The sequence below is a fragment of the Salvelinus sp. IW2-2015 genome, linkage group LG20 (assembly GCF_002910315.2).
Source record: "Salvelinus sp. IW2-2015 linkage group LG20, ASM291031v2, whole genome shotgun sequence".
NCBI lineage: Eukaryota > Metazoa > Chordata > Actinopteri > Salmoniformes > Salmonidae > Salvelinus > Salvelinus sp. IW2-2015.
Genome location: NC_036860.1, coordinates 31524336 through 31582330, shown reverse-complemented (window position 1 = coordinate 31582330; position 57995 = coordinate 31524336). Strand labels below are relative to the sequence as shown.

The window sequence follows — 57995 nt, the reverse complement described above, 5'->3', positions numbered from 1 at the left end:
AGCTCAGCATTAACACCATATACCCTCCAAAAACTCGTCATCAAGCTCGAGACCCTGGGTCTCGACCCCGCCCTGTGCAACTGGGTCCTGGACTTCCTGACGGGCCGCCCCCAGGTGGTGAGGGTAGGTAACAACATCTCCACCCGCTGATCCTCAACACTGGGCCCCACAAGGTGCGTTCTGAGCCCTCCCTGTACTCCCTGTTCACCACGACTGCGTGGACCATGCACGCTTCCAACTCAATCATCAAGTTTGCGGATGACACTACAGTGGTAGCTTGATACCAACAACGACGAGACGGCTACAGGGAGGAGGTGAGGGCCTCGGAGTGTGGTGTCAGGAAAATAACCTCACACTCAACGTCAACAAAACAAAGGAGATGATTGTGGACTTTCAGGAAACAGCAGAGGAGACCACCCTATCCACACGACGGGTCAGTAGTGGAGAAGGTGGACAAGTTTAAGTTCCTCGGTGTACACATCACGACAAACTGAAGTGGTCCACCCACAGACATGCGTGTGAAGAAGCGCAGCAGCCCTCTTCAACCCAGAGCTGAAGAAATTCGCTTGTCACCAAAAACCACTCACAAACTTCTACAGATGCACAATCGAGAGCATCCTGTCGGCTGTATCACCGCCTGGTACGCAACGCTCCGCCCACAACCGTAATCTCTCCAGAGTAGTGAGCGTCTGCAGACGCATCACCGGGCAAACTACCTGCCCTCCAGGACACCTACACCACCCGCGTCACAGCCCCCATAAAGATCATCAAGAACAACAACCACCCAAGCCACCTGCCTGTTCACCCCGCATCATCCAGAAGCCGAGGTCAGTACAGGTGCCATCAAACAGGACGAGAGACTGAAAAACAGCTCTATCTCAAGGCCATCAGACTGTTAAACAGCACCACTAACATTTAGCGGCCGCCTGCCAAATACGACTTCAACTCCAGCCACTTAAAAATGGGAATTGATGCGAAATATGTAAAAAGCTACCACTAGCCACTTTAACACAATGCCACTAATACAATGTTACATACCCTACATTACCCATCTCATAGTATATACTGACTCTATATCATCTAAATGCATCTTGCCATCTTTTATCTAATACATGTACCACTAGCCATTTAAACCTATGCCACTTTATGTTTACATACCCTACAGTACTCATTCCTCAATTAGTATACCGACTCCTATACCATCTACTGCATCTTCCTATGCCGTTCTTACCACCACTCATTCATATATCTTTATGTACTAGTTCTTTATCCCTTTATCACTTGTTGCTGTTAAGTAGTAGTTGTGAATTGTAGGTTAGATTACTTGTTGTATATTAACTGAATTGTCGGAACTGAGAAGAAGCACAAGCATTTCGCTACACTCGCATTAACATCTGCTAACCATGTGTATGTGACTAATAAAATTTGATTTGATTTGATTTGATTTGATTTGTGTCTGTGTCTCTGTTTATCTTTCTTCAAAAAAAGTCTCTCTGTCTATTATTGTCTCTTTTTCTTTCTTCTACACAACAGCCTGCAAGTCCAACTGTTTTCCATACTGAGTATTGCCAACCCAGACAGTTTTTCCTGAGACATTGTGTATTATATGTCCATTGCGCTGCACACAATTTTTAAACTTAGTCTTCATAGATGCATGCCAAGATATACCATAGATAAGGGACTGTTGATATTGCAACCATACAACTCAAATGCCAGTTCACCAGTATGAACGATGTCGCAAACTGCTTTTTTTTTGTTCAAGACCTTAAGAACTGTTGTAAATATAATAATCTGTTTGCATCTGCCAATTTATTGGCTGTACAGTATCCAGACGACCTGTCCCCAGAGCTTCCAATACAGTTAATCTCTTTCTGTAATGTGTTGAGGAGAGCAAATAAGGAGAATGGGGGCTCAATTAATTATTGATTAACATGCACCTGTTAAAGAACACCCTCTGTTCTGTTAGACAAGTAACTCTTTATCCACATTATAGCAGGGGGTGTAAAGCCATAACACATACGTTTTTCAAGCAGCAGACTATGATCGATAATGTCAAAAGCTGCACTGAAGTCTAACAAGACAGCCCACACAATAATTTTATCATCAATTTCTCTCAGCCAGTCATTTAATTGCTGTGCTTGTTGAGTGTCCTTCCCTATAAGCCTGCTGAAAGTCTGTTGTCAATTTGTTTATCGTGAAATAGCATTTTATCTGGTCAAACACCAATTTTTCCAGACGTTTACTAAAGGTTGGTAACAGGCTGATTGGTCGGCTATTTGAGCCAGTAAAGGGGACTTTACTATTCTTGGGTAGCGGAATGATTTTAGCTTCCCTCCAGGCCTGAGGGCACACCCTTACTAGTAGGCTAAAATTGAAGGAGTGGCTAATAAGAGTGGCAGTATCATCTGCTATTATCCTCAGTCATTTTCCAACCAGATTGTCAGACCCCGGTGGCTTGTCATTGTTGATAGACAACAACAAAAAATGCACCTCTTCCACACTGACTTTACGGAATTCAAAAGTACAATTCTTGTCTTTCATAATTTGGTCCAATATACTTGGATGTGTAGTGTCAGCATTTGTTGCTGGCATGTCATCCCTAAGTTTGCTTATAATGCCAATGAAAAGTAATTAAAGTAGTTGGCAATATCAGTGGGCTTTGTGATGAATGAGCCATCTGATTCAATGAATGATGGAGCCGAGTTGTTTTTTAAATTTAATTGAAGGTGCCCCAAAGCTTTTTACTATCATTCTTTATATCATTTATCTTTTTCATAGTATAGTTTATTTTTATTTAGTTTTGTCACATGATTTCTTAAGTTGCAGTACGTTTGCCAATCAGTTGGGCTGCCAGTATAACGATGTGCGCTGGGAGTCGGGAAGCAAGTTCAGGGAGTGCATAATTTAATAAACAAATGAACAAAATAAGAAACACGAACAACACACAGACAGGAAAATGAAACAGAAACAATGATGCCTGAGGAAGGAACCAAAGGGAGTGACATATATAAAGCGCAGGTAATCAAGGAGTTGATGAGTCCAGGTGAGTCTGATGATGCAAAGGTGTGTGTTACGATGGTGACCGGTGTGCGCCATAGCGAGCAGCCTGGTGACCTAGAGGCCGTAGAGGGAGCACACGTGACAGTACCCCCTCCCCGATACGCGGCTCCAGCCGCAGGACACTGACCAAAATGACGACCCCAGGGATCAGGAGTGGACCGGTCACCTCAACTGAGGTGCGGGAAACCTGTCAGTCCTGCTGAGACGCGGGAGCATGACCACCTAGAGCGCCGGAGAGAGAGCATACGTGACGGTACCTCCTCCCCGGCGCGTTCGGCTCCAGCCGCAGGACACCAACCAAAGGGATGATCCCGTGGATCCGGAGCGGACAAGTCACCTCCGCTGAGGTGCTGAAACCTGCCGAACCGGCAGAGGCGTAGCAGCCCGTCGAGGCCGCAGAGGCGTGGCAGCCCGTCGAGGCCGCAGAGGCAGGGGAACCCCACAAACCTGCCTGAGGCCTCCCCAGGTAGCTCCGGTTCAGACACCCGGGCCCAACATCACCTCCAACACATTTTATTTTATTTTATTAAAAACACCCCCTGATGCTTTCCTTTGGTGAGGCGTCATTCTATAACGATGTGCACTGGGAGTCGGGAAGCAAGTTTAGGGAGTGCATAATTTAATAACAAATAACAAAATAATAATAAAACAAGAAACACGAACAACGCACAGACAGGAAACTGAAACAGAAACAATGACGCCTGGGGAAGGAACCAAAGGGAGTGACATACAAAGGGTAGGTAATCAAGGAGGTGATGAGTCCAGGTGAGTCTGAAAACGTGCAGGTACGCGTAACGATGGTGACAGGTGTGCGCCATAACGAACAGCCTGGTAACATAGAGGCCAGAAATGGAGCACACGTGACAGCCAGACTTATTTCCCATACCTTTTGCCTTGTGATGTCCTGTACCCGTGCTCCTGGGTAGCACAGGGTTTTTGCCTTGGAAACCGAGATGTTTCTCACCATAGAGCTGCCTATGATGACAGCTGGTGATGTTGAATGGGCCCGTCTCTCAGGCAGCCTCACAGTCTGAGCTCCGAGGATCTGAACCCGAGGTAGAAGCCACCAAAGAGGGAGACAGAGGTGAGGACGAAGACACTGGTACCTCCGGATCTGATCTTGAATGGGAAGCCCCCAAGGAAGAAGGCGCCGGAACCTCTGGATCCAGAGTGGCAAAGCTGTTTCTGGTATGTGCGGGAGCGGTTCCCAAGGCAAAAACCCTGTGCTATCCAGGAGCATGGGTACAGGACATCACAAGGCTGCTTCCGACTGTTCTATGACAGATGCCTGGAGCTGACACTGCCGTAGTCCATGTGGTGTCAAACGACTTCAGGATGGCTAGCTTGGAATATTTGAAAATTGATTTTAAAGAACTGATTTTAGCATTAAAAGACAAAATAAACAGCCAATAATTTCAGGTCCGGTACCATCGTTGGATGATTGGATGTTAATTATTTGACTAGGCTACCTGTATTGACATTGTGTTGTTATTTCGCTGAACACCTAGATGGTTTCATTTTATTTTTGGCTGTGAAACAAGGCTAATCAGGCGAGGGGGGAAAAAAACTCACCCAAATGTATAGCCCCGCAGGAAAACATAAATGGACTGTTTGAAAATGTGAAGGGAAAAAAAATAGAGAGTTGAAGTCGGAAGTTTACATACACTTAGGTTTGAGTCATTAAAACTAGTTTTTCAACCACTCCACAAATTTCTTGTTGACAAACTATAGTTTTGGCAAGTCGGTTAGGACATCTACTTTGTGCATGACACCAAGGAATTTGCCAACAATTGTTTACAGACAGATTATCACTTATAATTCACTGTATGACATTCCAGTGGGTCAGAAGTTTACATACACTAAGTTGACTGGCCTTTAAACAGCTGGAAATTCAAGAAAAGGATGTCATGGCTTTAGAAGCTTCGATAGGCTAATTGACATAATTTGAGTCAATTGGAGGTGTACCTGTGGATGTATTTCAAGCCTACCTTCAAACTCAGTGCCTCTTTGCTTGACATCATGGGAAAATCAAAAGAAATCAGCCACAGACCTCAGAAAAACATTGTAGACCTCCACAAGTCTGTGTCACTTTGGTGAGCAATTTCCAAAAGCCTGAAGGTACCACGTTCATCTGTCAACAATAGTCGGCAATATAAACCCAGGGACCTCGCAAGCCGTCATACCACTCAGGAAGCGAGACATTTCTGTCTCCTAGAGATGAACGTACTTTGGTGCGAAAGTGCAAATTCAAAACCCAGAAAACAGCAAAGGACCTTGGATGAAGAATGCTGGAGGAAAACGGACAAAGTATCTTATCCACATGTTAAACGATCCTATATATCGAACATAACCTGAAGCGGCCTCAGCAAGGAAGAAGCCAAATGCTTCCACAAACCACCACAAAAGCTAGCTACGTTTGCAACTGCACATGGGGAACAAAGAGTTGTACTTTTTGGAGAAATGTCCTCTGGTCGATGAAACAAAAATAGAACTGTTGTGCCATAATGGACCATCGTTTGTTATCGGCAGGAAAAAGGGGAGGCATTGCAAGCCGAAGACACACCATCCCAACCGTGAAGCACGGGGTGTGCAGCATCAATCGTTGTGGGGGTGCTTTTGCCGCAGGAGAGATTGGTGCACTTCACAAAATAAATGGCATCATGAGGCAGGGAAATGATGTGGATATATTGAGCAACATCTCAAAGACATCAGTCAGGAAGTTAAAGCTTGGTCGCAAATGCGGTCTTCCAAATGGACAATGACCCCAAGCATACTTCCAAAGTTGTGACAAAAATGCTTAAGGACAACAAAGTCAAGGTATTGGAGTGGCCATCACAAAGCCCTGACCTCAATCCTGTAGAAAATGTGTGGGCAGAACATAAAAAGTGTGTGCGAGCAAGGAGGCCTACAAACCTGACTATGTTACACCAGCTCTGTCAGGAGGAATAGGCCAAAATTCACCCATCTTATTGTGGGAAGCTTGTGGAAGGCTACCCAAAATGTTTGACCCACGTTCAACAATTTAAAGGCTACAAAATATGAATTGAGTGTATGTACACTTCTGACCCACTGGAAATGTGATGAAGGAAATAAAAGCTGAAATAAATCATTCTCTCTACTATTATTCTGACATTTCACATTCTTATAATAAAGTGGTGATCCTAACTGACCTAAGACAGGGAATTTTTACTTGGATTAAATGTCAGGAATTGCGAAAAACTGAGTTTAAATGTATTTGGCTAAGGTGTATGTAAACTTCCGACTTCAACTGTATACATTTTTTAAAATGTGAACCACATTTTTATTTGGCGTACCCCCGACGGCATTACTTGTACTACCCCAGTTTGGGAATACCTGGTCTAAAGTCAATGCAAGTCTCATACCCAGGGTGAAGACATTGTATATCAGACACATCACACAGGTGTCAGCTAAAATACACATCCCAGACAACACTGAAGAACGGGACAAGTAGACAGTGAAAATAAGCCAGTGATTGCATCCGTAGCAGTTTTTATGAACTTGAGTGGTTACATACAATCCATGTTGACAGAATGTCTGTTCGACAGAGACGGACTGTTGCTGTACTCCCAGGTAAGGCCCTTACTTCTGATACCACTGAAAGCCACAGCATTCAGTCAGGCAGCTTAATTAAAGAAGATGTGTGTTACCATCCAGGCCCATGTCACAGCATGACAAATTCATTATGTACCTTTCATCACCAAAGCCATATTAGAATTTACCACACATGTTGATGAACACTTCAAACCTTTTGTTAGTGTCATTGACATATGGAAATACATATACAATATTCAATTAATAAGCATTGACTGTAAAACTTCTAGTGCAGGGTTAGGCAACCCTGGTCATGGAGTGCCGCAGGAACTTCACGTTTTTGATTTAACCAACCTGGAAGACCTGGTGTGTTGAATTTAGGCAATAACTGAACTAATCAATTAGCTCAGTTGGTCAGGGCTGCTTTCAGTACATAAAAACATAATAGAACGTTCAATTGAACAGAAACGGTGCTGTATTGAACTGCCAGTTGAAAAATGGGGAGGGGTTGGTTTGTGGGTTCAAAATGCACCGCTGCCCTTTAAATATGTCACTGATTCCTTCAAGCCACACCCCCGCACACCCACCGAATGGAGCAAATGTATCTCAAAGTCTGTTCAAGAACGTACAAGAACATTATTGAAAAACGTGTCGTTCAGTACAAAACATTCCGTAACGTCGCAAACGTTCAAGCGAACTGAACGCACCCCTAGTGTGGTACCCAATTGGAGCAAAGTTTTGCAGTATTTGCCGCACTCCAGGAACAGGGTTGCCTACCCCTGCTCTAGGGTCCTGTGGTGAAGCTACTGCTGTGCTAGGTATTGGGCAACAGCTTTCTTCCAGGGCTCATATTCACAAAGCGTCTCAGAGTAGGAATAGTGATCTAGGATAACCTCCCCCTTGTCAATGTAATTGTACTCAGTGTGAAGGCAAAACTGATCCTAAAATCAGTACTCCTACTCTGGGATTCTTTGTGAATATGGGCCCTGGCCTGTCAGCATGCTGTCCGGTTAGCAATGCCAACAACAAAAACATAAGAATTAGCTTAGTCAGTCAGTAACTTGTTTGGCCACAAACTGAAATTAGGCGAACTATTAGAATTTTATCAACCAGGAAATGGTGGAACAATTTCTGCATATTTTGTATTTATATGGATCCACATCAACTACTCTTCCTGGGGTCCAGCAAAATGAAGGCAGTTATGCATATTGCACCTTTAATGGAATTTTTATAAACTTTATGAAACAGATGAATAGCTAGCAAATAAATTATTTCACCTACGTGTCCCTTGTAGCAGCTAACTGAACCATGTTTTCAATGCATGCCTCCACACCTTAAAGCAGGTCATCTGGAGATGCATCGTTTTCAACAGCGGCCAGCACTGCCAGAGCAAGCTAGCCACAATAACGGTTAGCCAAAATAGTGGCATTTGCGGTTCTCCTTTTAAAATAAAAGTACCGCATTGAAAATGATGCAAACAGATACAAATAGTGGAATCATGCCATATTTGGGCTAGATAATGCTTAACAAGTTTGTAATGTTGCTATATCAATTCAACAAAAGAAAAATCTGTTGAAATCGCACTGTGGATGTATAAGACTTCATCATTTCATTGTAACCTACTGTATGCACGGTAAAGCCTAACCCCATTTCATGGACTCAATTTCCATAGGTATCAGCCTATTCAGTGAGACCCACAGAACTGTGAAGAGTTTACACACATATTAGTGTCATAGCTCTTATTGCAGGACTTTGAATGTGGGAAATCACCTCACTATTCAAGTTCAATTTTAAACTTTATTGTCCCAGATGGCAATTGGTTTTGCAGAAAAAAAAGCATAAAATACAACATTGACCATATAAAAAAATTACCCACAGTTAAAAAATTACCCACAGTTATTGTGAATACAACAATCTAGCTCGTACATCAAGTCATAGGGCTGACAGCCATCAATACAAATATGTGTGATTTTGCAAATATGGGCCTTTTTGTGTCTCAGGATTAGATTATTTAGATAAAATGTGAATTTAGATTATTTTTAATTTTACATCAATAAGTAGAGACAAAAATAACCTTAAGCATTTCATGTCTTGTAACGGTTTTCGTCGTCTGAAGAAGAGTAGTCGGACCAAAGCGCAGCGTGGTAAGTGTTAATGTTTTTTTATTTACACTGAACACTAAACAAAATAACAAGAGAATAAATGAAACCGAAACAGTCCTGTAAGGTGCAAAACACTAAACAGAAAATAACTACCCACAAAAACCCATGCGGAAAGAAGCACCTAGATGGTTCCCAATCAGAGCCACGATAGACAGTGTCCCTGATTGAGAACCATACCCAGGCCAAAAACAAAGAAATACAAAACATAGAAAAAGAACATAGATGCCCACCCAAACCCAAGCCGGCTGACCAAAACCCAAAATAGAGACATAAAAAGCCTCTCTACGTGTCAGGGCATGACATGTCTGGATTTAGTTTTTCACTGTTTTTTGTCTCGTGTCCTCACACCCAGACCTTTGCATTCTGCTATGTTTAATTACACTTTACAAAAGTCCTTATAATTAGAAAATATTTAATGCACCGTTGTTAGAAAAGAGTCAAAAAATGGAAACTATTATGATGATTTACAGTAGGGCCAAAAAAGTATTTAGTCAGCCACAATTGTGCAATTTCTCCCACTTAAAAAGATCAGAGAGGCCTGTAATTTTAATCATAGGTACACTTCTCAACTATGACAGACAAAAATGTAGAAAAAAAATTCCAGAAAATCCCATTTGTAGGATCTTTTAAATGAAATTTATTTGCAAAATCTAATGGGTGGAAATAAGTATTCTGTCACTACAAAAACAAGCAAGATTTCCTGTCGCTCACAGACCTGTAACTTATTCTCTTAAGAGGACTCCTCTGTCTCACTCGTTTACCGTGTATCAATTGGCACCTGTTTGAACTTGTTATCAGTATAAAAAAGACACCTGTCACAACTCAAACCAGTCACATTTACTCCCAAACAGTCCCACTACTGGCCAAGACCAAAGAGCTGTCAAAGGACACCAACAAACAAAATTGTAGACCTGCACCAGGCTGGGGAAGACTGAAATCTGCCAATAGGTAAGTCAGCTTGGTTTGAAGTAAATCCAACTGTGGAGCAATTATTAGAAATGGAAAGACATACAAGACACTGAAATCTCCCTCGATCTGGGACTTCCATGCAAATCCTACCAGACCCTGGGTCAAATGATCACAAGAACGGTGAGCAAAAATCCAGAACCACACGGGGGACCTAGTGAATAACCTGCAAGAGAGCTGGGACCAAAGTAACAAAGCCTACCATCAGTAACCCACTACGCCGCCGAGGACTCAAATCCTGCAGTGCCAGACGTGTCCCCTGCTTAAGCCAGTACATGTCCAGGCCCGTCTGAAGTTTGCTAGAGAGCATTTGATGATCCAGAAGAAGATTGGGAGAATGTCATATGGTCAGATGAAACCAAAATATAACTTTTGGAAAAAACTCAACTCGTCAGTGTTTGGAGACAAGAATCTGAGGGCATCCAAAGAACACCATACCTACTGTGAAGCATAGGGGGTGGAAACATCATGCTTTGGGGCTGGTTTTTCTGCAAAGGCACCAGCGACGACTGATCCGTGTAAAAGGACAGAATGAATGGGGCCATTATCGTGAGATTTGAGTGAAAACCTCCATCAGTAAGGCATTGAAGATGAAACGTGGCTGGTCTTTCAGCAATGACAATGATCCCAAACACCCACGCCCGGCAACGAAGGATGGCTTCGTAGAAGCATTTCAAGGTCCTGGAGTGCCTAAGGCCAGTCTCCAGATATCAACCCCATAGAAAATCTTTGGAGGGAGTTGAAAGTCTGTGTTGCCCAGCAACAGCCCCAAAACATCATTGCTCTAGAGGAGATCTGCATGGAGGAATGGGCCAAAATACCAGCAACAGTGTGTGAAAACCTTGTGAAGACTTACGGAAAACGTTTGACCTCTGTCATTGCCAACAAAGGGTATATAACAAAGTATTGAGATAAACTTTTGTTATTGGCCAAATACTTATTTTCTACCATAATTTGCAAATAAATTCATTAAAAATCCTACAATGTGATTTTCTGGATTTTTTTTCTCGTTTTGTCTGTCATAGTTGAAGTGTACCTATGATTAAAATTACAGGCCTCTCTCATCTTTTTAAGCGGGAGAACTTGGACAATTGGTGGCTGACTAAATACTTTTTGCCCCACTGTACATGTGCATAAGCCACTTGTTACTTTTTTTGCACAAAATACAGTCGTCTCTAAGTATTGGGTCATTACCACCACGACAAGCAAATTACATGATAATAATGTTTTTTCAAAAGTTTGTGTTCTTGGTTACCATGGATGTGAATAGTGACAGTGGACCACATGGATGTCATGGAGGGAGATTCACATTTTGATGCCTGGAAATGACAGAAAAATAAAGGTAAATATGACTTGAGAAGATAATGTTTTTATTGTGTCATTACCAAAAAGGCTATAATTTCATAAAATTATGTCAGATTTTTTAAATTATGTTTTAATTATGTGTATTTAGGATACATTGTATGCTAGCTGTTCAACTGGAGTTAGCATGCTAGAATCCCTTTTATTTATGACCAAATACTGTAAAAATGTAATTCACACCACACGTCATTACCACCACATAATGAACTGTGATGGTAAGGACAGAATGTGGTGGTAATGACTAAATGTATTAGTTCATACATTTTGATTTACCTTAAGACCTGAAAAGACACACAAATTACATATATGATCATGGTTAAGTTGAAATTGAAAACTTAGTTGCTAAATAAGACTATTACATTTTGTATTATGTTAGGATGATTGAGTGATTTTGATGTCTATTTATGTGACTTGCTATGGTTATTACTGACTTGAATTATTATTATAATTGTTTTCTATAAGATGCCCCCTAAATCAACCAAGGAGAGGACAAGGACATACATTTGTATATACGTATAGTGTATGTGGACACCCCTTCAAATTAGTGGATTCGGCTATTTCAGCCACACCCGTTGCACACAGCCATGCAATCTCCATAGACAAACATTGGCAGTAGAATGGCCGGTACTGAAGAGCTCAGAGACTTTCAATGTGGCACCGTCATAGGATGCCACCTTTCCAACAAGTCAGTTCGTCAAGAGCTGCCCCGGTCAACTGTAAGTGCTATTATTGTGAAGTGGAAACGTCTAGGAGCAACAACGACTCAGCCGCAAAGTGGTAGGCCACACAAGCTCACAGAACGGGACCACCGAGGTAAGATTTGTCTGTCCTCGGTTGCATCACACTACTAATTTCCAACTGCCTCTGGAAGCAATGTCAGCACAGGAACTGTTCGTCTCTTGTTAAGCAATAGAGTGCATTAAGGACAAAACCTAATCCTATAATTTTTTTAATAAAGAATGGCATGACAATGGGCCTCAGGATCTCGTCACGGTATCACTGTGCATTCAAATTGCCATCGATAAAATGCAATTGTGTTCGCTGTCCGTGCCAGCCCATACAATAAAACCACCACCACCATGGGGCACTCTGTTCACAACGTTGACATCAGCAAACCGCTCGCCCACACAACGCCATACATGCTGTCAGCCATCTGCCTGGTACAGTTGAAACCGGGATTCATCCGTGAAGAACACTTGTCAGTTGTCATCGAAGGTGAGCATTTGCCCACTGAAGTCGGTTACGACGCGGAACTGCAGTCAGGTCAAGACCCTGGTGAGGACAACGAGCACGTAGATGAGCTTCCCAGAGATGGTTTCTGACAGTTTGTCTGCAAAAATTATTTGGTTGTACAAACTCAGTTTCATCAGCTGGGTGGCTGGTCTCAGACAATCCCGCAGGTGAAGAAGCCGGATGTGGAAGTCCTGGGTTGGTGAGGTTACATGTGGTCTGCGGTTGTGAGGCCGGTTGGACGTACTGCCAAATGTTCGAAAACGACGTTGGAGGTCGGTTTATGGTAAATAAATGAACATTCAATTCTCTAGGAACAGCTCTGGTGGACATTCCTGCAGTCAGCATGTCAATTGCTCGCTCTCTCAAACCTTGAGACATCTTCGGCATTGTGGTGTGTGACAAAACTGCACATTTTAGAATGGCCTTTTATTTTCCCCAGTACAAGGTGCACCTGTGTAATGATCAAGCCGTTTAATCAGCTTCTTGATAAGCCACACCTGTTAGGTGGATTATTTTGGAAAAGGAGAAATGCTCACTAACAGGGATGTAACCAAATTTAAATAAGCTTTTTGTGCGTATGGAAAATGTCTTGAATCTATTATTTCAGCTTATGAAACATGGGACCAACACTTTACATAATGCGTTTTTATTTTTGTTCATCATGTGAAGTTCATCATGATTTATTTTATCTGTAGCCTAATAAACCGCATGCTTTCCTGATGAGTTGAAGGGGGAGGACCTCACAACATGTCATTGTGGGACTCCAAATTTACCTAGATATGATTCTTATAATATCAATATTTGTGCATAAAAGCATTTCCATCAGCATTTCTCGCATAATGTGAATTTTCTCACAAGTGATGAGTTTCAACCAAACTGACTTGTTGCGGATAAAAATCAGTGCGTGATGACGTAGTGCACACACCATTTTTTTGCTTAAGTTTTCATGTACCAAGTAGAAATCTAAAGTTCAATGTGTTTCCATCACATTTTCAACTCTACCGATAGTTTTGTCACAAAAACTGTTGCATTAAATAGCAAATGTGCCTACTATGGTCTTGGCAGATGTGCTCTAGCCAACAGTTTGCAGATTCAGTGCGGGTAGGCTGTGTGGATAGGCTAGTCTACGTGAGGAGCTTTGTATGTCAAACGGCATTCCAGCATCGATCATCATGTCACCAGAATTAGACCCTCAATATTTATTGGAAAGGAGCATCAAGATCACTGCACTTTCCCCACCCTGTGAAGTTTATCGTAATTTATTTCATCTGTAGCCAAAAAACTGCATGGTTTCCGGAGTCGTAGTGGGACTCCAAGTTAACTTTGATATGGTGGTTCTTATATCAATGTTTCTGCATAAAGGCGTTTCCACCACCATTTCTCGCATAATACTGTACATTTTACCGACACAAAAACATCCTACCATGTCGAACGAACTAATTATCTGTCGGCATTTATAAAACTGTACCAAAACTTCCTGTTTCAATCACAACTGACTTTATTTTTTTTTATTAGGTATGACTCACATAAAAACTGTGAATGGAAATGTGGTTAGTGTAATTTAATATTTATGTTGAACATACAAAATTACCATAATTGACATCAGTCCTCATTTAAGTATGCTTACATATAAAAGCCATTGAAGCAGACCTAAAGCCATTTTTTGTAATATCATTGAAATGAGTTAAATTGCTATGCAAATTTCCCTTCTAATATGGCATTGCTAGTATGACTCTGTTTTGACTTCACAACCGCCTGGTAGAGCTCTGTTATTTCCAAAATAAACATCAAGTAACATTTTTCAAGAAGAGACAGTTAAAGGGTAAAGCTGAAAGTAAAGTGAATTTCTTGGCCAAATTATCCCAAAAGGTATATTTTTTATTTTATTTTTATTTCACCTTTATTTAACCAGGTAGGCTAGTTGAGAACAAGTTCTCATTTGCAACTGCGACCTGGCCAAGATAAAGCATAGCAGTGTGAACAGACAACACAGAGTTACACATGGAGTAAACAATAAACAAGTCAATAACATGGTAGAAAAAAAAGAGAATCTATATACAATGTGTGCAAACGGCATGAGGTAGGCAATAAATCGAATAATTACAATTTAGCAGATTAACACTGGAGTGATAAATCATCAGATGATCATGTGCAAGAAGAGATACTGGTGTGCAAAAGAGCAGAAAAGTAAATAAATAAAAGCAGTATGGGGGGTGAGGTAGGTAAATTGGGTGGGTAGTTTGATTGTGTAGCTTAATTAAGTTACTTTAAGATGATTTGTGCAGGTAATTTAAAACCTGCTAATTTTGACTTTGTATTGACTTGCATTGGTGTTTGGACAGAAACGCTGAAGTAGGCATTTGGTGACAGCAGCCAGGTAAACTGAACCAAAGCATGGATTGCTGTCTCTCCTTGTCCAAAGACTGCTTACAGGGTAAGGACACAAATATGTCATTGTGTAATCTGGGTGAACTATCCCTTTAAGTTTGTCCAATTGAGATACAATCTTTTTCTCAAAAGAGACATGGAAAAGGGATGACCTTTACAGTGTTAAGGTTTGGACAGTCTGATGACCTAAAGGAATAGTTTAACTTTCTTACTCATCATTATTCATGATACATAAAGTGCATTCATTTCTAAACGGTATAACAGATATGAATGAAAATACCCTCAAATTAAAGGTGGCATTCTGTACTGTCACCTCATATAAAACATTTGATCTCAAATCCAAAATATTGGTGTATAGAGCCAAATTAATCGTTTTAGCTTCATTGTCCAAATAAGTACGTAGAGGAGTGTATCTCTCCTACCTCTCCTGTCACTGCCATGTCTGTTCAATAAAATATATATTCAGAGTTAAACACAACAACAAAAAATATACACCGTGATGGACCGCAACAGAGTATTTTGGGCATATAAATAATATCATTGTGCAATAGATTGTATTTCTATACATTCGAGCTCCTGTTTGCATTATGAAAACGAGGTGAGGTGATCTGTCCTGTGTGTGATGAGTGTAGACAGTGCTCCTGTATCGCAACCAGGTCTCTAAGGACAGGGGATGTGGTCGCGTAAATAAAGACAGCTGCATACGCACGCAGGATGAATAAAGCATCCCTCTGTGTTTTTCTCACTATTATTCAAACGTCAAAACAGTTTACTCAAAGGAAAACAAATATCCCAGCCACTTTGGATGTTTACAGTGTCAGTGACATCATGCAACTCAGGCCCAACAAAATATTTATAGGGACATACTTTGGCCAATTCGGTCTTGTGTTTCGTGGCATTGTATTATTATTTTTGAAATATGGGCGATCTCTCTCACTTTGTCAGAATTATGAATTGCCATCAAGCCAGAATTAATCTTGTGTAGAAAAAAATGTAAACACAATTAACAAAGTAAAGCAATCAATAACTTATTATTAAACCCTGAGCTTATTTTTGATAGGGTTGTTTATAGTTCTCCTTATCCTTCTGTACGTTCTCATATTGAGTTTGATCTGTTTTCACAATGAATATGTATTTTTGTGCATGACATGACACACATTTTAAAAACACAACCATGGAACCTTAAATGTGACTTTGTGGCTTACATGATTTCGTCTTAGAGAGAACACTTGTGTAAGACGTCTAAGTCAGATTAGATTTTATCAAGGTTATTTTACGATGCCCTCTGAAGAAAAGTGGACATCTGCTTCTCATATTCTGGTCAAGGGTAATAATTTAAGGTGGACATGGATACTGACACAAACAGGGTGGGTGGTCCACCAGCCAAGAATCCAGGGAAAAATACTGAGGCTGCAGCATCCCAAATGTCACCCTATTCCACTTATAGTGCACTACTTTTGACCAGGGAGCCCTATAGGCCCTGGTCAAAAGTAGTGCACTGTATAGGGAATAGGGAGCCATTTGGGATGCACACTGAGTTTTATTCTCAGTTCACAGGTTACGGAACCATATGTCTCCTACAGGGCTAAATAAAGAGTAACCTGATGAATACACTGTGATAACATAAATCAGGATATCCCATCGGGTTTGACGAAGTGCCCTATTGTTTTGATTCAAGTGGGTAGCCATCCTGACAGACGCAGAGCAGACGTATACAGTAGTGGAAGAGGACATGGGGTTCTATTGAGTCTTCCTCTGTCGGCCTGTGGCGTGTTACGGCGGGCTGCATTGTGATGTGTTGTTTATAGGAACGTTGTTAAGCAATCTATAGGCAGTCGATGCCACAACCCTGCCCTGCTGGGTCATCACCCACTAGGAGAGAAAGAGTGCCCACTGGGCACACACTGGTTGAATCAACGTTGTTTCAACGTAATGTGACGTGGAATCAACGTGACAAATACATTGGATTTGAAAACATAATCAACCAGTACTGTTTTCATCTCTTTTCAACCAGCGTTGTAAACAATGTTGTGAACAGGATGAAAAATATTTTTTACGTTTCTATGTGGAATTTTTTATGCAATTTCAACTTATACATTGTTCTGATGATTATGTTGAAATTAGATTGATGTAACAATCAGTTAGTCAGGTTAAGTCAATGTATTTACGGGGATGTTTTACCCTAATTTCAATGTTGACAATGCTGGTTGAAAATAGTACTGGTTGATTACTTTTTCAAATCCAATGTATTTTCCAAGTTGATTCTACATCACAATACTTTGACAAATAATGTTGAAACAATGTTGATTCAACCAGTGTGTGCCCACGTGGGTGGACACAACTCAACCTTTAGGCACACTCAGACCAGAAGCTTGTATTTATAATCAAAGGGAATAGAGGGTTGCTGTGCTCCAGACTGGGCCGACCCCTTCTCTCCCTCCCTCCTCAACACAGCCAGGCAAATCCAGAGCAAACAACAACAAAAAATGTAGGAACCAAACCATGAAAATGTGTATTCATTGAGCGGAAAAAGAGAGGGGGAGGCGGTTGAGGCTTTGTTCCGAAAACAAACAGTGGATTGTTGGTGATTAAGTCAGATGTGTTTTCCAGTGCTGGCCCGTATTAATTAGGAGGAAGCTGGGTGGTTCTTCCCAGGGACTTCATTGTGATGTTCTGTTGCTGTTGCGCCATTAAAGGACCCGATCAGTGGGAACCTCCATGTACATGAGCTCATTTGGTTCCTGCCCCTACCTGCCTACCTCTGCCAAAAAGGTTGGTCCTTGCCTGGAATACTCACCGGTGGCATCTGTGTCCGTAGTGTTCTAGGTATATGAAAGGATGTCTGATGATGCCGTTAGATATCCATATAAATTAGAGTCAGCCAAGCTCAACATTCAAAGCAATGCCAAACTTAAATTGACTTACTTCCTGTCCTTTACAAGACTTGCCTAAATGGACAATACATTGTGCTTTTCTAGGTCAAATAGCCTAGTCTCACAGTGTTCTGTACACTTTGGATGTTTCAACAGGGTTAGCATTGGAGCTAACATGGCTACAGCTAAAGGGTTAGCTCCAATCCCTTGAGCACAACTGTGTCCCTGGCTATCCCTAAATTTAAAAAAACAAGAACATCTGGTTTGCTTAATATAAGGAATGAAAAATTATTTATACTTTTACTTTTGATACTTAAGTACATTTAAAACCAAATACTTTTACTCAAGTAGTATTTTACTGGGTGACTTTCAGTTTTACTTGAGTCATTTTCTTTTGAGGTATCTTTACACTTACGCAAGTATGAAAATTGTGTACTTTTTCCACCACTGCAATCAACAGGGACTGGCTTTGATCAAAGCTTAAAATCGTTTAATTGTGAGCGAAAGTCGCACCTATTATTTATCTTAGGTCAATATATGAGGACATTTCTTTTTCTAAACGTACCCTCGCAGTGATGCTGCAAGTGCAAGCTAAGTGTTAGTAACTTGTTTTGATTATTTTCCGCGTCCTGTCTGTTTCAAAAGTTTAGGTTACTTTGCGCACTTTTTTGTGCGTTTGTGCGTTTACAAGAGGAAATGTCAACCATAGTGTTTACTTAGCATAGTGACAGGAGGCAAGACGCAATAACCATTGGCAGGAAGAAACTGTGAAAGTTTGGCAAAAATTATATCATAGTACATTTTAAGATTTTCAACCAAGTATTTCTCCCAACTTGTTTAGGCCTGACCGGATACACAAACATAGAGAGTACCTCAACTGTGAAAGGGGGAGAGAGAGAGGAAAGAGAAGAGGGAGGATTAGGAAAGGATTGATGACAACCCCAGTCAGAGGAAGAGCGAGGAGAGACACGGCAGGCATGACAGACAAAGTGAGCTGACAGGGGAGATAAGAATGCTATGGACGGAAACTTTCATGTCTGGTATTCTAACCGTGGGGAATGAAGTCTGTAGACGAACCTTCCCTCTTTGTTTCAGATGACAGCGCAGCCTGGCACCAGGGACAGTTGACCATGCTGTCAACTTTGGTTGTCTGACAACTGAAGACTTCCTAACTCTATTGTTTACCCACAGGGTTGCAAAATTCCAGTAACTTTCCCAGAATTCCAACATTTTTCAGAATGACATGTTGGAGGATTCCTGCTTATTCCCTCTTGATTCCAGGAAACTTCCAGACAGGACTTTGGGGAAGTTAACAGAATTTTGCAAACCTACCCTGGTAGTTCAGTGGCCTTGTGGTTAGTATACGCCCTGAGATTGGAAGGTTGGGAATCCAATCACCGTCATACCAATGATGCATCTCCGCTTGGCAGAGGAGAAACAGTGCCTTTCAAAAGTATTCATCCCCCTTGGCATTTTTCCTGTACACTATACAGTGCCTTCGGAAAGTATTCAGACCCCTTGATTCAGACCCCCTTCCACATTTTGTTACGTTACAGCCTTATTCTAAAATATATTTCTTTCTTCATCAATAGTGACAAAGCAAAAACAGGTTTTTAGACATTTTTGCTAATTATTTAAACATAAAAAACTGAAAAATCACATTTAGATAAGTATTCAGACCCTTTACTCAGTACTTTGTTGAAGCACTTTTGCCAGCGATTACAGTATCAAGTCTTCTTGGGTATGACTCTACGAGCTTGGCACAGCTGTTTTTGGGAGTTTCTCCCATTCTTCTCTGCAGATCCTCTCAAGCTCTGTCAGGATGGATGGGGAGCGCTGCTGCACAGCTATTTTCAGGTCTTTCCAGAGATGTTTGATCAGGTTCAAGTCCGGTCTTTGGCTGGGCCACTCAGGAACATTCAAAGACTTGTCCCGAAGCCACTCCTGCGTTGTCTTGATTGTGTGCTTAGTGTCGTTGTCCTGTTGGAAGGTGAACCTTCAACCAGGTCTGAGGTCCTGAGCTCCCTGGGACAGGTTTTCATCAAGGATCTCTCTGTACTTTGCTCCGTTCATCTTTCCCTCGATCCTGACTAGTCTCCCAGTCCCTGCTGCTGAAAAACATCCCCACAGCATGATGCGGACAACAACATGCTTCACTGTAAGGATAGTGCCAGGTTTCATCCAGCCGTGATGCTTGGCATTCAGGCCAACGAGTTCAATCTTGGTTTCATCAGACCAGAGAAACTTGTTTCTCATGGTCTGAGAGTCTTTAGGTGCCTTTAGTCAAACTCCAACGAGGCTGTCAAGTGCCTTTTACTGAGGAGTGGTTTCCATCTGGCCACTCTACCATAAAGGCATGATTGGTGGAGTGCTGCAGAGTTGGCTGTCCTTCTGGAAGGTTCTCCCATCTACACAAAGGAACTATAGAGCTCTGTCAGAGTGATCATCGAGTTCTTGGCCAAGGCCCTTCTCCCCCAGTTTGATCGGGGAGCCAGCCATAGGAAGAGCCTTTGAGCGGGTTGAGAGTTTCAAGTTACTTGGTGTCCACATAACCAATGAATGATCATGGTCCAAACACACCAAGACATTTGTGAAGATGGCACGACAACACCTTTCCCCCTCAAGAGATTGAAAGGATTTGGCATGGGTCCCCAGATCCTGAAAAAGTTCAACAACTGCACCATCGAGAGCATCCTGACTGGCTGCATCACCGCCTGGTATGGTAACTGCTTGGCATCTGACGTAAGGCGCTACAGAGGGTAGTGCGTACGGCCTAGTACATCACCGGGGCCAAGATTCCTGTCATCCAGGACCTATATACTAGGCGGTGTTAGAGGAAGGCCCCAAAAACTGTCAAAGACTCCAGTCACCCAAGTCATAGACTGTTCTCTCTGCTACCGCACGGCAAGCAGTACTGGAGTGCCAAGTTTAGGACCAAAAGGCTTCTTAACAGCTTCTATCCCAAGTCATAAGACTGCTGAACAATTAATTCCCCTGTATATAGCCTCGTTATTGTTATGTCATTTAAAAAAAAAACTTTAGTTCATTTAGTAAATATTTTCTTAACTCTATTTCTTGAACTGCATTGTTGGTAAAGGGCTTTAAGTAAGCATTTCACGGTAAGATCTACACCTGCACATGTGACAAATAACATTTGATTTGATTTGATTTGGTGGTTCCAAACTTCTTCCATTTAAGAATGATGGAGGCCAATGTGTTCTTGGTGACCTTCCATGATGCAGACATTTTTTGGTACCCTTCCCCAGATCTATGGCTCGGCACAATCCTGTCTCGGAGCTCTACGGACAGTTCCTTCGACCTCATAGCTTGGTTTTTGCTCTGACATGCACTGTCAACTGCAGGACCTTATATAGACAGGTGTGTGCCTTTCCAAATCATGTCCAATAAATTGAATTTACCACAGGTGGACTCCAATCAAGTTGTAGAAACATCTCAAGGATGTTCAATGGGACAGGATGCAACTCAATTTCAAGTCTCACAGCAAAGGGTCTGAATAAATGTAAATTATGTAAATATTATGTAAATTTCTGTTTTTTATTTTTAATACATTTGAAAAAATGTCTCAACCTGTTTTAGCTTTGTCATTATGGGGTATTGTGTTTAGATTGCTGTATTTTTTGTATCCATTTTAGAATAAGGCTGAAATGTAACAAAATGTGGAAAATATCATGGGTCTGAATAATTTCCAAAGGTGCTGTATATAGAAAAGTATGAGGACACCTCTTCAAATTAGTGGATTTGGCTATTTCAGCCACACCCGTTGCTGACAGGTGTATAAATATGAGTACGCAGCCATGCAATCTCCATATTGAAACATTGTCAGTAGAAACGCCTTACTGAAGAGCTCAGTGACTTTCAACGTGGCACCGTCATAGGATGCCACCTTTCTAACAGGTCAGTTCGTCAAATTTCTGCCCTGCTAGAGCTGCCCCAGTCAACTGTAAGTGCTGTTATTGTGAAGTTGAAACGTATAGGAGCGACAACGTCTCAGCCGCGAAGTGGTAGGCCACACAAGCTTACAGAACACGACCGCCGAGTGCTGAAGCGCATAGCGCATAGAAATCGTATTTTCTTCGGTTGCAGCACTCACTACCAAGTTCCAAACGGCCTCTGGAAGCAACGTCAGCACAATAACTGTTCGTCGGGAGTTTCATGAAATGGCTTTCCATGGCCAAGCAGCCGCACACAGGCCTACGATCACCATGCGCTATGCCAAGCGTTGGCTAGAGTGGTGTAAAGCTCACCGCCATTGGACTCTGAAGCAGTGGAAACACATTCTCTTGAGTGATGAATCACGCTTCACCATCTGGCAGTCTGACAGACGAATCTGGGTTTGGTGGATGCCAGGAGAACGCTACCTGCCCCAATGCATAGTGCCAACTGTAAAGTTTGGTGGAGAAGGAATAATGGTCTGAGGCTGTTTTTCATGGTTCGGACTATCCCCTTAGTTCCAGTGAAGGGAAATCTTAACGCTACAGCATACAATGACATTCTAGACGATTCTGTGCTTCCAACTTTGCGGCAACAGTTTGGGGAAGGCCCTTTCCTGTTTCAGCACGACAATGCCCCCATGCATAAAGCGAGGTCCATACAGAAATGGTTTTGTGTGGAAGATTTTGACTGGCCTGCACAGAGCACTGACCTCAATCCCATCGAACATCTTTGGGATGAATTGGAACGTCGACTGCGAGCCAGGCCTAATTGCCCAACATCAGTGCCCGACCTCACTAATGCTCTTGTGGCTGAATGGAAGCAAGTCCCCACAGCAATGGTCCAACATCTAGTGGAAAGCCTTCGCAGAACAGTGGAGGCTGTTATAGCAGCAAAGGGGGCACAAACTCCATATTAATGCCCATGATTTTGGAATGAGATGTTCGATGAGCAGGTGTCCACATACTTTTGACCGTGTAGATTGGGGGTAAGTCCCTGTGATAGACTAGCATCCTGTCCAGAAACAGACTCCTGCTCCTACTGTATGCACCGTTCAGACTCGTGCAAGGCTTTTTTTACTTACCCTGGTTGGTCTGCTGCAACCCTCCAGGACCAGGCGGTCTGGTGCAGGTGAGTCATGAACACTCACAGTAGGGAAGTGGGACACTGTGTGCTATTGGTCGCCATTGAAAAACAAGGATGTTCAAGTGGTCAATGTGAACCATCTGCTCTGAGTACAGAATTTTCTGCCATGTGTTGTAATTTTTCCATGGAAAAGGGTAAGAAAGCTACACATAGACATGTAGTGACATAAGCTTTTAGAGATACAGCCCAATTTAGGGAGTGTGTGAAGAGAAAACACAGCACATAACCCATACTGAGGTTGTCTGACTTGTTTTGAACAGCCCATGAGTGTTTATAAAGCATGAAAAAGATCCCGCATGGCTGAACCCACACTCCGACCAGCAAAAAGGAAGTTCCCTCCTAGTGCGTGGCGTAAACTTGGCTCCAATAAAAGCATCCGTTTGCCACCTCGGCGGTAGACAACACGTAGCCTTTGTTTACCACAAAACATCCCCTCGGATGAGTCTGGAGGTACGACCCTTCAGTTTCCCTTTGCAACCAAGCACCATATAGGAGCCACGGTGGAACCCAAATGGACATACAGTAGCTGCCATAACACATGGTGGAGTATTCTTGATACACACAGGAAACTGCTTAGTGTGAAAAACTCAGTAGCGTTGCAGTTCTTGACACAAGCTTATGCGCCTGGCACCTACTAGGCACTTAAATATTTTGTCTTGCCAATACACCCTCTGAATGGCACACATACACAATCCATGTCTCAATTGTCTCAAGGCTTAAAAATCCTTCTTTAACCTGTCTCCTCCCCTTCATCTACACCAATTGAAGTGAATTTAACAAGTGACATCAATAAGGGATCATAGCTTTCAACTGGATTCACCTGGTCAGTCTGTCATGGAAAGAGCATGTGTCCTTAATGTTTTGTACACTCAGTGTATACCCTTCATCATACACTATATCAGTTTGTCAGACTGCCCTTTGGTTTGTTTGTTCACCACTGCTGTTTTCAAGATGTTCAGCATTCCTCCCTTGGGCAGGAAACCACCTTTCTGTCATCAAACATATGCTTCTCAGCACATGACATTTTGTATTTTAAAGATTAGTTTGCTCCCAAACGTGACCAAATATACAGTATGTACTTCTATATATGGTCAAATATATGCCCCTATCAAATGAGAAGTTAGTTCAATCCACCCAATCAATGGGGGTTTATTTACTCATATTCATTCACAGTTGAGTGTTCAAAACATTTACAAACCATGTCATATATATATATGTATATTTCTCATATATTTCCATACATACGTGTATCAAACAACAATACAAAGTTAGAGAAAGAGCAGAGAAAAGCTGTGCAGTATCCAAGACAAGGTTAGGATTAGGTTAAATTACCCATAGAATAAAGAGATATTGAACAACATATATATCCATAGGTCATACATTGCATTGGAATCTACAAAGCATTCAACTGGACAATAATTAGTTGGAATATGATGACAACAGTTTGAATAGTTTTGGTAACACTTTAACTTAACCGGTAAAACTTTACATTACAAAGCATTCAACTGGACAATAATTAGTTGAAATATGATGACAACAGTTTGAATAGTTTTGGTAACACTTTACCTTAGCTGGTAAAACTTTACATTAAGGTGTACTTAAAATGATTCTTAAGTTCAGAGTTCTCTGATACAGAGGGGTTGGGTTAAATGCGGAAAACACATTTTGGTGGAATCCATTCAGGTGTGTTGACTAGGTACCCCCTTTCCCTAAGTAGTTTATAAACAATGAATTGTTAGTTATAAAAGTTAACAGTTATAACACATTAGTTAGCTCTAAGTTATCGTTAAATGAATAATTAACAGTTTATTAACTACTTATTTATGTATAAAAGTATACCTTAATACAGTATTTCTCAATCCTGGTCCTGGGGACCCAAAGGGGTGAACATGTTTGTTTTTGCCCCAGCACTAACACACCTGATTCACATCGAAAAGCTTGATGATGAGTTGATTAGATGAATCAAGTGCTAGGGCAAGAACAAAAATGAACACCGTTTTGTGTCCCCAGGACCATCATTAAGAAACACTGCCTTAATGTAAAGTGTTACCCAATAAGGTTTACAAAACCATTGAAGTGATACCTTCATAGATGATACGAAATCTGTGTTTCAAGTATGCCTTAAAATCAATCCAAGCAATGCAACTGTGTACTGGTTCTCATTCCAAACATGAAGAAATATCTGAGCTCGAGGTGCAGTAGATGAGCTTGTATGTGCTGTACCTGAGGTCAAGTCATTTTTTATCACATTCCTTTGAAATGTCTGTAAATGAGTGAGAAGTCAATTTACAGATGAATTAAAAGCGGATTTGATAGTTTCACGTTTCTTTGGAGACTTGAATTTCCTATCAGTAGTATGTTTCACAGTATTCCGCCCCATAGTAGTAGTCGCAGCACATAATATGACAGATATTAGGATTGAGTGCTCGTCAAATTCTTGTCAACAACAAACCTCTACCTATGTTATTTACAGCAGAAAGTCAAACAATTATATTACGCACCATCAGTATTAATTAGTCATGCAAACGAGCACATTGATACAGAATTATGAGTGTTACGGGTGAGCCTCTGTTCTACCAATGTGCTCCATATAATTTTCCTTGAAGTCAATCATCATCCATATCCTTCTCCTCGGTCAGGGGTTCCAGTGGCAGCGTGGTTCTGTTCCTGGGGGTTTTCTTGCGGTGTCGTCGAGGCCGGGCCTCTGAGAACCAGTTGGCGAGGGTCATGGCGACGCGGATGAGGCCCAGGTTGATGCAGTGCACCTCGGAGGTGACAGGGATGTCTGAGAAGAGGGCGTGATCCCGGCTTAGAAGGGCAGAGCTGCCACTGCTCTCGAAGTCTCGGACTATGTTCAGGATCTCCTCACGCTCCGCCTGACGCATCATGCCCCGCACGTTCAGCAGGGTGGAGACGTGCTTCTTCCTGCAGGGATGATGGAGGGAGAGAAGGGGAGGAAAGGGAGGGAGATAGAGACTGGTGTTAGTGTGTTTCAGTCATTTTGATGCTGATTCATGATTCAATTATGCACAGCAAAGGACCATAACTTATTATGTTCAGTTGATCTATTGATAAAAAATGATGTATATTTCATGCCAATTAGACACGATTCAACAAAGATGTGACAAAACCTTATTTCTTTTTACATTTCTTCACCTGGTACATCTACCAGACTTTCCAAGTAAATTGAATTTAAAGTGTGTTGCGATTTTAAATTCACTTTCATTTAAGTTTGATTTGATTTGCTGATTGTTTCAATATGAACAAGAGGAAGGGTTTGTTCACAAAGCAATCAAGGGTGGGGTGAAACTGACTGAGCCTGTAAACAAAGGTGTTAAACAGTGGTTGGGGGGGATGAGGGGCTGATGTAGGAACTATTGGGACATATGGGGGAGTCCCAGTGGTGGACTGCAGACTTTGATCTCTGAAAATACCAACGGCGAGTTGCGAGCAAGCAAACAAAAGGCACTCCTTGTGCCTGAATGAGTTAACATCGTATCGACCTGCTTTAGTTCCATCCTTTGATTCCAGAGCGTGGCACCAGACTGTCTCCCGTGGGGTGGCAGGAAAAGGAAATACTCTGCAGCAGCTTCCTGTCTGCCGGGCCACGGGTCATGCGTCACATACTGGGTACGCTGCCAGCTAGCCGTCCAGTGACTGACCCCATGAAACACACAAACAACGAGGGGCCAGGGACAGTACCTTATGGGACTAACCAGCCTCTGCCACTCAAAACAGCCCCTCGGTCCTCTCCAAGAATAGCAGGGTTAATATAAGTATGTTTCCGTGCTTCTTTTCCTTGTGTTGACCCATTGTGTCAACAGAAAGTCTACAATGAGTGCACAAAACATTAGGAACACCTGCTCTTTCCATGACATAGACTGACCAGGTGAAAGCTGTGAACCCTTATTGATGTCACTTGTTAAATCCACTTCAATCAGTGTAGATAAAGGGGAGGAGACAGGTTAAAGAAGGATTTTAAGCCTTGAGACAATTGAGACATAGATTGTGTGCCATTCAGAGGGTGAATTGGCAAGAGTATGCCAGGCGCATCGGTTTGAGTGTGTCAAGAACTGCTGAACTGTATTTCCTTTTCCTGCCACCCCACGGGAGATAGTCTGGTGCCACGCTACTGCTGCGTTTTTCACGCTCAACAGTTTCCCGTGTGTATTAAGAATGGTCCACCAACCAAAGGACATCCAGCCAACTTGACACAACTGTGGGAAGCACTGAAGTCAACATGGGCCAGCATCCCTGTGGAACGCTTTCAACACCTTGTAGAGTCCATGTGTATTTCACTGGTCACCCCCAGGGCCAATTCCTCCTTTGGCCGCCTCTCCTTCCAGTTCTCTGCTGCCAGTGACTGGAACGAACTACAAAAATCTCTGAAACTGGAAACACTTATCTCTCTCACCAGCTTTAAGCACCAGCTGTCAGAGCAGCTCACAGATCACTGTACCTGTACATAGCCCATCTATAAATAGCCCAAACAATCACCTCATCCCCTACTGTATTTATTTATTTATTTTGCTCCCTTGCACTCCAGTATTTCTACTTTGCACATTCACCTACTGCAAATCTACAATTCCAGTGTTTTTAATTGCTATATTGTATTTACTTCGCCACCGTGGCCTTTTTTATTGCCTTTACCTCCCTTATCTCACCTCATTTGCTCACATTGTATATAGACTTGTTTTTGTACTGTATAATTGACTGTATATTTGTTTTACTCCATGTGTAACTCTGTGTTGTTGTATGTGTCGAACTGCTTTGCTTTATCTTGGCCAGGTCGCAGTTGTAAATGAGAACTTGTTCTCAACTTGCCTACCTGGTTAAACAAAGGTAAAAAAATAAAAAAAATAAAAGAAATGCCCCAACAAATTGAATCTGTTCCGAGGGGAAAAGGTGGTGCACTTCAATAGTAGGAAGGTGTTCCTAATGTTTTATACACTCAGTGTATATGTGGACTTAAATTGTGCTACCTTTGTCCACATGCCAAAAACAGCACTTATGAAACTGCACTGTGGAATGTAGGTTCTGTGTACTGTGGCATTGCGTATATAGGAAATGGTGACCAATGAATGACACTTGGCAAATTAGTTCACTCTGCAACGTTTCTAAAACAGTGCTCTATACTGCATTCCCCAAATGATTGAAACCTTTACCGTATGTCTGGAAACTCCTTCACCAGAACAGCAACCTCCATCTGGATGGACGGAGTGTCCTCCAGTAGAATGATGTCAGCTAGATGAGCGAGGACACTGTCCAGCCAAGAGGATCCTGACTCCTGAGAGAAGAGATATAAGATAAGTCATCATAAAAATGTGTAACACGAATGACCACCCAGAGACATATAAAAGCATTTGAAAACGCATATGCATTCTTCATTGTCCGTTTTTGTCTTTAAAAGGTTTAGCTAATTTCATTGTTCTGGATGAGTTGCGTACTGTAAGTACAAAGGCCAATCATCTCCGTTGTTCATCAGCCATCAACGGATGACTCCTATTGAAAAACCATTGTCTCAATCCATGATTGTCAGACAAAGAATCCACCAAAACCACTCATTCCTTTAATGTACAGTGTTAAATATCACTAATATGTGACAATAATGATTTTTGTGAACAAATGTTTCATTTTGGCGTTATAATAAGATTGGTAGCAACATGGAAAATCATTGTGGAAATCTGTTGCAACTCAAGTCGACTACAAAATCCACTAATCCTCTATCTATCGGCTGACTGGCTAGCTAGCTAGGTAGCTAGCTAACGTTAGCAAACGTAGCTACACACAATAATACTAAAGACAATATTAGCATGTAACATACTGTAGTTAGTTAGCTGTAAAATCGCCTAAACAAACTGCACTATCAATTTAGGAGTCTACAATCTTTGGCGAACACCAAACGTGATTGCTTATCTTTTTCTTTAAGCAATGGCTTTTTTCTGGCCACTCTTCTATGTTCAACCTGCAGATGATTGTGCCTCATAGTGGAGTCTAACATGCTGACCAAACCGCTCGCGTCGCATGTGCGAGCGTTGCAAAATACATTTAGAAATCTATGTTATTAAATTATTGCACCCACACTGCTCGTGCGCGCCAACGAGCGTCTGCGTTGCCAAGTACTAAAATAGAAATCAGTTCTATTTCTGACGCAGATTGCGCTGCAAGTCCTGCCTCTCCCATCTCCTCATTGGTTTATAGAAGCAGGTACCTACGTGCCATCTCCTCATCGGTTATACCCACGTGGGTGACTGAAAGACGAATGAGGTCAGTGGCGGTAATGCACCTAATTTATGAAAGTTGCCAAACGCAATATAAAGTCAAGAGAAGAAAAAGTTTGTTGGTGATGTGGACACCAAGGAACTTGAAACTCTCGACTCGCTAGACTACAGCCACGTCAATGTTAATGGGGGCCTGTTTTGCCCTCCTTTTCCTGTAGTCCACGATAATCTCCTTTGTCTTGCTCACATTGAGGGAGAGATTGTTGTCCTGGCACCACACTGCCAGGTCTCTGACCTCCTCCCTATAGTCTGTATCATTGTTGTCGGTGATCAGGCCTCCCACTGTTGTGTCGTCAGCAAACCTAATGATGGTGTTGGAGTCGTGCTTGGCCACGCAGTTGTGGGTGAACAGGGAGTACAGTAGGGGACTAAGAAAGCACCCCTGAGGGGCCCCCGTGTTGAGGATCAGCGTGGTGGATGTGTTGTCAACGTCAGGAAATCCAGGATCCAGTTGAAGAAGGAGGTTTTTCGTCCCAGGGTCCTTAGCTTAGTGATGAGCTTTGAGGGCACTATGGTGTTGAACTCTGAGCTGTAGTCAATGAATAGCATTCTCACATAGGTGTTCATTTTGTCCAGGTGGGAAAGGGCAGTGTGGAGTGCAATAGAGATTGCATCATCTTTGGATCTGTTTGTGCGGTATGCAAATTGGAGTGGGTCTAGGGTTTCTGGGATAATGGTGTTGATTTGAGCCATGACCAGCCTTTCAAAGCATTTCATGACTACAGACATGAGTGCTACGGGTTGGTAGTCATTTAGGCAGGTTACCTTAGTGTTCTTAGGCACAGGGACTATGGTGGTCTGCTTGAAACATGTTGGTATTACAGACTCAGACAGGGAGAGGTTGAAAATGTCAGTGAAGACAATTGCCAGTTGGCCAGCACGTCCTGGTAATCCGTCTGGCCCAGCGGCCTTGTGAATGTTGACCTGTTTAAAGGTCTTACTCACATTGGATGCGGAGGGCGTGATCACACAGACGTCCAGAACAGCTGATGCTCTCATGCATGTTTCAGTGTTACTTGCCTCGAAGCGAACGTAGAAGTTATTTAGCTCATCTGGTAGGCTTGTGTCACTGGGCAACTCTCGTCTGTGCTTCTCTTTGTAGTCTGTAATAGTTTGCAAGCCCTGCCATATAAGAAGCTATTTTCGGTCATAAGAGACGGTAGCAGCAACATTATGTACAAAACAAATTACGAACAACGCGAAAAAGCAAACGAAATAGCATGGTTGTTTAAGAGCCGATAAGACAGCAGCCCTCCCCTCCGGCGCCATCTTGATCCACAGAGTGATAACGCTGGCACGCGGGACCAAGGACCTGACTTTGACTGGAATACAAATAATACATAAAAGATGATAAGGCTGCACTGAGACACAGGGCTTCTGCCTCGGCTCATTCAGTGTGTGTGCGTGTGTGTGTGTGTGCTGGGACACTGATTTGTGTTTTATTATAGCCATGAGTCTTGTTTACGTCACACTTTAATTGAACGAGAGAAACAGATCATGTTCTCCTGGTTCGAATGGAAAAGAGCTTTGACTTCCTGGTTTAAGTCATGCTATAACCGATCTGTTCAGTAGCCAAATGTTTAATTTATAAGCCACTTTTTTTTATAACCACCAAAGGAAGACTGCTCTTGCTTGTCAAGCTATGGCTCTGATTTCACGTACATTCAAGCCTTTTAAATACCCTTCAGTTTACAAACCATCTCTAGCTCTTTATTGAAGCAGAACTTCAACTAGTATTTGAGCTCAGTTTGAAAACCTGATTGATTTGGTCTCTTTTCATCTCCATTGCCTATGGTAAAAAGCAGTCCTTCTACATTTCAAAATGCGTTAATTAGACAAATAAATCAGAGGTAGACTGCTGTTCTGGATCTAAGGCCGTCTACAGATGGGATACGCACATCACTATCTGGAGTCGGTCGGTGTGGTGATTGTCTCACTGAACTGTAGCGAAGCTTTCATCCCGTTGATATTCACAAGCATTATAACAATTGACTTAAATGGAAAAAAAGTCTGGAGCTTCTCGCACCCTTTGTAAATATGCTCTAAAGTGGCAAGAGCATCAAAATAACTGTCAGGGACTGTATGGGGTAAATGGTTCTAGTGTTAAAGGTTCTTTGTTGAAAGGGTTCTCCCTGGAACCAATAAATGTGTCTCCTACAGGGACAGCCTGTTTGTCAGACATACTTTCTCAGAAAGAAAGACAACAATGTGCAGTGTGCTAACACAGCTTAACCTCTCCATCCACTAAAAATATCCTCTTCCCTTTTAGACAGTGATTAAAAATGTATTCAATCCCCAGTTTCCACAGATGTCTCGTTCTGCTTCTCAAGCGAAAGGCAATCAAGGCTACCTAGAAACACATCAAAGTTGTCCAGCTGACAGGAACAGGAAGTTCCTCAAAACACAGAGACTTCCTGTTGTCAGCCCGAGGTGACAGACATTTCTTTCAACTGGCTCATGGAGAGGGGCAAATGCCATGCTGGCAGACCCAGTTCCTCACAATCTCCCACCCCCTGACTAACACTAACGTAGGCCTGCACTCATTCATCTCCATCTCGCTGACAGCGGCCATTCTTCAGCCTTCTACCCCGTATCAACACTGTCTGAGTTATGCCTGACCTGGCATCCCCCAGGGTCACGGGACCATTCGTAACAGACAGGCCTCTGCATTCCACAGCCAAAGTCCTTTTGTTTCGTCTTAAAAAAAAATTATAATAATAATCTGCTTCAAAGTGATTTTTCAGAACAAGGTCAATGAAGAGTATAGGGAAGTCAGTTTCTCAGTGGAAAGACTGACAGGGTCTGCCCTATGTTCCCTCAGCCTTATCTTTTCTGAGCCTTATGTTCCCTCAGCATGTCAGCCCTATGTTCTCTCAGCACCTCAACATTCACTTAACCAATGTCAAACTAAATTGGCACATGTGTATCGTATTTTATTAGAGGTCTGTTATAAATGCACGCTTAGGGTTTACCAAACAATTGTTGCGAGTGTTAAGCTTAATCATCTTATTTCATTCAGATAGTTGTTCCCTTTCAGTCGGTCACTTGGTATAACATATTGGTCAACGACCAATCCTATTCACCTGAAGAAAACTGAAAATGAAACGGGCCAATGGATGCCGGGGCTCGAGATTCAGCTCCAACTTAGGTGTCTGTTAGTGGGGGGAGCGTACTTGGAGTTTTTTTCTGTTTGCTGAAAGCTAAGCACTTTCTGCTCTGCTTGTGTAGCTAATGCTTCCTTGCTTGGGTAAGAGGGCCAGTGGTAAGAGTTCAAAAACGCTAACCAGACAAATTTGAACCTCCAACCTCATGCATGGGGTTTCACAATGAAAAGTAAGTGCAGTCCTGTTTGTCTGGAGTGGAACCACACTCAGGAGGCCTGCCGGGAGAGAGCAGCAGTGGTGGTTAGAGTTGATAGGGTTGTCATCCCATCTGAGTGAGGCTCATTCTGGTTTCTCTGGCAGTGTTCAGAGTCTGGATTCCAGGGATGATATACTATCCCTGGTTGGCTCTGGACGGTTTTCAGAGTGTGAATCGGATGGCATCTGTACAGGGAGCCTAAAGCCCCGGTTGTGGATTCGATGGGAGAGAGTGAACCATTGGTGGTTAATGCACCTTTGATGGAGCTGTGTCGTAGGCTGGCAGATCACCTGGGGTGGATTGGCCGTCTTCTCTTCCACAGCGGAGTTCCTCCAGTTTTGGGTGAAGTTATTTACCTCCTGTCCATGCAGCGCTTACCCATGTTTAAAGATTTCGCTGATGACCTGGGAATCCCCTCATTCAACCAGGCTAGTGCTACCAGGTTATGGCGAGCTCAATAATGTAGAGGGTACGGAGAAGGCGGGGCTCATTTACACACTGCCGATGGATGGAAAGCTGGCAGGTTACTTAGCTCCAGAGGCTAACAAGGGGGCTTATTCTAGCATTGTGCTTCCAAATACACAGTGCCAGTTCTCGGCGGATCAGTTGGACAAAATGTATCAGGCTGAGGGTGTGGAGGCCCTTTCGTTGAATGTGGTCCAGTGCTGCAGATGTATCATATCGATTTGCTGCAGAAGCTAAAGAAGACCGTGGAGACGGGGAAGCCGGTTTCAGAGCATCACAACGAAATCCGTGCTATGGCTGATTTTGTGCTGCGTCTGTCACGCTGTACTATCCTGGCTGTGGGGGAAAGTATGGGGGCAATGGTGGTGGCTTAGTGGGGCCTTCCTCCCCAAGAATTTGTTGTGGCAACAGTGCTTTTAAGTGGCTCGGTCAATGGGGCAAAGTTACTGGTTGCCGAAGTCCCTGAACCCGGTGTGGGCCGGCTATCAGAACAGAGGTAATACGAAAGCACATTGTTTCTACCCAAGGATCCTTGGTGAGGGGTATCAAGACTGTGTTATTGTCCAAGTGTGGGCATAACAAAAAACGAGTTCCTTCCCCACATTCAGACACACGGTTGTCAAGAGTGGTGGATATGAAAACAAGCACGATAAAACCATTTTTTATCCCAGTCCTCAGGGGGGCGCTTTACTTTTTCAGGAGATAAGGTATGGAAGACTGGCAGCATTCTCCAGTCCAGTGGTGGGCAAGCAGTTTCACCATGGGTGATGAGGGCGGTGACAGGGGCTCTGCAGTTCGCCTCTGTAGTGCCTCTGGGACTTCTGTTGATGCTTTTGTTTTAGTGCTGGGGGATTGCTACGTGTCTGGACGTATTTCACCACTGCCATCAGCTGCTCATGGTATCCCAGTCATGCCTAAGGGTGTTAATTCCTTGGAGGAACCCGCAACTGTTGTTGCAGGGGGTTCTCATGGACCGGGTACTGTCCCGCAGGGTGATCACGACATATGCATCCTTACTGGGATGGGGAGCTCTGTGTGAGGGATTTGGTCAACAGCGCAAAGGGCACTCATATCAATTACCTAGAGCTACTGACTGTTTTCTATGGCTGAGCTGTTTCCTTCCAATGTTGGAGGGCCAGTATGTGTTGGTAAGGTCTGACAACAGGACGGTGGTGGCATACATCAACAGACAGGAAGGGATGTGGTCTCTCTCGCTCATAAACCTGTCCCGTTATCTGCTCGTATGGAGCAGTGCACATTTCCTGTCGCTTATGGGGAAGTATCTTCCCGGATCTTTCAACGTAGGTTTGGATCTGCTTTCCAGGGGGTGGTCCTATCTCTACGGAGTGGAGACTGCACCCCTCGATGGTTGTCCAGAATGGGACCGGTGTGCAGGGCTGGCGTAGATCTTATGCATCGTGAGAGAACACGTATTCTAGTCTTTTCTTGTCGATGATGGATCTGGATGCTCCATTGGGAACTGATTCTGTGGAGTATCAGTGGCATTGGATCCTGCTCTATGTGATGGTTGGGGATCTCTACCTGCTATCAGTACACCCTTCCGGGCTTTCGAGCAGTTCCCTTTCTCACCTCCTCTGTTTGCTTCTAATGAACAATGGAGGATGCATGGCCTGTCTGGTGCACACTTTACGCACGTGCTGTATATGAATAGGACCAAGGATATCTGTGTTTGTGACCAGCTTTTTGTATTTTTCGCTAATCCAGCTCGGGGTAGGGCACTTTCTCCCCGGCATATGACAACAAAGGACAAGGATTGCCTAGCGGTGTGCGTGCTCACGCCACTAAGGGTGAGGCGGCTGCTTGGGCATTGTTCAGGGGCATGACAAGGTTTTATCGCTTGGATGTAACTGCTGCCGGTGTGGCTCATAGTGTTCTTATGGCTGGGACCAGGAGTGGGTGTTAGGCAGCGCGCAGGTTGCGCATTTATCCAGGTTACAGCAAGTTTCCAGTGGGATGGAGCCTCGGGCTGCCGTGGTTCATCAACTCTGGTCGATGCTATACCAAGTCACAACAAGTGGTCTGATATTTTGGACTTTCGGTTCCTTGTACCAGTTCTGACATTTCAGGATCGCAAGGTAAGTATTGTTTTTGGAACCATGGGATCTATGGACTTGGGCTGCAGTGGCAGCATGTCAGTGCGCATAGCCAAGTTGCAGAAGGTTCTGGTTACCTATATGGGGCTCTGACAGTTCAGGCCTCATGAGGTATTAGTATTAGTATTAGTATTCCCTAAGTATTAGGGACAAAGGTGGCTTCTATACCCCCTTTTAGAGGTGGTGGAACCTGTCTGTGCTTGAGCTGCCCTGGGAATCCTAATTTGGGACCCTCTGAGACGGCTTGAGTCGTTGCTGCTCCTAGACATTTCCACTTCACAATAACAGCACTTACAGTTGACCGGGGCAGCTCTAGCAAAACAATTTAAAACTTGTTTAAAAAAAATTCAAACCGTAAAAGTGGATATGTATTCATGCTATGAAGCTCCTAAATAAGATCTGGTGCAACCAATTACCTTCAGAAGTCACATAATTTGTTAAATAAAGTCCACCTGTGTGCAATCTAAGTGTGACATGATCTGTCACATGATCTCAGTATGTATACACCTATTCTGAAAGGCCCCAGAGTCTGCAACACCACTAAGCAAGGGGCACCATCAAGCAAGCAGCACCATGAAGACCAAGGAGCTCTCCAAACAGGTCAGGGAAAAAGTTGTGGAGAAGTACTAATCAGGGTTGGGTTATAAAAAAATATCCCAAACTTTTAACATCCCACAGAGCACCATTAAATTCATTATTAAAAAATGGAAAGAATATGGCACCACAACAAACCTGCCAAGAGAGGGCCGCCCACCAAAACTCACGGACCAGGCAAGGAGGGCATTCATCAGAGAGGCAACAAAGACACCAAAGATAACCCTGAAGGAGCTGCGAAGCTGAGACTAAAATGTAGCTTTTTGGCCATTAAGAAAACGCTATGTCTGGAGCAAACCCAACACCTCTCATCACCCCGAGAACACCATCCCCACAGTGAAGCATGGTGGTGGCAGCATCATGCTGTGGGGATGTTTTTCATCGGCAGGGACTGGGAAACTGGTCAGAATTGAAAGAATGATAGATGGCGCCAAATACAGGGACATTTTTTAGGGAAACCTGTTTCAGTCTTCCAGAGATTTGAGACTGGGATGGAGGTTCCCCTTCCAGCAGGACAATGACCCTAAGAATACTGCTAAAGCAACACTCAAGTGGTTTATGGGGAACATTTAAATGTCTTGGAATGGCCTAGTCAAAGCCCAGACCTCAATCCAATTGAGAATCTGTGGTATGACTTAAAGATTGCTGTACACCAGCGGAACCCATCCAATGTGAAGGAGCTGGAGCAGTTTTGCCTTGAAGAATGGGCAAAAATCCCAGTGGCTAGATGTGCCAAGCTTATAGAGACATACCCCAAGAGACAAAGTGGTAGGCATGTTGTATAAATCAAATGATACAACCCCCCCAAAAAAATCTATTTTAATTCCAGGTTGTAAGGCAACAATATACGAAAAATGCCAAGGGGGGTGAATACTTTCGCAAGCCACTGTATAGTGTATGTTATACCAAGTGACTGACTGAATGGGAACATAAAGTTATGAATATAGCTATTGTTCGCTGAAGGAGGGAACGAAGTATAACATATTATCGCCCTGCGCCGTCAGGGGATTTGGGCTCGATGAAGAGAGGCACTGAATTAAGGAAATGAATGCGAGCCCGGGTATTATAACCAGAAAGGCAGGGCTTCCAAAGGAGGGCTTGGCATCCATTGGCCCGTTGGGTAGGATTTCAGTTTTCAGGTGAATAGGATTGGTCGTTGACTCCCCATAGTATGTTGTACCTTGTTCCCTCCCGTTGGGGACAGTAGTTATACTAATAACTGTACATTTGTGGTCATTATGACCATAAGTCAGAGGGATGACTGACCAGGTCTTTGAAGAGTCCTTTGAGCTGTTTGGCCTCGTCCTGAAGTCGGAACGCCATCCTCTTTCTCATCTTCGATGATGTGCAGATGACCCGTCCTCGCATGATCGCACGCACATACTCCACCAGGATCCGCCTGTGTACCTCCCCCACCAGTTTCTGTCAATCAAATAATCAACCAGTCAATCATTCAGTCCGTCAATTGCAATATAAGTGTTGATAAACAAAACATATTGGGATAGAAAGGGCAAATATTTATTATTTTATGTATTTCGCGCAACATGTTATCGTGTCAGGTATGTGGTCATTGGTGGATACCTGATAAGGTGGGCAGTCCAGTCTTCTGAACTTCTTAAAGTGTTGCTTGATGCTTGCTTCGATGGCCTCAAATGCCTCTGTGTTGTTTAGCCACTTTCTCTTCACCAGCTTGTCACAGAACGGCTGGAATAGAAATACACAGCTTTCATTCACATGAAGTTGATGAACAGCTTCTCCTATATCAAAACATTTGTGCTAATGTTAGAGCATGTTTGTTTGTATTTGATCAGTCATGAATACGTGTGGAATTGGTGAGTTGTGTATTGAGGACGTTTTACCGCCCTAACAAAAGAAAAAAGCACATTGCCTCACCCTGATGTGCTCAAATAGTTTTTCCGTCAGAACCCTCACTGATTGGTTAATGATCCTATCGAGGGAGGAGTTAGCTCTCTGTGTGGACTCCTCACTGCCCTGTGGGTCACACTGCCTGCAGCGCTGTACGAAGGACCTACACAAAAATTGGAATGCAAACACTGTTGGTCTCGGAATGATCGTATTTCTGACATGGAAAAACCATTTGAACCATTTACAACCTTAATCATGTGGATAACCTAGTTTGATCATGTTGTTAACTTCAGCAAGATAGTTAACTTATTATCCGCAATGTTAGCAAGCTTATCTATCGGGCTGGATTATCGAGCTAACTCATTGGTCTATGCACTTGAATGCTCTCTTGTCGCATTTACGACTTCACCAACTTGAAAATATACGTTTTCGATGAGCATTTGAATGGAGCATCAGTCAACACAGTTGCCACAAGAGATGACTTCTCTGTCTGGGTATCTACCTTAGAGGAGGACAACAGTTGACCAGAGCGATGGTCCTGGAGATGTATCCATCACCCCGGTCCCCAAACTCAGCCTGGGTCTCATGGAACATCTCCACTTTTCTCTGGAAACTGGACACACAGTAAAATTATGAAATGAAATCCATGTATATCGATTTACATACAGGTTATTGATTGAATATATTCATTGTCCATGTCTCTATGAGTACATCTTCTCCTCACCTGTACAGGAAGTCAGACAGCCCATTAAGACTGCAGCGGGCCACCCTGGCCCCCAGAAACGAGCTTACAGCTGTGGATCTGTCTAGGTCCACCGTCAGTCTCTGTTACAGTCACACACATTCACACTAGTAAGGGTAGGAACTTCAAAATCCAACCAGCCAAAATAGGTCATTCCTGAATATTCATAAAAGATTTACAAATGTCTTAGAGTTCTTTGCCACAATGTCACCAGACTGCCATAGTAATAGTGACCTACATATATACTGTACAGTAGTGTCTCTGAGTGACAGTGTGACAGACCTGGATGATGGAGCGGGCCAGATTGGATTGGTACTCCTCTATGTGCAGCATTTGGGCCCACCGCCTCTCCTCCTCGTCCAGAACCTGAGTGAGCTCTGTGGTCACCTTCTCCTGAGATTAACAACAGATCCCACACAACCATGAAGTCCATTGTCTATCCAAGCATGGGCAGTTCCACTACCATTAGATTAGTGCCAGAAACATTACCTCTGTCAGTGGGCAAGTTTTCACCTGACAGTGTTCAGTATTAAAGGAAGTGTGATTTTACCCTGACAGTGTTCAGGCAGTCCTGTTCCAGTCGGTCCACTGTATCTTGGTGCAGTAGGGGTTCCAGTGGGGAGTAGTTAATAGGGGTTTTCATGCCAACGGTGCCCAGGACATCCCTTAAAAAGACCAGAGGAAAAGGGAGGAAGTGCTACTGTCTGTCACTATTCATTCAAGTCTCACAGCTTGAATACCTGTAAAGATCTATATGTTCATATACACGTACATGGACTTACTAACTCTCATAAAATGAAAAGCTTTCTTTGTTTGTTCCCATAGGGGAATCCTTTTTAGTTCCAAGTAGAACCCTTTGTTTGTGAAAAAGGTTATACAAAGAACCTTTTAGTGGTGAAACGGTTTCATGTAGAACCTTGAGTTAGTAAAAAGGGTTCCACTTGGAACCAAAAACAGTTACTTTCAGAGGGTTTTCCTATGTGGACAATTGAATAACCTTTTATGGTTCTAGGTAGTTCCTTGTTTTCTAAAAGTGTATACGTCTAACCTGTTGTACATGTCATAGATTTTCTTAATGTTGTTATGTTATGAGTTCTGACACTGACCTGTTGTAGATGTTATAGAACCAGTCCAGCAGGGAGTAGACGTCAGTGATCTGCAGCTGGGAGCTGGTGATGATGTTCAGGCGTCGGGCCACTGCCCGGTGGTAGCTCTGCACGTACACCTGGAAGGCCTGGAACTCCTCCGGGTAGACCGACACAACGTTCCTCCGCGCCGCGTCCAGGTCGTCCACCATGCGGCCCCTCAGCCGCTCCAGGTACGAGGCTAGCTGCCCTGCCGGAGTTTTCACCTGCTGGGGCAGGCTCCAGTCAGACGCCTCCCCCACTGCCTGCCGCCATTTCAGCTTGAGCTGACGGGGCCGCTGGCTAGGATGGGGCTGGAGGCCCTCCCTCAGGGGCTGGGTCTCCTCTTTCTGTGCCTGGGCGGTGTCGGCCTGCTCCTCCTGCTGGATGACCAGCACCACCAGCCCCAGGTTGGGCCCGGCCGTTGGCTGTCGGAGTGACTCCCTCACCACGTCCCACATCTCCTTCTGCAGGGCCTCGTACAGCAACTCCACATCCTTGGCCTTGCGACGGCTGGCGTCTCTTGACACATTGGGGCTGGAGGGGTCGTCGAAGGACCCGAAAGGGGTCAGTCCGGGAGGCGTGAATGAGGGTGTGGGGGGGTGGGGCAGGAGGGCCATCAGCTCGCACTCACGCTCCAGCTCCTGGATGTGTGTGTCTGCCAGGAGGAGGTCCCTCTGGTTGACCAGCTGTAGGATCTCCAGTACTGAGGGAAGGAGAGAGAGAGGAATCAATGTCATACTGTTTAGTCTATTGGTTTGTACAGAGTATTTAATGTATGGGTAGGAACGGGTGGGGTAAGTGAAGAGAAAAAGTACATGTTTTCATCAGGCTATATTCTGTGTGAAATATCAACATTGACATATTGAAGGGTGCTGATATGTGTGATATTGAGTATATCAATGATCCAAGCCCAGCAAATGTACATTATACCGTGGTGTTGGTAGACACAATGTAAGTAACCTAATTTATGTCCCTCTAACTTCCCTGAATGCCTCTGCTGATCCTACAGCTATTGTATGCAGTAATCATGTGCCTATGAACCAGATTTATACTGTTAGCACTGAGGCGGTGTGCCCTAGTAGGAAGTCCACTGTATGCAGCTCACCCTGCACTAACCTAAATAACATGAGCATATCTACATCTTCTAAGCTTCCCAGTAAAGCAATGAAAACAAGTAAGCATCCCAAAAGAAAAGTGCTCAAAATAGACCACGTTAACATATGTAGCTTAAGAAACAAGATTCATGAAATCAATAATTTGCTAGTAACAGATGACATTCATATTCTGACTATCTATGAAACTCACTTAGATAATACCTTAGATGATACAGTGGTAGCAATACAAGGTTATAACATTTACAGAAAAGACAGAAATGTCAATGGTGGAGGTGTATCTGGATAGCACGTGTGAAATGCTTGATAATGTATGTGATATCAAAAGAGAGGTATATTTTCTGGGTGATTTAAATATTGACTGGCTTTCACCAAGCTGCCCACTCATGAAAAATCTTCAAAACTGTAATCAGTCCCTGCAACCTGGTTCAGGTTATCAGTCAATCTACCAGGGTAGTTACAAACAGCACACGAATCAAATCATCAACATGTATTGATCACATCTTTACTAATGCTGCAGAAATTAGCTTGAAAGCAGTATCTAGATCCATCGGATATAGTGATCACAATATAGTAGCCATATCTAGGAAAACCAAAGTTCCAAAGACTGGGCCTAATATAGTATATAAGAGGTCATACAATAAGTTTTGTAGGTGTCCCTATGTTGTTGATTTAAAGAATATTTGGTGGTCCGTGGTGTGTAATGAGGAGCAAACAGACGCTGTACTTGACACATTTATGAAATAGCTTATTCCAGTTACTAATAAGCATGCCCCCATTAAGAAAATTACTGTAAAAATGGATATATCCCAGTGGATTGAGGAGGAATTTAAAATTGTATGGATAAGAGGGATCAGGCAAAATGAATGGTAAATAAGTCTGGCTGCACAACCGATTGGCAAAAATATTGCAAATTGAGAAATCATGTGACCTAAACTGAATAAAAAGAAGAAGAAACTACACTATGAAACTAAGACATCATAAAGAGTGATAGTAAAAAGCATTGGAGCACCTTAAATTACATTTTGGCTAAAAAGGCAAACTCAGCTCCATTGAATCAGATGGCTCATTCATCCCAAAACCGACTGACAATGCCAACTACTTGAATAATTTTTTATTGGCAAGATTAGCAAACTTAGGCATGACATGCCAGCAACAAATGCTGACACTACACATCCAAATATAGCTGACCAAATTATGAAAGACAAGCATTATAATTTTGAGTTCCGTAAAGTGAGTGTGGAAGAGGTGAAAAAAGTATTGTTGTCTATCAACAATGGCAAGCCTCCGGGGTCTGACAACTTCGATGTAAAATGACTGAGGATAATAGCGGACGATATTGCCACTCCTATTTGCCATATGGAACAGCAGGGACTGTGAAGCAACATAAACATAGGCACAGACACATGCATACACACACATGATAACATACGCACTATACATACACGTACACATGGATTTTGTATTGTAGATATGTCGTGGAGTAGGGACCTGAGGGTACACAGTGTGTTATGAAATCTGTGAATGTATTGTAATGTTTTTAAAATTGTATAACTGCCTTAATTTTGCTGTACCCCAGGAAGAGTTATGGGGATCCATAAAAAATACAATACAAATTTCTTGACCTGGCATTTTGGATTGTTGTGAACACGCAATGTACTACACTGTCCTATGATTGTACCTTGTCTGTTTTGGTCCCTATTGAGCTCTGCGAACAGTAGCTCTGGATGAAGTTCTATCTAAAGGGATCTGCAGTGGGAGGAAGTCAGTCATTTCCGGCTTTCATAGCCTGGTGCTGATTGAACCCGATGACTCGGGGGTCCGGGGACCGCACACAGCTCATCAGAAACCAGCATGGGATTGGAGGAGGAAATACTGCGGGACCTGACCAGGAAGTTCCTGACTCGTAAAGTAAACACTGAAACTTACAAACACTGACTGTGGGAGGTCTAAGGTGCTCATGTCAGAGACAGAAGTAACCTGCACTGACCCTTCCATGATGTTTCGATTAGGTGATCTGTGATTGGTTGGACCTGCAGGAAACATACCATATCTCCCCTCCTGATTGGTTTGTTTTGGAGTGCCTTATATACCTGAGAGAGGTTCCCTGGGTTTGACCACTAGTGGCTCCTCCTCCAGCTCCTCCTCAGCCTCCTGGGAGTTGTGGTCCGACAGGGACTCCCTTTTCAGCTTGCCAAGGCTGACCATCCTGAGGAAGGAGGGCCGGCGGCAGGACTCAGCCTCGCTGCCGGCGCTCAGGTCATCACAGGGCAGGCTCTCTCTGCGTTGCGTCTGCTTCCTCCTCCCTGCAAATCTACAAGCAGAAGAGAACCATTAGGAGAGGGTCGGAACTATATTATGCCAGAGTATGACTTTGAAAGGCAAGAATGGCTATGTGTGGATTTCCAGAGTCTGAAATATTGTGTGGAAATAAAGGTACCATCTAAAATATAAATGGAATGGGATACATAATTGTTACCAAATACTGTAGTGTTCAATGTTAACGTGTGACCACCATATCTAGACTAGGCTTCATATGCTATAAATAAGCAGGTATTTAAATGCTTGAGAGGTGATTGTGACTTTCCCTGACTGGAGCACTCAAAGTGAAAACTGTTTATAAATAGTGCTTAGGTACACAACATGGTATTAGCAAACAAAGCAGTTCTATTCATAAACATAGTAACTCATGGAACATTTGTATATTACATAACCAAATAGGAAATGATTATGCTATATGCTGTGAACATTTCCATCATTTTGTTACAGCTTGTATGGGGGACTCAGTCCTACCCGGTAACAGGAAAATCAGTTTGGATAGACAAGCAAATCAGTAATTAATGGAACTCAACGAAAGCTCTTTGGTCAAGACATTACGAATGAAAATAGTTATTGAGTCATATTATATATAGACATTACATGTATGTTAATCTGTGGCTCTGAGCCCGTATTTATAAAGCATCTCAGAGTGGGAATGCTGATCTAGGATCAGGTCCTCCCTGTCAATGCAATCTTCATTGTGATCTAAAAGGCATAACTGATGCTAGATCAGCAACCCTCCCTCCCAGTTACCGGAGCAGGGTCATGATCTCCTCTGAGCTCCTGCGGAGGCCCTTCCTCTTCTCTTTCTCAGGCTGGGGTGAGTGGGGGTCTGTGGGGCATCGCTGGGACGGGAATGTCCCCCACACACTGCACCCCGACATACGCAGCCCCTTCCCCAGCTTCCCCAGGGTCTTCAGGGGCGAAGAGCCGCATAGCCGCTCAAGGGTTCCCCTCAGGGGCCTCCCTCCTCCTTTAGGGGCCTCAGGGCCATGCCTCTCCGCGTTCACCTCATTCTCCTCCTCTTCCCCGTCACGTGACGAACTGCGCTGGAAGATTTTTCCCCCACATACCCCCAAATTGGGGGGCTCACCCTCGTTCCTCTCCTCCTCAAGGTCCACCTCATTGAAGGGGTTCAGGTCCAAGTTTAACCTGGGCAGGATGAGCTCACCATTCCCATGGTTACTCTTGATCCTCCCCGGGAGGTTCTTAAGGATGGGCATTAAAATGTGCTCAAGAATCAAATACTGCAAAGACACAAGGCAAGTTAGTTAGAAGAGAGAATGAGATCACAGATCATTTGAACAAGCTAGTTAGGCTACCAATACCAAGAGCTCAGTAGGATTGTGCTGGAAAAGGTTGAACAGATAATGAAAGCTAAAACCAGAATGAATGGTAGAGTAATGTTGTACTCGGGGATCTACAGAATATTCTAATAGCATAGGAACTGTTGTAATTATACTATTCATTATGGACTTTACTCAGAGCTAAAATACCAACACAGATGATTAGCCAACAGCTCTTTCAAGTTACGACAGTACAACGTGCTATAGTAATGTACAGGTAACTGCCAAAATAAAGGAAACACCAACATAAAGTGTCGTAATAGGTCATTGGACCACCACGAGTCAGAATAGCTTCAATGCACCTTGTCTGGAACTCTATTGGAGTGATGCGACACCAATCTTCCACAAGAAATGTTATAATTTGGTGTTTTGTTAATGTTGGTGGAAAGCGCTGTCTCCGGCATCGCTCCAGAATCTCCCACAAGCGTTCAATTGGGTTGAGATCTGGTGATAAGATGGCCACGGCTTAGGGTTTCCATTGTTTTCATGCTCAACAAACCATTCAGTGACCACTCATACCCTGTGGATGGGGGCATTGTTATCGTATGGGGGCATAGCCATGGTAGCCAAAATAATATCAAAAATAATGGCCTGCCCAGCATTTTATACATGATGGGATGTTAATTGCTTAATTCAATATACTTTGTTTCCCTAATTTTCTCAAGTGTTTCCATTATTTTAGCAGTTACCTGTAGATAATCCATACAGTACATAATGACTTTCACCTGTACAGTACATTTCCAACAACCTGTTTATTCAATGTACATTATGTAGGACCTAATGCTCTAAGATCTTCAATTGTTTTAGGTTCCTGTACGTCTTCAGAGAGCAGTGGTTCAAAGTTACATACAGGGCATTGGGAAAGTATTCAGACCCCTTGCCTTTTGCAGATCTTGTTACGTTACAGCTTTATTCTCATCAATCTACACACAATATCCCATAATGACAGAGCAAAAACAGGTTTTTAGAAATGTTTGCGAATGTACTAAAAATAAAAAACAGAAATATCACATTTACATAAGTATTCAGACCCTTTACTCAGTACTTTGTTGAAGAACCTTTGGTAGTGATTACAGCCTTGAGTCTTGAGTATGACGCTACAAGCTCGGCACACCCGTATTTGGGGAGTTTCTCCCATTCTTCTCTGCAGATCCTCTCAAACTCTGTCAGGTTAGATGGGGAGCGTCGCCGCACAGCTAGTTTTAGGTCTCTCCAGAGATGTTTGATCAGGTTCAAGTCCGGGCTCTGGCTGGGCCACTCAAGGACATTCAGAGACTTGTCCTGAAGCCACTCCTGCATTGTCTTGGCTGTTTGCTTAGTGTCGTTGGCCTGTTCGAAGGTGAATCTTCGCCCCCAGTCTGAGCTGATCGCTCTGGAGCAGGTTTTCATCAAGGATCTCTCTGTACTTTGCTCCGTTCATCTTTCCCTCGATCCTGACTAGTCTCCCAGTCTCTACCTCTGAAAAACATCCCCACAGCATGATCTTGCCACCACCATGCTTCCTCATAGGGATGGTGCCAGGTTTCTTCCAGATTTGACGCTTTGCATTGAGCCCAAAGAGTTCCATATTAGTTTCATCAGACCAGACAATCTTGTTTCTCATGGTCTGAGAGTCCTTAAGGTGCCTTTTGGCAAACTCCAAGCAGGCTGTCAAGTGCCTTTTACTGAGGAGTGGCTTCCATCTGGCCACTCTACCATAATGGCCTGATTAGTCGAGTGCTGCAGAGATGGATGTCCTTCTGGAAGGTTCTCCCATCTCCACAGAGGAACTTTGGAGCTCTGTCAGTGTCACCTCCCTGACCAAGGCCCTTCTCCCCCGATTGCTCACTTTGGCCGGGCAGCCAGCTCTAAGAAGAGTCTTGGTGGTTCCAAACTTCTTCCATTTCAGATTGATGGAGGCCACTGTGGTCTTGTGGACCTTCAACATTGCACACATTCTTTGGTACCCTTCCCCAGATTTGTGCCTCGACACAATCTTGTCTCGGAGCTCTACGGACATTCCTTCGACCTCAAGGCTCGGTTTTTGCTCTGACATGCACGGTCAACTATGGGACTTGATATAGGCAAGTGTGCGCCTTTCAAAATCACATCCAATCAATATAATTTACCAAAGGTGGACTCCAATCAAGTTGTAGAAACATCTCAAGGATGATCAATGGAAACATGATGCACCTGTGCTCAATTTAGAGTCTCATAGCAAAGGGTCTGATTACTTATGTAAATAAGGTCTGTTAATTTTTACATTTTTTTTTACATATATACAGTACCAGTCAAAGGTTTAGACACACCGACTCATTCCATGGTTTTTCTTTATTTTTTCTATTTTCTACATTGTATAATAATAGTGAAGACATCAAAACTATGAAATAACACATATGGAATCATGAAGTAATCAAAAAAAGAGTTAAACAAATCAAAATAATTGAGATTTTAGATTCTTCAAAGTAGACACCCTTTGCATTGATGACAGCTTACTTTTTATTTTATTTATTATTTTTTTGTTGTAAAATCCAGCCACCCAGAAGTTGAACAGGTACCAGGCCAACACCAGTCTTAACTTCAACTTCAAAGAAAAAGCCATATCTCAGACTGGCCAATAAAAATAATAGATTAAGATGGGAAAAAGAACACAGACACTGTACAGAAGAACACTGTCTAGAAGGCCAGCATCCCGGAGGCGCCTCTTCACTGTTGACGTTGAGACTGGTGTTTTGCGGGTACTATTTAATGAAGCTGCCAGTTGAGGACTTGTGAGGCATCTCTTTCTCAAACTAGACACTCTAATGTACTTGTCCTCTTGCTCAGTTGTGCACCGGGGCCTCCCACTCATCTTTCTGTTCTGGTTAGCCAGTTTGCGCTGTTCTGTGAAGGGAGTAGTACACAGCGTTGTACGAGATCTCCAGTTAATTGGCAATTTCTCTCATGAAATAGCCTTCATTTCTTGGAACAAGAATAGACTGATGAGTTACCAAAGAAAGGTCTTTGTTTCTGGCCAATTTGACCCTGTAATCGAACCCACAAAGGCTGATGTTTCAGATACTAAACTAGTCTGAAGAAGGCCAGTTTTATTGCTTCTTTAATCAGAACAACAGTTTCCAGCTGTGCTATCATAATTGCAAAAGGGTTTTCTAATGATCAATTAGCCTTTTAAAATTATAAACTTGGATTAGCTAACACAACGTGCCATTGGAACACAGGAGTGGTGGTTGCTGATAATGGATTTCTGCATAAATTGGTCATAACATTTGATCTGATCTTCATCTGAGTCACAACAATAGACAAACACGGTCTGCTTAAACTAATAACACACAAACAATTATAATTGTTAATGTCTTAACCAGGTAAGCTAGTTGAGAACAAGTTCTTATTTACAACTGCGACCTGGCCAAGATAAAGCAAAGCAGTGCGACAGAAACAACAACACAACAACACATGGAATAAACAAGCGTACAGTCAAAAACACAACAGAAAAAAAGAAAGTCTATATACAGTGTGTGCAAATGGCATGAGGAGGTAAGGCAATAAATAGGCCATAGTAGCAAAGTAATTACAATTTAGCAGATTAACACTGGAGTGATAGATGAGCAGATGATGATGAGCAGATGGTGTGTAAGTTGTCATACTGGTGTGCAAAATAAAAACAATATGGGTATGAGGTAGGTAGATTGGGTGGGCTATTTACAGATGGACTATGTACAGCTGCAGTGATCGGTTAGCTGCTCAGATAGCTGATGTTTAAAGTTAGTGAGGGAAATGTAAGTCTCCAGCTTCAGCAATTTTTGCAATTCGTTCCAGTCACTGGCAGCAGAGAACTGTAAGGAAAGGCGGCCAAAGGAGGTGTTGGCTTTGGGGATGACCAGTGAGATATACCTGCTGGAGCGCGTGCTACGGGTGGGTGTTGTTATCGTGACCAGTGAGCTGAGAAAAGGCAGAGCTTTACCTAGCATAGACTTATAGATGACCTGGAGCCAGTGGGTCTGGCGACGAAAATGTAGCGAGGGCCAGCCGACTAGAGCATACAGGTCGCAGTGGTGGGTGTTATAAGGCGCTTTGGTAACAAAACGGATGGCACTGTGATAGACTACATCCAATTTGCTGAGTAGAGTATTGGAAGCTATTTTGTAGATGACGTCGCCTAAGTCGAGGATCGGTAGGATAGTCAGTTTTACTAGGGTATGTATGGCGGCGTGAGTGAAGGAGGATTTGTTGCGAAATAGAAAGACGATTCTAGATTTGATTTTGGATTGGAGATGTTTGATATGAGTCTGGAAGGAGAGTTTACAGTCTAGCCAGACACCTAGGTATTTGTAGTTGTCCACGTATTCTAGGTCAGAACCGTCCAAGGTAATGATGCTAGTCGGGCGGGCGGGTGCGGGCAGCAAACGGCAGATTTCCAATCTTTAGGGATCTCGGACGAAACGAAAGAGAGGTTGAACAGACTGGTAATAGGGGTTGCAACAATGGCGGCGGATAATTTTAGAAAGACAGGGTCCAGATTGTCTAGCCCAGCTMATTTGTATGGGTCCGGGTTTTGCAGCTCTTTCAGAACATCCGTGGTCTGGATTTGGGTGAAGGAGAAGCTACGTAGGCTCGGGCAAGTAGCTGCGAGGGGTGTGGAGCTGTTGGCCGGGGTTGGGGTAGCCAGGAGGAAAGTATGGCCAGCCGTAGAGAAATCCTTATTGAAATTTTCGATTATCAGGTATTTATCGGTGGTGACCGTGTCGCCTAGCCTCAGTGCAGTGGGCAGCTGGGAGGAGGTGCTCTTGTTCTCCATGGACTTTAACAMTGTCCCAAAACTTTTTGGAGTTAGAGCTACAGGATGCAAATTTCTGTTTGAAAAAGCTAGCCTTTGCTTTCCTGACTGACTGTGTGTATTGGTTCCTGACTTCCCTGAACAGTTGCATATCGCGGGGACTATTCGATGCTAATGCAGTACGCCACAGGATGTTGTTGTGCTGGTCAAGGGCAGTCAGGTCTGGGGTGAACCAAGGGCTATATCTGTTCTTAGTTCTACATTTTTTGAAATGGGCATGCTTATTTAAGATGGTGAGGAAATTACTTTTTAAGAATGACCAGGCATCCTCGACTGACGGGATGAGGTCAATATCCTTCCAGGATACCTGGGCCAGGTCGATTAGAAAGGCCTGCTCGCAGAAGTGTTTTAGGGAGCGTTTGACAGTGATGAGGGGTGGTCGTTTGACCACGGACCCATAGCGAATGCAGGCAATGAGGCAGTGATCGCTGAGATCCTGGTTGAAAACAGCAGAGGTGTATTTGGAGGGCAAGTAGGTCAGGATAATATCTATGAGGGTGCCCATGTTTACGGATTTAGGGTTGTACCTGGTGGTTTCCTTGATAATTTGTGTGAGATTGAGGGCATCTAGCTTAGATTGTAGGACTGCTGTGGTGTTAAGCATATTCCAGTTTAGATCACCTAACAGAACGAACTCTGAAGATAGATGGAGGGCAATCAATTCACATATGGTGTCCAGGGCACAGCTGGGAGCTGAGGGGGGTCTATAACAGGCAGCAACAGTGAGAGACTTATTTCTGGAGAGATACATTTTTTAAATTCGAAGCTCGAACTGTTTGGGCATAGACCTGGAAAGTATGACAGAACTTTGCAAGCTATCTCTGCAGTAGATTGCAACTCCTCCCCCTTTGGCAGTTCTATCTTGACGGAAAATGTTGTAGTTGGGTATGGAAATCTCAGAATTTTTGGTGGCCTCCCTAAGCCAGGATTCAGACACAGCAAGGACATCAGGGTTGGCGGAGTGTGGCTAAAGCAGTGAGTAAAACAAACTTAGGGAGGAGGCTTCTGATGTTAACATGCATGAAACCAAGGCTTTTTCGATTACAGAAGTCAACAAATGAGAGTGCCTGGGGACACGCATGGCCTGGGTTAGCCTCCACATCACCCGAGGAACAGAGGAGGAGTAGGATGAGGGTACGGCTAAAGGCTAGCAAAACTGGTCATCTAGTGCGTTGGGGACAGAGAACAAAAGGAGCAGATTTCTGGGCGTGGTAGAATAGATTCAGGGCATAATGTGCAGACAGGGGTATGGTGGGGTGCGGGTACAGTGGAGGTAAGCCCAGGCACTCAGTGATGATAAGAGAGGTTGCATCTCTGGACACGCTGGTTATACTGGGTGAGGTCACCGCATGTGTGGGAGGTGAGACAAAGGAGGAATCAAAGGCATGTACAGTGGGACTAGGGGCTCCGCAGTAAACTAAAACAATGATAATTATCCTAAACAACAGTATACAAGGCATATTGACATTTGAGAGAGACATAAAGCGAGGCATAAAGCAATCACAGGTGTTGATTGGGAGAGCTAGCTAAGTCAACAACGGGTAAGACAACAACAACTAATCAGCAAAGACAACAACAGGTAAAATGGCGATTGGACTATTCCTCTTTACAAAACTATTTGAGTTCTGCAATATTCTTGGGATGTTTGGTGTGAACCCCTCTCTTGAGGTCATGCCACAGCATCTCAATCGGGTTGAGGTCAGGACTCTGACTGGGACACTCCAGAAGGCATATTTTCTTCTGTTGAAGCCATTCTGTTGAAGATTTACTTATGTGTTTTGGATCGTTGTCATGTTGCATCACCCAACTTCTGTTGAGCTTCAATTGGCAGACAAATATAGTTACATTCTCCTGCAAAATGTCTTGATAAACTTGGGAATTTATTTTTCTGTCGATGATAGCAAGCTGTACAAGCCCTGAGGCAGCAAAGAAGCTCCAAACCATGATGCTCACTTCACCATACTTTACAGTTGGGATGAGGTTTTGATGTTGGTGTGCTGTGTCTTTTTCTCCATGCATAGTGTTGTGTGTTCCTTCCAAACAACTCAACTTTAGTTTAATCTGTCCATAGAATATTTGACCATCTGGAACATCCAGATGCTCTTTCGTGAACTTCAGATGTGCAGCAATGTTTTTTTGGACAGCAGTGGCTTCTTCCGTGGGGGTCCTCCCATGAATACCATTCTCGTTTAGTGTTTTACGTATCGTAGACTCGTCAACAGAGATGTTAGCATGTTCCAGAGATTTCTGTAAGTCTTTAGCTGACACTATAAGATTCTTCTTAACCTCATTGAGAATTCTGCGCTGTGCTCTTGCAGTTCTTTTTGCAGGACGGCCACTCATAGGGAGAGGAGCAACAGTGCTGAACTTTCTCCATTTATAGACAATTTGTCTTACCGTGGACTGATGTACATCAAGGCTTTTAGAGATACTTTTGTAACCCTTTCCAGCTTTATGCAAGTCAACAATTCAAATTTTGTAAGTGTTTTTATAGGGCAGGGCAGCTCTAACCAACATCTCCAATCTCGTCTCAATGATTGTACTCCAGGTTAGCTGACTCCTGACTCCAATTAGCTTTTGGAGAAGTCATTAGCCTAGGGATTAACATACTTTTTACAACCTACACTGTGAATGTTGAAATTATGTATTCAATATAGACAAGAAAAATACAATAATTTGTGTGTTATTAGTTTAAGCAGACTGTGTTTGTCTGTTGTTGTGACTTAGAGGAAGATCAGATCTAATTTTATGACCAATTTATACAGAAATCCAGATAATTCCAAAGGGTTCACAAACTTTTTCTTGCCACTGTAGGGTTAAAGGAAAATATATATTTTCCTTTATTAATTCCCCCTAACCTTGCTACCCTTCCCCTAATTGGAGTACACTAAGGGACAACAACACCTAGGCTTCTACTTCCAGCTTATATGTACTATATACATTTTATGGACACAGTATGTTTTTCATTAGGTATCTTGTTTTTTTGTTTGTTGTTTCCCTCCCCTCAACCCCTCCCATCTATTTCTGAACACCATCCAGTTTTGATTTCTATTCGCCATATATTTTTCAACAATGATGTGATGTTTCACAAAAGTTCTGAACCTTTCTATTCTCATAGTTTCTACAGATTGTAAAGGAAAGCTTTTTGCTAAGAGTATTATTATATTATTGATCGATTGACAATGACTTTTCAAATACTCCAGCAGTGCTATTTAGAGAGTTAGCTCCAAGTAAATGTTGCAATTCTTCAGCCATTCCTGAACCTTGCGACCAAAAACAAGCTAAACACTGAATGGACAGTACCAAAACAAATGATCTAATGATTTGGTCTCTTCGCAGCAAAATCTGCAGAGCTGGGTTGGTTGTATCCCCCATATATATATATATATATATATATATATATTTGTTGTTTTTGGTATCTTTTAGTATTCACTGTGTTAGACTAAGCACAGGTGATTAGATGATGTTGAAGTTGAAATGGAGCTGGAAGAGCAGAGGCAGCACCTCTTTACTTTGCGACTTGCGGTAACTCTGCGGTTCTAAATTGATAGTTATTTAGTAATATGAAAATGTCAGAAACATTACCTTGCTTGACCATGCTGTAGGTCATGTAACGGTTTGTTACATGCGATATGTTTTGTGGACTTCACCGGACAGATGTTGCTAATGAAACAAATGTGTGGTTGAATATATTCTGCCACTGTGTCTTCTCATTGTCTCTGCCTTAGGCCTATATATCACGGTGTCAAGGCATATGAACTAACAGGTTATAGAGTAAGCAACGCAATTATCACAACACATAGGTTGTAATATGGATTTTTGCTCACAGTTTAGAGATAATTGGGATTGATCCCATTTAGAATTAGTTAAAACTACAGTTTGTGAACATTAGGAACAAATGCTGTGAAATATTTCAGCTTTTTTTGAACAATAAGTGAGTTTGGATTGAACTATTTGCACATTTTTATTTGGCGGATTCCAAAATGTTATTTTCCATTTTATTTTACAATGCTCAGCTCAAATCTTAACAGTGATTGTTTCCTTAACTATTCATGTGTTTCAGAGGAACACTGTGAATCCATGTGTTAAACCACTGATTAACATCTCAGTTCAGAATCCCAAAAATATGTACAGTGTATGAATGTTGGATTGTGTTGAGGCCAATGTTCAGCTGGTGCAGACACATTGAACAGCAACACTGGGAGCAGGAGGTTAGTTTCTAAACAAACACTGGACATTCTGCTCCCTAATAGTTTCGAAAATAACAGGAAATATAAGTAGCGTCTGTCTGTAGCTGGCTACATTATTTTATTTTACTAAAACACCTAACTATTTTAACAACTTGGTATAACATCCAACTGTGTTTATGATTTAATCACTTAAAATTCCTCGCTAAGTTCAGAGTGAAAGAATTGATTGGGTCAAGTGGTTTTAGTGCCTGGTTGCCTGGTACACTAGCTTGCTGACACTGCATGTAATTACATTTAGTACTGCAGCGTACTATATAACCATGTTTAACCATACACTACTGTATAATGCACAGGTATAGGTAATGTGAACTTATTATAAAGTGGGAAACAGAGGTTTTGTCCAAAAATAACATATAATAATGAAAATATACACTGTGTACAAAACATTATGAACACCTAATCTTTCCATGACATAGACTGACCAGGTGAATCCAGGTGAAAGCTATGATCCCTTACTGATGTCACTTGTTAAATTCACTTCAACCAGTGTAGATTAAAGGTTAAAGAAGGATGGTTAGGATGGCCTTGAGACACAATATTGAAGTGCCTTTGAACAGGGTATGGTAGTAGGTGCCAGGCACACCAGTTTGTGTCAAGAACTGCAACAATGCTGGGTTTTTCACACTCAACAATTTCCCGTGTGTATCAAGAATGGTCCACCACCCAAAGGACATCCAGCCAACTTGACACAACTGTGGGAAGCATTGGAGTCAACATGGGCCAGCATCCCTGTGGAACGCTTTCAACACCTTGTAGAGTCCGTGCCCCAACGAACTGAGGTTGTTCTGAGGTTGCAACTCAATATTAGGAAGGTGTTCTTAATATTTTGTACACTCAATGTATAAATGCCGTTTAGCAGATGCTTTTATCCAAAGCTTGCATACATTTTACGTAACATGGTAAGTAAAATATAAAGTAGTTCTTAAAGTCTTGGGAGATGGAAACATGAAAGGTATATGGAAATAATTGAATTATCAGCCCAGTCTAGAAATATGTCATATTGATAAAAAAACATATATTTTTAGTTTTTTTCAGAGAAAATCAGAACATGCGCACAGACCATCACACTATGGTACAACAAAGCTAACCTGAACATATGATGATTGTATAGCCATTTAGAGAATTTGAGAAAGGACGGCAAGAGGTTCAGAAATCAGAAGTACAACGTACGTCCCGCTTTTTCATAACATGAGAAATATCTGGATTCCTCTTACCTTGTGTAGTTAATGCACAGTGTCTCAGTGGAATGTCATCCCGATGTGTGTTGTACGTAAGTGTAGCAGAGTGTGTGTGTGTGTGTGTATGTGTGTGAGAGATTGTGTGTGTATCTCCTCTGTGGCTCAGCAGAGCACTGTGCTCACCCGGCTTCCTGACTCTGGCTGTATTGTAGCTGTAGATGATGCGTTTTCCTGAGGAAATTTCCCCCCCACACACACACACATACACACACATGCATGTTCTGGGAGATTTCAAATTATACTAATTGCATGACCACTGGCAGCACATTCTTCTACAATGGCTCCTTCTTTTTAAATTCAGCACGTTTCTTTGTGTGTGTGCGCGTGCGTGCGTGTGCATGCGTGTGTGTGTGTGTGTGTGTGTGCAGATTCATCTCTGTCTGAGGGTCAGTTGATAAGTCGGCGTTGTGCTTCTACATTCTGAGTTGACCTGAGTAACAGAGAATATTTCCAAGGGCTTCAAAGCTAATTTCCTATGTGAAGCTTTTCAACAATCGCCTTCACTACTCTGACATGAGGTCAGTCTAACATACAATACACCAATTTTTTTTTTTTACTGTTTGTAATATAGACCTTGAAGAGAGCATGTGAACAGATTAAGGGCTGGTGTGTTTAATATCTTACATGACCAATCAAAAGTAGTTTGAGGCCCACAGTATGTCATGAATCAGACATCTAGAACTGACATTTAGTTCATATTCAAAGATGCTAGGTACATTTCATAAGATGGTTGCTTTGCTTAGAAACCTTTACAGTGGAAAGAAGTTCACTTTAGTGCGTACTTACAATTTAGCATGACAAGACTATTAGGTTGATTCCATGCCAACTTGAACAGCAGTAAGCTTCAAACTCTTGCACCTCCAGTGATCAATGTTGTCCTCCTGTGCCCACTAGTGGTAGAATTGTGGACCATCTGGATCATTTCCTATAACCAACACAAGGGGGATGTCTTGAGGAAGGTGATGTCTGTTAGTTGAGGATGTTGATACACTACATGAACAAAAGTATGTGGACACCAGCTCGTCGAAGATCTCCTTTCAAAATCATGGGCGTTAATATGGAGTTGGTCTATGGAGACAGATACCTGCCAAAAGGTTGAGCGTACAACAGTGAAGTTTCAGTCCGCTAGGTGTATCTCTACAGCATGGGCATATCTCTGGGTGACGTGGACATCCCTATGCATGCACCTTATCAAAATATGACTAATTCAATATTGCACATCCCATTCTCTGGGCTCTGTCAGTAGTACATACCAGGAATAATGAAACATTGAATAATAATAGATGTTTGGTGAATCTATGAATTATGCATGAATCTATGAATTATGCATGCATCTATGAATTACTCCATCATTTTCCCTGACATTCAAAGGTACTCGTTACATTTTGAATGTTTAGCAGGACAGGAAAATTGTCTAATTCACACACTTATCAAGAGAACATACCTGGTCATCCCTACTGCCTCTGATCTGGCGGACTCACAAAACACATGCTACGTTTGTAAATGATGTCTGAGTGTTGGAGCATGCCCCTTGCTAGCTGTAAATAAAAAACAAGAAAATGGTGCAATATGGTTTCGTTTATGTAAGGATTTTTTTGTTTATTAGTTATACTTTTACTTTTGATACTTAAGTATATTTGAGCAATTACATTTACTTTTGATACTTAAGTATATTTTAAACCAAATACTTTTAGAATTCTACTCAAGTAGTATTTTACTGGGTGACTTTCACTTTTACTTCAGTCATTTTCTATTAAGGTATCTTTACTTTTACTCAAGTATGACAATTGGGTACTTTTTCCACCACTGAGGAGGGGTTAATATGAATTTAAAATAATTTGACATGATTTGCATGAATCGGGTCATGAACATATGGACTTTGAAAAGAACACGGGAGAGGGCTCCCGAGTGGCGCAGTGGTCTAAGGCACTGCATTTCAGTGCTAGAGGTGTCCCTACAGACCCTGGTTAGATTCCAGGCTGTATCACAACCGGCCGTGATTGGGAGTCCCATAGGTCAGCGCACAATTGGCCCAGTGTCGACCGGGTCAGGGTTTGGCCGGGGTAGGCCGTCATTGTAAATAAGAATTTGTTCTTAACTGACTTGCCTAGTTAAATAAAGGTTTAATGTAGGCTAAGTCTGGCATAAGCTTATTCCCACAATTTATAATAACTCTGTTGCAGTGGTCTTACGTAGTCTCCGTATAGGCTATTCCCTCCATCATGACACTGCTGCCCAGTTGAAGAGCTTGTGATCTCCATACAGCACCATGCGTCTTCAGAAAAGCACCCCTCAGCCTCAGAAGATGTCCTTCTGGAGGCATGCAGTCATAGAGGTATATACCCTATTTGCTTAGTAGCCAAATAAAGTGCAGAACATGCGTGATGTGTGCAACTTGTCATTCCAACATATTTGAACATTTAATTAATCCTTCATTCAGTATGTCATCCATTCAGTTGTTTGTCTGAGTTTAAATCAAATCTTATTGGTCACACACACATTTTTCTTTTTCTTAACTAGGCAAGTCAGTCAAGAACAAATTCTTATTTACAATGACAGCCTAGGAACAGTGTGTTAACTGCCTTGTTCAGGGGCAGAACGACAGATTTTTACCTTGTCAGCTCAGGGATTTGAACTAGCAACCTTTCAGTTCCTGGCCCAATGCTCTAAGCACTAGGCTACCTGCTGCCCAGATGTTATTGCAGGTGTAGCGAAATGTTTGTGTTTCCATCTCCAACAGTGCAGAATAGAAGTCTTATCGAGTCTTATAGAGTCTTATCCATTTGTTTATTGAAATTCATGTGTATTCAAAATTATCTAAAATGTAATAATTCAATGTTTAATTTAGGCCTATCCAAAAAGAAATAGGCCTTCAACTTGTAGGCATTGAAATCATTTTGGCTACTGGTGTCTTGTGGAATAATTTTAGAACTCTATTTGTGTTTTATAACTGTTTCTATTATACGGCTCCAGTTAAAAAGAGACCCTGGCTCACAGGCCTCTAAATATAGTCTCTAAATAAATGTTAAACAAAATAGTTGAAGAAGCACGTGCAGTGGCTGATAGGGAAAACAGTACTGGCAATAAGAATAGGCTATAGATATTCTTGACCATTTGGGACCCCTTGGCTATTTCACTCAGGACAGGTTATAGCCAACACTTAATAAATATTTAGTTTTGTCTCATTTATTGAAATTAATTTAGCCTCTGTGTGATGAGATTGTGCAACACAAATGACTATAACAAGCCTACATACAGAGTGGAATTCGCAAACACAACAGTCAAAAATGCCTAATATAAGGCCTACAGTCCACGCTCCCAAATACTGGAAAAAGTGTGATTCATTAGGTTACATTAGGTATAATGACTCCATGGATGCATGCCTCCAGAAGGGCATCTTCTGAGGCTGAGGGGTGCTTTTCTGAAGACGCATGGTGCTGCATGGAGATCACAAGCTCTTCAACTGGGCAGCAGTGTCGCGATGGAGGGAATAGCCTATACGGAGACTACCCAAGACCACTGCAACATAATTATTATTTACATTTACATTTTACATTTAAGTCATTTAGCAGACGCTCTTATCCAGAGCGACTTACAAAATTGGTGCATTCACCTTATGACATCCAGTGGAACAGCCACTTTACAATAGTGCATCTAAATCTTTTAAAGGGGGGG

General features: G+C 42.7%; 1 protein-coding gene across 1 annotated transcript; it reads right to left on the bottom strand.

The window, feature by feature from the left end:
- Positions 1 to 23845: 23845 nt before the first annotated feature.
- Positions 23846 to 54462, bottom strand: exoc3l2a (exocyst complex component 3-like 2a). The gene is made up of 13 exons (XM_024013744.1): positions 54297 to 54462; positions 43427 to 43920; positions 42448 to 42668; positions 39222 to 39945; positions 38666 to 38780; positions 38398 to 38508; positions 38098 to 38198; positions 37876 to 37986; positions 37401 to 37536; positions 37089 to 37211; positions 36774 to 36929; positions 27859 to 27980; positions 23846 to 25618 (listed from the first exon to the last, which is right to left on the bottom strand). The coding sequence occupies exons 2-13, from the start codon at positions 43894 to 43896 to the stop codon at positions 25300 to 25302; spliced, it is 2709 nt and encodes a 902-aa protein (XP_023869512.1). The 5' UTR covers positions 43897 to 43920; positions 54297 to 54462; the 3' UTR covers positions 23846 to 25299.
- Positions 54463 to 57995: the final 3533 nt, after the last annotated feature.

Excerpts from the sequence above, each read along its gene's own strand:
- exoc3l2a (XM_024013744.1), bottom strand. The coding sequence starts at position 43,896 with ATGCCCATCCTTAAGAACCTCCCGGGGAGGATCAAGAGTAACCATGGG. Across the intron at positions 38,199-38,397 it reads TGGCCCGCTCCATCATCCAG|AGACTGACGGTGGACCTAGA; the intron begins GTCTGTCACACT and ends TGACTGTAACAG. Across the intron at positions 36,930-37,088 it reads TGGACTGCCCACCTTATCAG|AAACTGGTGGGGGAGGTACA; the intron begins GTATCCACCAAT and ends TTTGATTGACAG.